Here is a 72089-nt window from a genome sequence, read left to right as displayed (position 1 = left end):
CTTCCAGCTCCATTCTTCTATCTCCAGATTGCTTTGACTCTTCAGGGTCTTTTGTGTTTTCATACAAATTGTGAAATATTTTGTTCCAGTTCTGTAAAAAACTATCATTGATAGTTTGATAGAGATTGCATTGAATTTGTAGATTCCTTTTCACAATATAGTCATTTGACAATATTGATTTTTCCAATCCAAGAACATCATATATCTTTCCATCTGTCTTTATCATCTTTGATTTCTTTCATCAGTGTCTTATAGGTTCTGCATACGTGTCTTTTGTCTCTTTAGGTAGCTTTATTTCTTTGTATGTTTTTCTTTTTGCTCCAATATTGAAGGGGATTGTTTCTTTAATTTATCTTTCTGATTTTTCATTGTTAGTGTATAATAATACAAGAGATTCTTATGTATTAATTGTGTATCCTAAAACCTTACTGTGTACATTGATTATCCCTAGTAATTTCTGGTGACATCTAAAACATCTACATCTGCTTCACTGACTACACTAAAACCTACACTAAAACCTTTGGCTGTGTGGATCACAACAAATGATGGAAAGTTCTTAAAGGGATGGGAATACCAGACCACCTTTCCTGCCTCCTGAGAATCCTGTATGCAAGTCAAGAAGCAACAATAGAACTGGACATAGAACTGGTTCAAAATTAGGAAAGGAGTATATCAAGGCTGTATATTGTCACCTTGCTTATTTAACTGATATGCAGAGTATATCATGTGAAATGTTGGGCTGGATGACTCAAAAGCAGGAATCAACATTACTGGGAGATAATCTCAGATATGCAGATGACACCACCCTAAAGGCAGAAAGTGAAGAGGAACTAAAGAGCCTCTTGATGAAACTGAAAGAGAAGAGAGAAAAAAAAACTGGCTTAAAACTCAAAATTCAAGTTACTAAGATCATGGCACCCAGTACCATACCTTCATGGCAAATAGATGGGGGAAAAATGGAAACAGTGATAGACTTTATTTTCTTGGGCTCCATAATCACTGTGGACAGTGACTACAGCCATGAAATTAAAGAATGCTTGCTCCTGAGAAGAAAAAAACTATGACAAACCTAGACAAAATAATAAAAAGTAGAGACATCACTGAGGGCCAAAGAATAGAAGCTTTTGAACTGTGGTGTTGGAGAAGACTCTCAAGAGTTCCTTTGACTGCAAGGAGATCAAGCCAGCCAATCCTAAAGGAAATCAACCCTGAATATTCATTGGAAGGACTGATGCTGAAGCTGAAGCTCCAGTACTTTGGCCACCTGATGTAAAGAGCCAACTCATCGGAAAAGACCCTGATGCTGGGAAAGATTGAGGGCAGGAGGAGATGGGAGTGACAGAGGGTGAAATGGTTGGATGGCTTCATCGACTCAATGGACATGAGTTTGGGCAGTCTCTGGGGGATAAGGAAGGACAGGGAAACCTGTCATGTTGCAGTCCATGGGGTCACAAAGAGTTGGACATGATTGAGCGACTGAACAACAGCAATGTATAGCCAACAACAATGTATAGTATCATGTAATTTGCAAAGAGTGAGAGATTTACTTCTTCTTTTCCAGTATGGATTCCTTTTATTACTTTTTCTCCTCTGATTACCTTGGCTAAGACTTCCATAACTATGCTGAATAATAGTGGCAAGAGTGGCACACTTGTCTTGTTCCTGATCTTAGAGGAAATGCTTTCAGTTTTTCACTGTTATGAATGTTTTCTGTGGGTTTGTTGTATATGACCTTTATTATGTTGAGGTAGGTTCCTTCTATGCCAATTTTCTGGAGGTTTTTTTTTATCATAAATGGGTGTCGAATTTCTCTGTATCTATTGAGATGATCATATGGTCTTCATCTTTCAGTTTGTTAATGATGCTTATCCTTCTTAATATGCTTTTAAAAATTGAAGAGAAAGGAATGCTTCCAAATTCATTCTATGGGCCAGTATTCCCTTGATAATACAACCAGGAAAAGACACCACCAAAAAAATTACATGGCAATATCTCTGATGAAAATAGATGTAATTATACCCAAGAAAATATGTTTTGTGCAAGAATAGTAGTTCCATTTTTAGATTTTTAAGAAACCTCCATACTGTTCTCCATAATGGCTGTACCAATTTACAATCCACTAATAGTGCAGGAGGGGTCCATTTTTTCCACACCCTCTCCAGCATTTATTGTTTGTAAACTTTTTCGTAATGGCCCTTCTGATTGACATGAGGTAATGTATTATTTCAGTTTGATTTACATTTGTCTGATAATTAGTGATTTTGAGCATATTTTCATGTGCCTCTTTGTGACCTGTATTTCTTCTTTAGAGAAATGTCCATTTAGGTCTTCTGTAATTTGTGCAATGGAATATTACTCAACCATGAAAAGAATGAAATTCTGCCATTTGCAGCCACTAGGATGAACCTAGAGAATATTATGCTTTTCTAAATAATTCTTAAGTTTTTAATTGAAGGATAATTCTCCTGGCAGTCTTGATTCCAGCTTGTGCTTCATCCAGCCTGGCATTTCTCATGATGTACTCTGCATATAAGTTAAATAAGCAGGGTGACAATATATAGCCTTGATGTACTCCTTTCCCAATTTGGAACCAGTCTGTTGTTCCATGTCTGGTTCTAACTGTTGCTTCTTGACCTGTATACAGGTTTCTCAGGAGGCAGTTAAGATGGGCTGGTATTCTCATCTCTTGAAGAATTTTCCACAGTTTGTTGTGATCCACAGAGTCAAAGGCTTTAGCATAGTCAATGAAGCAGATATATTTTCTGGAATTCTCTTGCTATTTCTATGATCCAATGAATATTGGCAATTTGATTTCTGGTTTCTCTGCGTTTTCTAAATCCAACTTGTACATCTGGAAGTTCTTGGTTCATGTACTGTTGAGGCCTAACTTGGAGAATTTTGAGTATGACCTTGCTAGTATATGAAATGAGTGCAATTGTGTGGTCATTTGAACATTAGTCCTTAGGGAAATGCAAATTAAACAACAGTGAAATACTACTTCACACCCACTACCATGGCTGTAATGAAAAAAACTGGTTGAACACTGCTTGAATAAGTCTTTCTCCATAGGCTTAAGATGTAAAAGTGTTGAAATACTAACTTCTTGTTATAATTGTAATAAGTGTTTTGATTGTAAGTTTGTGTTTTTATTATTCTGTTCAAGAGAATAATCATTTGCATGCAAGTATAATTTTATAAGTATTTTTTTAAAACTAAACATCTGAAGGTAGGAGGGAATGGTTAAACTGAAAATATCCTTATGCTAATTTTATTGAAGCTGCTACAAAACATTTCAGACAATATCTAGTAAACTCATTAAATACTCATTTTACATGGAAAAGGACACGCCATGAAAAAGCATATGCAAAAGTATCCCAGGTTTGTAAGAGTTTATTTGATAAAGACAATGGAAAGTGTTAATATTTTGCTATAAGCCCTGGTGCATAAGAGGTGGATTTATAGTTGATTATTTTCTTCCCATCAATTTGCTAGGTTGTATACCATGCCCATGCTTTCCATATAATTTCTCTGTAATTGGTGAAAAAGAAAGAAATATCATCCTCAATAAATCCAGTAATGACCAGTCAGTAAAAATTACCGGGATACTGAGTCAAGATGGCAGACTGAGCACTTGTGCATTTCTCTCCTCCAACCTCAAACTCCCTTAAATGACAGGAAGGGCAGATTTCCTTATACAAAGAGTAACTCCGGAATGGCAGGGGGAAAGGAAAGGGCAAACTCCTGGAGGATGGAAAGCAGATGGGGCAGGAGTACAGAGATGGAGTTATGGGTGGGGGTTGGGAATCTGGGAGCCCAGAACTGAAGAAGCGGTGCTAGGCGGTTGGAGAGGGGATTTGTTGGGCAGGCCGGTCCAGATTTTGGAAAGGGGCGGGGCAAGGAACCAAAGAACTGCTCCCACGCCCAAGGCAGTGGTGGATGGAGAGTTGGGGGTAGGGGAAAGCGCGGTGCTGGACAGGAAAGGGAGGCCTCTCTCCTGGCAGGAAGCTGAGCTCTACGGAAAAGAGGGAGGAGACTGGCGACTACAGTGACTGGTGGGAATCCGATGTGGCAGAGGGGCCGCCGCTGCCACCGAGAGGGAGCGGAGCCCGCCCCCCGCCCCCGCCCAAGCAGAGTTACGGAGACATTGCCGCCATCCTGTCCGCCTATCCAGCAGCCCACTTGACACGCTCCTTGCCTAAAGATCCTCCCTCCCAGCTCTTGCAAGCACCTAACTCGTCGTCTGCTGATCCTCCTCCTTCGACACAGCCTCCTGGCGGAGGCAGCAGCGAAGTGTCGGATTTGGGCACGCGAGGCCCGCTATCCCCAGCTTGGGGGAGTCTAGTCTCTGCCCTCTGGCCTGGACAGTGTTGGACTCAGGGCGGGAGGAATAAGGGGGTGCCCTCTATTTCTCTGACCACAACCAGAACTCCATAGCGCTAGCGTAGCCGGAACTAGCTAGGGAGGAAGGTTACTGCTTGCACGCAGAGTGCAGGGGATTTCCAGGTTTTCTGCCTAGCTTTAGAGGAAAACGGGCGTCTGGGCGTGTGTGTATGGAGTGCACTCTTTAGGAGATAAAGTTCACTGTGTCATCCATTGAATTTATTTCGTCTTGATTTCCTTTATTGGGCCGCTTGGTTACTGTGCTCCGCGCAGGCATGAAGACCCCGCTCGCAAAAACGGCTTCTGGGCAGCGGTCCAGGACAGGCTCAGGGCATGGCAGTGTGTCTGTTACCATGATGAAGAGAAAAGCTGCATACAAGAAGCATAGGAGCAGACCCATCTCCCAGCCTCCAAGGAATATCGTGGGCTGCAGAATTCGGCATGGATGGAAAGACGGAGATGAACCACTAACAGAGTGGAAGGGAACCGTTCTGGATCAGGTACCTGTAAATCCCTCTCTGTATCTTATCAAATATGATGGATTCGACTGTGTTTATGGATTGGAACTTCACAGAGATGAAAGAGTGTTATCACTTGAAGTCCTTCCTAATAGAGTTGCATCATCTAGAATCAGTGATACACACTTAACAGAAATTATGATTGGCAAAGCAGTGGAACATATTTTTGAGACAGAGGAAGGTTCCAAAAATGAATGGAGGGGGATGGTCTTGGCTCAGGCACCTGTCATGAATACGTGGTTTTACATTACCTATGAGAAAGATCCTGTATTATATATGTACCAGCTCTTGGATGATTATAAAGATGGTGACCTACACATCCTTCCAGATTCCAATGATTCTCCTCTCACAGAGAGGGAGCCAGGAGAAATCATAGACAGCCTAGTAGGCAAACAAGTGGAAAATGCCAAGGAGGATGGCTCCAAGAGAACTGGCATGGTCATTCATCAGGTGGAAGCAAAACCCTCTGTGTACTTCATCAAATTTGATGATGATTTCCATATCTATGTCTATGATTTGGTAAAAACATCTTAGAGGTCATTTTGAAATTTGCCAAATATGTGAAACTGCTTGTAAAATCTAAACACACAAAAAACTCTTGATTGCTTTACAATTTGTAAGAACCATCTTCTCTTTTTCACACTTTTGCCTGGTAAAAAATTAAAACTTCCACCCTCTCAGACATGTTTTGAAGAATCCTTCTGCCTTTATCTCTAACCTTTTTATGTGTTCCTCCCCACAGTAGAATGATTGAGTTATCTAATTAGTGAGAAGGGCAAAGTCTGACATTCATTGGCCCATGTTTTTACCTTGGGTGGTGTTAATAGACTAAAGGTAACTGAACACTTTTTGCCTCATTCTTTTGGGCATTTAGACAATCTTCACTGAAGTGTGAAGCTTCTTGAGATATTCAATATGGCTGGCTAAGTATCTTGGTAACTTCAACCCTCCCCTTAGGTGACTTCAAATGTCTAATTTGGGAAAGGAGTGAGAGGCTCATGTTGGTCTTCCATCCAAGTTGCATTTTAAATTCCAACTGTACTGAAAGTCTTATTCTTGCACTTCTTGTTCAACTTGGTTCAAAATCAAGAGGGAAGTTATTTTGTATTTTAGTGCATAGGCTGAGAAATCTTACAAAATTGTTAAGGGGTAAGCATTTAGGAACCAAATGCAAGTAGAGAAATCATGGTTAGTCATTAATAGCATTAGGATTTCTGTTGTCTACAATAGCTCTGGCTTGTACCTACAGATATGAAGTGGGTTTTTACAGACATAGTCTGTGCAGACAGAATTTAACACAATTGGGCTTTGCCAGACCAAGGGAGCATTAGGCCAGGCTCTAGCTAGAGTCCACAATCACAGGGTAAAGGTTAAGTTTAGCATGGTTGGCAGATCTGTTCAGGACCTCAAAATAAAGGAGCAAAAATCTGGAATCAGGCTGAGATACAGGTTTCTTTCCTATGCTAGAAGTGATGCTTTGAAAATGTTTAGATTACATTTTCATTAGATTATTAGAAGACTTCTGAGTCCCAGCATATAAGGTGGGAAAGGCACTTGCTAGAACTAAAAAGACTGAAAATAAACTTTGCTTCCTTGTAGGAATTGGTGAGCTCATTCATTATGGTGTCCTAGTAGGACTATGAAACGCATGCTAGATGATCAAAAGACAGTGATGTTCTAAGTGCTTTAATGTTTCAAATGCTGGCATTAGTAGATAGAAATCTAATAGATATTTGTTAAGTTTTTTCAGCTTTATCCTGTTTTTTGGCTGGGCCTAAGAAACTCATATGCAGCTAAGGGTGAACCCTATTTCAGCAGAAAAATAAGTAATATCTTCCATTATTAAAGGCATTAGGGAAAGTCAACTTTGGGAAAGGTTGAAAAATAAGCCAAGTTTTGGAGAGAAGCATCCAGTCAAAACCAATGTGTTCTCACTGGGTTTCTAAGAGAAGCTCCATTAGCACTAAAAACCAGGCCATGGACTTCTGCAGATGTGGCGTTGGGACTCATGATGGTACAATCAACCACTTGGGTAGTATCTTCCAAATTAAAGTTCACAGGTCATAGAGTCAAGACTACCAGCACAGAGAGACCACATCCTGCTGAGGATGAAACCAGGAAGATACTCTCTTCTCCCATGTATTCTCTGTCTACTTTCCTTCCTTTTGCTGTCACTAAGTCTCTCCTTAGATATTTTTGATGACAACTGCAGTGTGAGTCTGTATTACTCTATGTACTAAGTCCCAGAGACATAAATGTGTTTGAGTGTCTGTTTTAGAGGCTTAGGGTTAGTGTGCCTCCTGATTTTGGAGATGTGAAGCTGATACTGTAATAATCTTATGCCCTGTTGACCCTGAGGACTCTTGATATGATATATATATATATTATGCAATTGTGGGGTTAGATTAATTTAACTCCTGAAGTTCTAAAGGAACTACACCAAATCAAGAGGAAGATAGTTCAGGCTACAGCTGCTGAATGAACCCTATTATCTGTCAAGACATCTTTGTGAGATCTGTATGGTTGACATCAGAAAAATAAGAAATTTGGGAAGGCAGAATTTTGGACTTTAATTCTTTTGGATTTTAAAAAAAGAAATTTCATTTGGGGCATTCATTTTTCCCTTATATAGTTCAAATTAAGGCATTTTCATTATGTTGGTGACATTGTGTTATTTGGAGTATTTTAATGCTATCTTTGGGGCTTATTGTATAATCTTTATAAGCTGTGTCAGATAATGTGGTTGGACACAATTATAAATTGAGAATAAAGTAGTGAATTTTCAGCCAGGGGTGTATGTAGCTTTAGAATTAGTTTAATTACTGTTCTATTCTGACTTATTTCAGTGCCTTTTGCAGCAAAAGTAGAATTGCTCACCAGTCTTACACAAGTGGGAGCAGGACATTTCTAAGATCCTACTGGTCTCCCCCCAAAGGGACAGTCAAGCCCTATTTGTCTTGGGTGTTGGTAATATGGACAGAAATGTCCAAAGGTATGATAGGACTTATCCTCTGCCTCTCTCTATGTTCCTGAACAAGAAAAAAGAATTGTGCCTCTCAAAAACATTTGGAAGAAAATTTCTACCTATCTCTACTAGTGACTCATTCAGTGTCCCAAGTGGGAGGAGAAATAACTTGGTGAAACATGAGAAAAGTGTTATTATGGATATGTAACTTAGGGCCGTGTTGGCTCTTGAGCTCATTTCTCACAGAAAGATATGGGAAAGCAGATAGTCTGTCACTACATGACTGGGTAAACCTCTAATCTGCAGACCTCTCTCACCCTCTGGGGTGGGGGATCAATTGTCTTTACACTTGAGGTAGAAGTTAATTTCAGGCTTAGGTCCAAAACATGTCCTCCAGTCCAGCTCTATCAACAATAAAGCCTATATCTATTTTTGTTCTTAAAAAAAATTTAATGTATAAATCATTTTGCACAAAAATACATGCCTCTGGTAAAAATCAAACAGTTCAAAAGGATATACAGTATAAAGTAAGTCTCTTTTTTTTTACATCCTTAACCTCAGTCCTACTTTCCAAAGATAAACACTCTTATCAGTTACTATGTATTTTTCCAGAGATAATCCACGTACTTACAAGTATATTATATATATGTATATCAATTTTTATACAAATTGTGGCATACTATACATGCTGTTATGAATTTTGCTTTTTTAATATATTAAAGCTGTTATTTTAACCCCTCTTTGATTCCTGTGTATATTTTTTAGTTGGTTCAGAATCTGGAAGGGAAGGAGGTATGATTGATTCAGACTAATTTAATGAAAACTTAAATGTCCCTGCAAATCCACCAATTCTGCCAGGTAAATTTTTCTGACTAGTAGAATATGAAATGTATGTAAACATGATTGATTTTTATGGAAGGAACTCCTTGAGGCTAGTATATTTTTATTGAAGGAAGTTAAAAGGGGAATCAACTATAAATTGAAACTGTGGAAAAAGTTAATTGTAATCAGTTATTCAAAAATGAAATGAACAAGCATTTTTTTTTATTCCAGCTTACACTGACACCTACTGCCAGATGCAAATTTATTTGCTTTTTATAACAGAATGCTTTTCTGTGTGTAACAAGAAACTCCTTTTAAATATGTTTAAACAGTTGCCAAGTATTGTTGATTCATATAACTAAACTAATCCGGAAGTTAGATAGGCTTCAGGCTTGGTTTGATGGGGGCTCAGGCTCAGTGTCTGTGATTCATTAAGATTTTCCCTCTTCCGTATGTCAGTTCCAGTCTCAGAATGTCTTTTTTCATGGTGGCAAAATTAGACCAGCAGTTCCAGTCTAGAGAAAGATAAATAACCTGTGTCCTATGGTGAATTCTGAACTGGCTTAGGATACATACCTAGACCAATCACTGAAGTCCCATGGATGAAATGCACTGATTGGCTTAGCCAGGGCATGTGTTCCATTCCTGAACCCTAAAGTATATCTCCCTAGAACTAAATGGATTTCTAGTGAAATTGGCATGAGGAGTGAATGCCATGAACCAATCACAAATGTCTGGTATAGCTTCTTCCTTTGGGTAGTGAGTGTCCGTGGACATCTTTATTCCCACGTGTGTGTGTGTGTGTGTGTGTGTTTGTTAGTTGCTCAGTGGTGCCTGATTCTTTGTGACCCCATGGACTGTGGCCCACCAGGTTCCTCTGTCCATGGAATTCTCCAGGCAAGAATACTGGAGTGGGTAGCCATTCCCTTCTCCAGGGGATCTTCCTGACCCAGGGATTGGACCTGGGTTTCCTGCATTGCAGGCAGATTCTATACCATCTGAGCCACCAGGGAAGCCCTTATTCCCACATATCCAATTTCAAAAAATGTTCACACCTGCATGTAGTGAATTTATGTTTTCAAAGGGGAAAAACCTAAAGTCTTATCCAGTTATTACATTTAATGTTAAGTTTAGGATCTCTAGTTGATATGCAGACATCTCCAGATCTATCATCTTAGCAGTCTTGTCACCTGTAGCTAAACTGTAAACTAACCTTTAGTCCAGTCCAATATATAGTTGTGAAGAAAGAGCCACAGAAGTATAGTAAAAAACTACCATTTGAAAAAAGGGAGGAAATAGGAAGCAATACACAGTAGTTTCTGGTTCAGTGTTAGTCCCTCAGTTGTGTCCCACTGTTTGAGACCTCCTGAACTGTAGCCAACCGGGTTCCTTTGTCCATGGAATTCTCTAGGCAAGATTCCTGGAGTGAATTTTAATTCCCTTCTCCAGGGGATCTTCCTGACCCAGGGATTGAAATCTCCTGCATTGCAGACAGATTATTTACTCTCTGAGCTGCCTGGGAAGTCCTTCTGGTTCAAAGCATACATCCTAATCTTTTAAATAAGGACTCTGCCCTCACAGCAAAATGAGTCAGTCAACCTCTTTTTGTTTGCTAAGAGGGTCTCCCTTGGAGACATATCTTGGGTGGGTGCAGTTTCTTATGGATGGACAGTTTTAACTGTCTCAGTTCAGTTGCTTAGTCATGTCCGACTCTTTGCAACCCCATGGACTGTAGCACACCAGACACCCCTGCCCATCATCAACTCCTGGAGCTTGCTCAAACTCATGTCCATTGAGTCGGTCATGCCATCCAACCCTCTCATCCTCTGTCATCCCCTTCTCCTGCCTTCAGTCTTTCCCAGCATCAGGGTCTTTTCCAATGAGTCAGTTCTTCGCATCAGGTGGCCAAAGTATTGGAGTTTCAGCTTCAGCATCAGTCCTTCCAATGAATATTCAGGACTGATTTCCTTTAGGATTGACTGGTTTGATCTCCTTGCAGTCCAAGGGACTCTCAAAGAGTCTTTCCAACACCTTAGGAAGCATCACTATGAACAAAGCTAGTGGAGGTGATGGAATTCCAGTTGAGCTATTTCAAATCCTAAAAGATGATGCTGTTAAAGTGATGCACTCAATATGCCAGCATTTAACTGTCTACTTCATCTTATACTATTTATTGTGTCCGGAAGTTGATCTGAGTTTAAATTATAAGTTTTTTCCATTGTTGGCCAGAATTGGAATCTCTTGAATATAGTAGTTCTCAAACCTTAGTACATATTAGAACCACCTAAATAGTTTGTTAAACTACAGATTGCTGGGGCCCACCAACAGAAATGCTGATTCAGTTAGTGTGGGGTCCAGGGATTTACATATTCTAACACTTTCACACAGGAGACTGAGACTACTGGTCCTGGGATTCCACATGGAGAATTATTGACTTGTAGGTGCCAGTTGAGTGAAACCAGAATTGTAGAAACCAAAATCAATGGTACAGAATCCACCTGCTAATGCAAGAGACATGGGTTCAATCCCTGGGTCAGGAAGATACCTAGAGAAGAAAATGACAACGCACTCCAGCATTCTTGCCTGGAAAATTTCATGGACAGAGGAGCCTGGTGGGCTACAGTCCAGAGGGTTGCAAAAGAGTTGGACATGGCTTAGTGACTAAACAACAATAACAATTGCAGCTAGTAATCCCTACCTTACTCGGTTCTATTGAGAACTAAATGAAAAACTATATCTTTAGCATATAATAGTACAGTGAAGATACTTCATAAATTCCATTTAGTTTCCAAGAGGGGACAGTTCACATTCTTTTAGTAAACATTTATATTTAGCAATGCCCAGTGACATTTAGTTAGTGAATATAGTCCAGAAATTCTGTTACTGAAATGTGAATTTAAATAATTCTTTAGATGTGTAGGGCTTCCCTCATAGCTCAGTTGGTAAAGAATCCACCTTCAATGTAGGAGACCTTAGTTTGATTCCTGGGTTGGAAAGATCTGCTGGAGAAGGGATAGGCTACCCACTCCAGTATGCTTGGGCTTCCCTTGTGGTTCAGCTGGTAAGGAATCTGCCTGCAATGCGGGAGACCTGGATTCGATCCCTGGGTTGGGAAGATCCCCTGGAGAAGGGAAAGGCTACCCACCCCAGTATTCTGGACTGGAGAATTCCATGGACTATACATTCCATGGGGTCACAAAGAGTCAGACACGACTGAGTGACTTTCACCTTCACTTTCACTTAAATGTGTATAGTCCCTTACTTTCCTACTAAGAACTTTCCCAGAGTGCTGATAAATCTTCATAGCATACCTGGGTGGTTGGTAGGGCAGGATGTTATTCTATTTTGCAGATTCAGTCATTTATTTATTCAGCAGCTTTTGTTGGACATGGCTAATAGTGACAAAGGAAATAGATAAGGTCTGTACTTACAGGGAGTTTAGAGTCTCATAGGGGGAGAAAAACAACAAAGATGTAGATAATCTCTATAATTTCTGGGAGTGATAAATTGTATGACAATAACAAAAGTGAGCAATAGTATAGAAAGTAACTGAAATAAGGGAGCTACTTCAGCTATGGCTTGTCAGAACAAAGGCCTGAATACATATTTGAGCAGATAACTGAGAGAAGCCAGCCCATGCAGTAATTTGAAGGAGGAGTGATCTAGAGAGGAAAAACAAGTTGAAAGGCTAGGATAGCTGAAACCATTTATTCATATTATTAATTCAGTTATGTGTTTAATACTGAGACATACAGTTCAAGATTTTTCTCTCTTGTATAGCTATGTCACTGCTGTTTTCTGATATTTTTCTCTGTTTGTGGAGGTCAAAGAATATTACAGGCAGCATGTTTGTACATTATTTCAATTGTTACCCTAATCCTGAAGATGAAGTGAAGGGACTGAAAAGTCAATGAATAAATATAAATGGAACAAATTTCTTCCAAATTGAACCCAAATTCATGGTAGAGGTCTGCAGCACATAGTTAAAGTTGAAGCCCATACATAATGTAGTGAATGTGTATGCTTATTTTTGTGGTCACAGTTGCAAATACATACTATAAGGCATTTGAGCCATTTAGTTTATATGATTCATCTTTGGAAGGTGGTGGAATGGCAAGAAGCATTTATTTAACACCTAGTATGTGCCAGGCACATCTCAATCTTCACAGGATACTGGGTGCTAAGTGTTATTATTTCCATTTTACAGTTTAGGAAACTAGACTTAGAAAAAAGATAAAAGGGTCACACTGCTAGTAAGTGTGGACATGAACCTAAGTCTCCTGATGGCAAGTGCAATTTTGATTATTATTTTTGCTAAAGAAATAGGAAATGCAAGAGCATCAATGGAGATATCAAAGTGATTTACAGCTGTGGTCTTCTAATTTTTTTGTCTCTATCACTTTCTCTCAACACACACTTTGTTCCAATTGTTTATAAATCTACTTTATTCATTTATGCATCCAAAAAATTTATTTAGTGCCTATTTTTGTTTCAGGCACTGTTACTAGAAATTTAGAATATTTCAATAAATAAAACAGTCAGTGATCTCTGTTCTTATGGAAGAAGTGAAGTCGCTCAGTCGTGTCCGACTCTTTGCGACCCCATGAACTGTAGCCTACCGGGCTCCTCCGTCCATGAGATTTTCCAGGCAAGAGTACTGGATTGGGTTGTCATTTCCTTCTCCAGAGGATTTTTCCGACCCAGGGACCGAACCCAGGTCTCCCGCATTGTACGCAGATGCTTTACCATCTGAGCTACAAGGGAAGCCCAAGAGGAAGCTAGCAATAAACAATAAAAATAACAAGTACGTAAATTATATGGGATGTCAGAAAGTGGCATTGTGAATAATTTGTTCTGTTTGAACAAAAAGAAAATTAGAAAAGGGTAAGAGCTAAAAGGAGTGGTGGGTTGTAATATTAAATAGGGAGATTAGGATAGTTTTCATGGGAAAGGTGATATTGAGCAAAGAAATGAAGTAAAGGAATTAGCCAACCATATAGCTGGAGAAAGAGCATTCATGGTAAAATAAAATAAAATAAAATAAAAACGGGAGCTGTTAGAGGAAAGGCTATTGGCATGTTAAAAGACCAAGGAGGCTACTTTGTCTACAGCTATGTAAGTGAGGGTGAGAGACATAGGAGAAGTCAGGGAGGTTTATTACATAAGGCTAAATCACATAAGGTCCTGAAATGCAGGAACTCTCTATGAAATGAGGAGAGCCTGTCACAGGTTAAGTTCCCCAGGAAGCAAATATAAAACAAAGTTAATCCTTCAGAAAATTTATTAAGCAATGCCTTGGGGGTTAATAACTATGGAAGAAATGAGGAAGAAGTAGAAGCAACAAGGGAGAAGTCAAGCTCTGATACTCAATGAGAGTGTCAGCCACAAACACATACACTGATCAGTCATTGGATATAGGCCACCCTGGAAAAGGATGTGACCTTGGACAAGATTTCTCTCTGCAGCTGAGGCAATCCTTAAACAGAAATGACAACGGAAGCTGGGGTAATAATTCTCTCTATGAAAAGGAACCTGGGTGTTGCATCTCCATGTCCACAGAGCCATTGAAGATTTTGAGCAGATAGTTGACCTGAATTACTTTCTTAAAGGATCTGTCTGATGCTTTGAGCACAAGCTATAAAGGAAAAAGCACAGAATCAGTAAAACTAGTTAGGGTATTGCAGGAACCCAGGCATGAACTGATGATATCTGAAAGGTAACAAGGGAGATAGTGAGAAGAATTTGAATTTTGGATATATTTTGAAGGAAACGCCCCGGGATGTTCTGACCAGTTGGAAGTGAAATGTGAAAGAAATAGAGGAGTCATGGATGGTTCCAAGATTTTTGGACTAAACAGTTGGAAGAATGGGGTACCCATTAACTGAGATGAAGAAGGCTATGGTTTGGATGGACATAGAGGGAAGGTTAGAAATTAAGTTTTCTAAAAGTTGAATTTGAGGTGTTTTTAGAACATCCAAGTAGAAATGTTGAGCAGTTACTGGATATCTGAATCTGCAGTAAAGAGGAGAGGTCTTATTGAGCTGCATAAATAAATTTGGGAGGTTTTGCATATGAATGGTATTTAAAGACATGGGAGTATACTAGATCACCTTAGGGAATGAGTATGCATAGAGAAGAGCATATGATCATGGGAAGAGCCCTGGGCCACAAAGAGATTTGGGAAATGAGGGGACACAAGCAAAAGTAACTAAGAGATAAGAGTAAAATGAAAAGTGTGGTAACTTGGGAGTCCTTCTTTGTTAGCCTCCCACCTAGACCTTAAATCTCTTTCTGACAAATTATTCACATTTCAACTCAAATGTCATCTCCAGATGATTTTGTTGTTGTTTTCAGCTCCTTTGAATAACACTGCCTACAACCAAGAACCCATACATAACATCCTTTTCATTGTATCAAAGTAATGTGTCCACCAGTTTGAGCACTCTCAACTCACTCCTTCCTAAAATACCTCTAAAGCTAGAAAGATTTTGAGGGACATTGTGGTTTCCTGGCACCCACAGAAATATTAGAAATGAGACCAACAGATGTAAAACAAATGCCTAGAAGATGAAAGGTTTATTTAGTTAGTTATTTTACTTGGAGGATAATTGCTTTATACTGTCATATTAGTTTCTGTTGTAGAACAGTGTGATTCAGGTATGTTGTTTTTGTTCTTCAGTTACTAAGTCGTGTCTGACTATTTCGGCTGCATGGACTGTAGCATGCCAGTCTCCTTCTCTGTCCTCCTCTGTCTCCTAAAGTTTACTCAAATTCATGCCCATGGAGTCAGTGGTGCTATCTAACCATCTCATTCTCTACAGCCCTTTTCTCCTTTTGCCTTCAGTCTTTCCCAGCATTAGGGTCTTTTCCAAAGAGTTGGCTCTTTGCATCAGGTGTTCAAAGGATTGGAGCTTCAGCAGCAGTCCTTCCAATGAATAGTCAGGGTTGATATCCTTTAGGATTGACTGGTTTGATCTCCTCACAGTCCAAGGGACTCTCAAGAGTCTTCTCCAGCACCACAATTCGAAAGCATCAAATCAGCTATAAGAATACATATATCCCGTCTCTCTTGAACCCCCCTCCAATATCCCTCATCTCACACATATAGGTTATCATAGAGCACTGAGCTGAGCCCCCTGTGCTATACAGCGGCTTTCTGCTAGCTATGTATTTTACACATGATAGTGTATATGGGATTCCCTGGTGGCTCAGAGAATAGAGTCTTCCTGCAATGCGGGAGTTTAATCCCAGGTCAGGAAGATCCCCTGCGGAAGAAAATGGCAACCCACTGCAGTACTCTTGCCTGGAAAATCTCATGGACAGAGAAGGAGCTTGGTGGGCTATAGTCCATAGGGTCCCAAAGAGTCAGACATGACACAGCAACCTCACTTTCACTTTCACTGTATATATATCATTGCTACTCTCAATTCATCTTATTTCCTCCTTCCCCACTGTGTCCACAAGTCTGTTCTCTGCATCTGCATCTCTGTTCCTGCTCTACAAATAGGTTCATCAGTATTTTATATATATATATATATATATATATATATATATATATATATATATATATACATACACATGTACTAATATAGGAGGTTTGTTTTTCTCTTTCTGACTTGCTTCATTCTGTATGACCACCTCTAGGTTCATCCACACCACTACAAATGAACAAATTTGACCAGTTTTAATCTTTTTTATGGCTAGTAATATTCCGTTATACATATATGTATATATATGCCACAACTTTATCCATTCATGTCAGTAGATATCCAAGTTGCTTCCATGTCCTGGGTATAGTAAATAGTGCTGCAGTGAACACTGAGGTACATGTCTTTTTGAATTAATGGTTTTTATCACAATATATACCCAATAATGGGATTACTGGGTCATATAGTGACATACTTCTTAGTTTCTTAAGGAATCTCCATATTGTTTTCCCTAGTGGCAGTATAAATTTACATTCTCACCAACAGTGTAAGAGGGATCCCTTTTCTCCACATCTGCTTTAGTGTTTATTTTGTGTAGATTTTTTTTGATGATGGCCATTCTGACTGGTGTGAGGTGAGGTGATAACTCATTGTAATTTTTATTTGTATTTCTTCAATAATAAGTGAAGTCAAGCATCTTTTCATGTGTTTGTTGGCCATCTGTATATCTTCTTTGGAGAAATGTATATTTAGGTCTTCTGCCCAATTATTTATTGGATTGTTTGTTTTTCTGGTATTGAGCTGTATGAGCTGCTTGTTTATTTTGGAAATTAATACTTTGTCAGTTGTTTCCTTTGCTATTATTTTCTCCCATTCTGAGGGTTGTCTTTTCATTTTGTTTATAGTTTCCTTTGCTATGCAAAGTTTTGAAGTTTAATTAGGTCCCATTTCTTTATTTTTGTTTTTGTTTTCATTATTCTAGGAGGTGGGTCAAAGAGGATCTTGCTGTGGTTTCGGTCAAAGAATGTTCTGCCTATGTTTTCCTCTAAGAGTTTTGCAGTGTATTGCTTTACATTTTTTATCCATCTTGAGTTTATGTTTGTGTATGGTGTTAGGAAGTGTTCTACATTTATTATTTTACATATAGCTGTCCAGTTTTCTCAGCACCATTTCTTGAAGAGGCTGTCTTTTCTCCATTGTGTTTTCTTACCTCCTTTGTCAAAACTAAAGTGCCCATTGGTGTGTGGGTTTATCTCTAGGCTTTCTATCTTGTTCCATTGGTCTATATCTCTGCTTTGTGCCAGTACCATTCTGTCTTGATTACTGCAGCTTTCTAGTGAAGTCTGAAGTCAAGAAGGTTGATTTTTCCAGCTCTGTTTTGCTTTCTAAAGAATATTTTGGCTATTCAGGGTCTTTTGTGTATAATGAAAATTGTAAATTTTTTATTCTTCTAATTCTGTGAAAATGCCATTTGTAATTTGATGGGTCTTGAATTTAATCTGCATACAGGTCTGTCTCCTTAGGTAAGTTTATCCATAGATATTTTATTCTTTTAGTTGCCATGGTGAATGGGATCGTTTCCTTAATTTCTCTTTCTGATGTTTCATAGTTAGTATACAGGATTGAAAAAGATTTCTCTGCATTAATTTTGTATCCTGAAACTTTACTAAATTCATTGATTAGCTCTAGTAAATTTCTGATGGCATCTTTAGAGTTTTCTATGTATAGTATCATGTCATCTGCAAACAGTAAGATTTTTACCTCTTTTCCCATCTGGGTTCATTTATTTCTTTTTCTTCTCTACTGCTGTGGCTTGGACTTCCTAAACTATGTTGTATAATAGTAACAAGAGTGGGCATGCTTGTCTGATTACTAATCATAGAGGAAATACTTTCGTTTTTTCACCACTTAGAATAATGTTTGCTGTGAGTTTGTTGTGTATGGCCTTTGTTATGTTGAAGTAGGCTTCCTCTATGCCCACTTTATAGAGAATTTTTATCATAAATGGATGTTAAAATCTTTTTGTACATCTATTGAGGTTATGGCATGATTTTTTTTATCTCTTTAATTTGTTTATATGATGTATCTTATTGACTGATTTGTGTATAATGAAAATCCTTGCATCTCTAGGATAAATCCCATATGATCATAGTGTGTGATCTTTATAATGTGTTGTTGGATTCTCTTTGCGAGTATTTTTTTGAGAATTTTTTCACCTATGTTCATCAATGATATTTGCCTGTAATTTTATTTTCTGATATCTTTCTCTGGATTTGGTTTCAGGGTGATGGTAGCCTTGTAGAATGAATTTGGGAGTGTTCATCTCTCTACAATTTTGGGGTAGAGATTGAGGAGGATAGGTGTTAGTGCTTCTCCAAACATTCGATAGGATTCACCTGTGAAGCCCTCTGGCCCTGGGTTTTTGTTTGTTGGAAGATTTTTAATCGCAGTTTCAATTTCAGTGCTTGTTATTGATCTGTTCATTATTTTCTATTTTCTTCCTGCTTCAGGCTTGGAAGGTTGTTCTTTTCTAAGAGTTTGTCCATTTCTTCTAGGTTGTCCATTTTATTGGTGTATAGTTACTCACAGTAGTCTCTTGTGATCTTGGTATTTCTGCTACGTTCCTTATTTCATTTCTAATTTTATTTATTTGACTCTTCTCCATTTCTTTCTTAATGAGTATGACTAATTGGTTATCAATATTGCTCATCTTCTCAAAGAATAAGTTTTTAGTTTTATTGACCTTTGCTATTGTGTTATTCATTTATTTTTCACTTATTTATGTTCTGATCTTTTTGATTCATTTCCTCCTACTAGCTTTTGGGGTTTTTGCTCTTCCTTTTCTAATTGCTTTAGGTGTAAGGTTAGGTTGTTTATTTGATGTGTATCTCATTTCTTGAGGTATGTATTGCTATAAAATTCCCTCTTAGAACTGCTTTTGCTGAATCCCTTAGGTCATTGTGTTTTCCTTGTAATACGTTTCTAGGTATTTGTTGCTTTCCTTCTTGCTTTTCTCAGTGAATACTTGGCTATTTAAGAACATATTGTTTAGCTTTCATGTGTTTGTGTTTTTACAGTTGTTTTTTTTTTTTTTCTGTTACTGATATCTAATCTCATAACATTGTTTTCAAAAAAGGTGCTGGATATGATTTCAGTTTTCTCAAATTTACCGAGGCTTGATTTGTGACCCAAGATATGATCAATCCTGGAGACCATTCTATTCCCACTTTAGAAAAAAAGTGTATTCTGCTGCTTTTGGATGGAAAGTTCTATAAATGTCAATTAAGTTCATCTGCTCTAATGTGTCATTTAAGGCTTGCTTTTCCTTATTAATTTTCTATCTTTTATGACCTGCCCATTGGTTTAAGCAGGATCTTAAAATCCCCCACTATTATTGTGTTATGTTCAATTTCCCCTTTTGATAATGCCTGTTATCATTTCCATATGCACTTAGGTGCTCCAATGTTTGGTGCATAAATATTTACAATCGTTATGCCTTCTTCTTGGATTGATACTTTGGTCATTATGTAGGGTCCTTCCTTATCTTGTCTCTTGCTACTGACTTTAAAGTCTACATTTTCTGATATGAGAATTGCTACTCCAGCATTCTTTGATTTCCATTTGCATGAAATATCTCTTTCCATCCCTTCACTTTCAGTCTGTATGTGTCACTAGGTCTTAATTGGGTCTCTTATAGACAGTGTATATAGGAGTCTTAATTTTGTATCCTTTCAGAGAGTCTATGTCTTTTGATGGAAACATTTAGTCCATTTACATTCAAAGTATTATATATATATATTGTTATTTGCACTTTCTTAATTGTTTTGGAGTGTTTTCTAGTTCTTTTCCTTCTCTTGTGTTTCTTGCCTAGAGTACTTCCTTTCTCATTTTTAAGGCTGGTTTTGTGGTACTGAATTCTCCTGCCACTCCCTTCTGGTGTGCAGAATTTCTGCTGAAAGATCAGCTGTTAACCTTCTGGGGATTCCTTGTATTTACTTAGTACTTTTCTTTTGCTGCTTTTAATATTTTTTTCTCTGTGTTTAGTCTTTGCTAGTTTGCTTAATATGTGTCTCAGTGTGTTTCTCTTTGGGATTATCTTGTATGAGACTCTCTATGCTTCCTGGACTTGATCAACTACTCCTTTTCCCATATTAGGGAAGTTTTCAACTATAATCTCTTCAACTATTTTCTCAGAGCCTTTTTCTTTCTCTTCTTCTTCTTGGATCCCTATAATTCAAATGTCAGTTCATTTAATGGTTTTCCAAAGGTCTCCAATACTGTCCTTATTTATTTTAATTGTTTTTTTTCTTTATTTTGCTATTTGACTTTCATTTCCAACATTCTATCTTTCTGCTCACGTATCTGTTCTTCTGTCTAAGGTTTTCTGCTATTGATTCCTTCCAGATTATTTTTAGTTTCAGTAATTGTGTAGTTCATCATTCTTTGTTTTTTTCTTTATTTCTTCTAGGTCCTTGTTAAATATTTCTTGCATTTTCTACATTGTGTTTCATCTTTACTATCATTGTTCTGAATTGTTTGTCAGGTAGTTTGCCTATTCCCCTTTTGTTTATTTGATCTTGTGGGGTTTTACCTTGCTCCTTTATCTGCATGCTATTTCTCTGTCTTTTCGTGTTTTCTGCATTCCGTGTTTGAGGTTTCCTTTCCCAAGGCTGCAGGAGTGTAGTTCTTCTTGCTTTTGAACTCTGCCCTGGGTGGGTGAGGTTGTTCCAGTGGCTTATCTAAGCTTCCTGTTGGGAGGGATTTGTGCCTGCATTCTGGTGCATGGAGATGAGTTCCCCCCTCCCCCGACCCCCGATAAGCAAGGTCTTGTTAAGTGGTGTGTTCATAGTGTGTGGGCTTAATATGACGTTAGGCAGCCTATGTGCTGATGATTGGGTTTGTGTTCCTGTCTTGCTTGTTGTTTGGGTGAGGCATCCAGTGCTAGGTTCTGCAAGCAGTTGGGTGGAACCATGTCTTGGATTCAGATAGAGGATTTTGTGGGGATTCTAACCAATTAATACTCCTTGGAGCCAGGGATTCTCTGGTGGTCTAGTGCCCTGGACACAGTGCTCTCACCACAGAGGCTCAGGCCAAGCTTTTACTCAGAGAATCAAGAACCCACAAGCCATGTGTCATGACAACAAAGGGTATTTAAAAACAAAACAAAGAAAAAAAAATAAAATCCCAGCCAAATGGTAAAAACAAAATCATGTCAACAGAAATAACAAAGCAAAATACACACACACACAAACCAAAAGAAAACAAAGTAGAAAGAGCAACGAGACACACAGAAGAAACCAAAAATAAACTCAACCAATTGAAAACAAAACTAGCTAAAATACAAGAAACAAAACCAAAGCAGAGTGATAACTGAGGAATAAAGCAAAGAAAACAAAACAAACCAACAAATGTGGTAAACAAAACAGAAAAGCAAAGTTAAAATTGAAGTATATAAAAGGATCTAATATATTAAAAAAGAAAACCGAAAAGACCCTATAAAACCTCAAAGAAAACACAGAAAAATAGAAAACCAAAGTACAATTAGAAATATATTTTTAAATAAATAAATTAAAGTATGATTAAAAAATCCCCAAAACCTAAATAGAAATAATAATAATAGTAAAAGCAATATTCATAACAACAAAGAAAAAAAATAGAAAAAAAATATGAACAGCAGAATGAATTGAAACATAAAAAATATAATAAGTGTTCCTTATGGTCTTAGCTGTCAGTATCCTTGCCTCCCACCATGAACCATAGCCCACCTCCACCTCCCTAAATAAGGCCCTCTAATTCTGGGGAGGATTGATCTCTGGACCTGCTCTAGGCCCTGTAAGGAAAGCTAAAACTCTAATCTGACCCTACTCCCACATGTGTTTGCTCAAATTGCCACAGGGGCCAGAAATAGTGTTTTATTATGGTGAAACACTCATTGTTCTTACATATATTGTGTAACACAAAGTCTACATAATTGATTGTGTGAATCTAATCTAATAATATGAGATGCCCTATACATGGACATCACCAGATGGTCAATATACTGAAATCAGATATATTATATATTTTGCAGCTGAATATGGAGAGTCTTTATACAGTCAGCAAAAACAGGACCTGGAGATGACTGACTCAGATCATGAAATGCTTATTGCAAAATTCAGACTTAAATTAAAGAAAGTAGGGAAAACCACTAGGTCATTCAGGTATGATCTAAAGCAAATCCCTTATGATTATACAGTGGAAGTGACATATAGATTCAAGGGATTAGATCTGATAGACAAAGTACCTGATAGACAAAGAACTTTGGATGGAGGTTTGTAACATTTGTACAGGAGGCAGTGATCAAAATCAACCCAAAGAAAAAGAAATGAAAAAACAAAAAAACAAAATGGTTGTCTGAAGGGGCCTTACACATAGCTGAGAAAGGAAGAGAAGCAAAAGGCAAAGAAGAAATGGAAGATATACTTACCTGAATATTCAGAATTTATTTCCTTTAGGATTGACTGGTTTGATCTCCTTGAAGTCCAAAGGTCGCTCAATAGTCTTCTCCAACACCACAGCTCAAAAGTATCAATTATTTGGTGCTCAGCTTTCTTTATGTTCCAACTCTCACACTCATACATGACTACTGCAAAAACCATAGCTTTAAGTAGATGAACCTTTGTTGGCAAAGTAATGTCCTTGCTTTTTAGCATGCTGTCTAGGTTGGTCATAGATTTTCTTCCAAGGAGCAAGCGTCTTTTAATTTCATGGCTGCAGTCACCATCTGCAGTGATCATGGAGCTCCCCAAAATAAAGTCTTTCACTGCTTCCAGTATTTCCCTATCTATTTGCCATGAAGTTGAAAGGTTATTGCTAAACCACAAAAAGACACCGGGATTCTTGGCCTCAGGAGGAGAAGAATTCAATCCGGGGCCAGAGAAGAGGCTTGATCACCAAGAGCTTTTGTATAATAAAGTTTTATTAAAGTATAAAAGAGATAGAGAAAGCTTCTGACATAGGCATCAGAATGGGGCAGAAAGAGTACCCCCTTGCCAGTGTTAGCAATGGAGTTATATACTCTCCAATTAGTTATTACAGTGAATCAAAAGAATGTCTGGAGGTTGTAAAGACCTCACTAGACCTACTCCCATAATTTACACTTTAAAATAACAGGATTAGCCAGAAAGTTTTTTTTCAGAGACTGTCCTCAAGCAGGATACATTATTGTTATATAATCCTAAGGAATGTAGAGGGAAAAAAAGTCTGTGCTTTCTTCCTCCTTGAGAATTCCAGACCCCTCTCTCCTTGGGGACCCCTGGACTTCTTATCAACCTGCCTAGGTTGATAATGATTCTCTCATTTCCCCCTTTTCTTTTAGGAGAATTATGTTGCCAAGGGAAAGGGACATTGTTTTCATTCTGTAACTACTTCCTGCTGTTTAGGGATATGGTCCCTAAATTGTTGAAGCAACATATTCTCCTAATCCTCATATTGAGGGTCTCTGATCCAGGGGTCCCAAGTAATAGTTGGAGGAGACTGTGGCACTCGTAGGAGCTCGGACAACCATTTGTAACTTAAAAGCCTTCATGCGACTAGAAACAAATCCAATTACACAGTTACAGATGCAGGGAGCAAACAGCAAAAATAGAAAAACCCGAATTATTGTAATTAAGATAGTTTTCCACCATGGGGAACGAGTTAACATCTCCCAAAGTGAGGCAATTGAGGCTTCAAGAGTATCCATAGCCCCAATCATCTTAGTCGTGTGTTTAGTAAAATGAGTAACATTAGTGCTCATATCAGGTATATATGTACAGCATTGGGCATGAATAATGGCTCAAGTTCCTCCTTGTGCAGCTCTCAGAATATCTAAGGCCAATCTGTTTTGTAAGACCACCTTTCTAATTTGTGCTTGTTTGGCATTAAGAGCTGAAATAGATTTTGAGAGTCTTGTAATACCTGTTGAGTAAAATTAGTCAAAGCATCCACTCATAGCATAACATCTGTAGTTCCCAGAGAGGGAAAAAATACTGCAGCCAAATAATCATACCAGTGAAATACAGACCTTGCCCACCGAGTTTTAAGGTGGGGTAAATGATAAAGCCATGAGTAAAGGCTAGATCTAGGGTGCATTTCCCTATCCAACCAGGGGGAAGCCATGCCCATAGCTAAGAGTCACACATCCAATAGGTCCCATTTGGAGCAAGACAGCGAGACTGAGACATGCAGTCCCAATCAGTGTCTGGCCAAAGGGAAGACCTGAATTGGGGTTAGAAAACGTGGGAATGATTACATTGCATATTTCCTGAGACAAAAAGCCCAAGTGTTTCCAATCATTATAATTAAGTGGTTGACTAACTTCTGGGGATGGCTCTATTTGTTCCCAGCATATAGGGGCAGTAGATATTAGACGTCCTTTTTCAGGAGTTAACCACATAACCTCATCCCATATTTGATAAACATCAGGTAAAAAACCATTAGATCTAGACCTATTCGCCTTATGTGTAGCAAAATAGTCATTAAACCGACACAATGTATAATCAAAATTAAAAGCCACGTTATGTCCATAGTTAAAATACAACGTGTTGCACCAGTCCATTTTAGGGTTGTTAGATGTCATCAGTTTAAGAAGAGGCATCACATGTGATTGTTGTTGAAGGTATCTGCAGACATGGAGAAAGTCTGTTCCTTGAAGTGGAGATGTCCACCACGGGAAGACTTCCACTGATGAAGAGGGGAGTGCTCCACAGACCCAGCACTTAGACTGATTGTGGAATGCAGTGTAGGAGTGAGCCCAGGACAGGAAGGCATTGTCTTAAGGATCAAACGGCAGACTCAGGAATTTTGGAGTCAGCAGAAGTAGGCTCACAGGTCTTCTGAAAAGTACAAAGTCAGAGGATAGAAAGTAAAGACATAAAATTATGTCACTTAGTTCTGGTCAAGGTGCTACCTCTTAACTCGAGTGTGATGTACCCACGAAGCAATTTCTGGCACTTTGACAGCTGTGGGAGAAGAAAGAATAGCCTGGTAAGGGCCTTCCCAGAGGGGCTCAAGGGATGGGCCCCCAGACCCCAGTGTTTTTATGAGGACTTCATTTCCTGGCTCAAATAGAGGCTTGCTTGACTCAGAGGCTGGGTCAGGAGTCGTCTCCCGGTTTCTGTTAATGCCTGTTGAAAAGCTGAGAGCCGAGTTACATAATTAGTTAATTCCAAGGCTTCAGGGTCTATAACAATGTCTTTGTGTAAGAAAGGCCTTCAATAAATACATTCAAAGGGGGACAGACCCTCCTTTTGGGGGACAGTTTGAGCCCTCATTAAAGCTATGGGTAGGACTTTAATCCAATTGTCCTGCATCTCTTGAGTTAATTTGTGCAAATGTCTTTTGATAATGTCGTTAGCTTCTTCAACCTTTCTTGAGGATTGGGGTCTCCATGAACAGTGTAAGTGATATTCTATTCCTAGAACCTTAGACACCTCCTGAGTTATAGCAGCTTTAAAGGCGGAGCCATTGTCACTCTGAAGGCTCCATGGCAGCCTAAATCTGGGGATAATTTCATGGATTAAAATCTTTATAACTTCCTTAGCCTGCTCCCCACGACAGGGAAAAGCCTCAATCCATCCAGTAAAAGTATCCACCCAAACTTGTAAGCAAGAATACCCATTAGCTTTTGGCATGTGAGTAAAATCAAGTTCCCAGTCCTCTCCAAGATACTTTCCACTTCGTTGTAATCCAGATTTTGCTAGCTTTCCAGTCTTTGGGTTATTTTTCTGACAAACCTCACAGCTTTTGATAATATTCTTTAAAGTTTTCATTACACTTTTACCTTCAAACAAATGAGAAGCCATATGTTAAGTACTCTCTGCACCCAAATGAAAACTCTGGTGTAACCCTTAAGAATTTTTCATTGATCATTTTCAGGAATTATTAATCGTCCATCCTCAGACTGTAACCATCCTTTATCAGTAATCTTTGCTCCTCTTTTCTCATATCTTTCTAATTCTTCCTCAGTATATTGTGTTTTCTCCTGTTCCACAGGACCTGTCCAGATCAAAGTTGTCTGTAGTGAAGGGGTTTTGTAAAGTGCCACTTTTCTGGCTTGACAGTCAGATAGCTGATTACCTTCAGCTACTTTATTCCCAGCTCTGTAGTGTCCTTTGAAATGCATAACAGCTACTTTTTTAGGACAATATATAGCAGTTAAAAGTTTCTCAATCTCTCTGAAATGCTTAATAGGTTCTCCTGTTGCTGTTTTAAACTGTCTTTCTTTCCATATTGCAGCATGAGCATGTAAAGTCAAATAAACATACTTAGAATCAGTGTAGATATTTACCTTCTGTCCTTTGCTTAACTCTAGAGCTTGGGTCAGAGCCGCAAGCTCCACTAACTGAGCACTGGTTCCCTAGGGGAGAGATTTTGCTTCTAAAATCTGTTCAGCAGTCAACACGGTGTAACCTGCTTTACACTTTCCAACCCGAACAAAAGAACTGCCATCTGTAAATATTTCCATGTCAGGATTGTCTAATGGGATATCCATTAGATCTTCCTGAGCTGCATAGTTTAAGGTTAGGAATTGGGAACAATCATGATCAGGTGTTTCATTTTCCTTCTCAGGAAGGAAAGTGGCAGGATTTAAATTTCCATAGACTTTAAGCTTAGTTACTGGTCTTTCTAACAACAATGACTGATGTTTAAGAAGCCTACTGTCTGTCATCCAAATATCAACCTTAGAATTTAAGATTCCACTCACATCATGAGAAGTCAGTACAGTAAGGTCTCGTCCATTAATTATTTTTAAAGCTTCAGGTGCTAATAAATCTGCTGCTCCAATTACTCTTAGACAATGGGGCTACCCACATGAAATTACATCTAATTCTCTGCTTAGATAAGCAATAGGTTGCTGGTGAGACCCTTGGGGTTGTGTCAAAACTCCCAAGGCCATACTTTTTTTTTTTTTCAGGGACAAACAAATTAAATTCTGACCCTGTGGGCAAGCTCAGAGCTGGAGCTTGCAAGACAGCAGTCTGAAGAACCTTAAAAGCCTTTTGAGTATCTGGAGACCAAACCAGTTTGTCGGTTTGGGCCTGCTGAGTCTCAGCTATAAGTTTTTATAAAGGCCAGGCAAGTTCCCCATAACCCAGAATCCAAATGCAACAGTAGCCTGTGATTCCCAAAACACCTCTCATTTGTCTTAAAGTCATAGGTAGGGGATGATTTTGTATAGGTTTACTTCTCTCGGGGCCTATGGCCCTAGTCCCTTCAGATATGATTAGGCCCAGATGTCTAACAGATTGTTGACAAAGCTGAACCTTTTCTCCTGAAGCTTTGTAACCGCAGCCTGCCAGAAAATTTAAGAAGTCTTCTGAGGCTCGTGAACAAGCTTCCTCTGTCTCAGCACTGAGCAAAATATCATCTCATATGATACAAAATATCATATTGTAACACCACTGCTTTGGAGCTATTAAAGTTTTGTAGATCCCGTGACAAACTTTGTTCAAATAAGTGAGGACTGTCACGAAATCCCTGGGGCAAAACTGTCCGGGTTAACTGAGAAGCTGGCTCTGTAGGGTCCTCAAGGGCAAATAGAAATTGACTTTCCTCCACCAAAGGCACTGAATAGAAGACATCTTTTAAATCAATTACTGAGAAATATTTAGCTCGTTCAGGAATTTCAGACAATGGAGTATAAGGATTAGGCACCACAGGGTGTAAAGGAACTACGGCGTCATTTATTATTTGTAATAAACTAGTCTGTTAAACTAGTCTCCATTTACCATTTGATTTCTTTGTACCCAAAATAGGAGTATTGCATGGACTGTTACAGGGAATTAATAGCCCCTGCTCCTTTATATTCTCTATGATGGGTTTTAACCCTTCCTTACCCTGAGGTTTCAGTGGATACTGCTTCTTATGTGGAAATAAGTGTGGGTCTTTGAGCTTGACAGCTACAGGAATAGCATTTTGTGCTCGACCCAAAGATTTTCCATCAGCCCATACTCTAGGATTTACATTTTGTTCAATTAAAGGGAGAGAAAGGAAGGGCTCCATATTCATGAAAACAGAGGCATGGACCTTGCTCAGTATATCCTTCCCCAAAAGGGGTGAGGGAGACTCTGGCACGATCAGAAACTCGTGTGAAAATAGCACAGAGTAAGTCACAACTTTCAGAAGAACTGAAGTAATACTTTTTGGCTGGTCCAGACAGTCCCATTACAGAAGTGGATCGGGAAGAAAGTGGGCCAGGGGCTTCAGTAAGCACGGAGTAAATTGCCCCAGTATCTAAAAGGAAGTCGATGGATTGGCCCCCTACAGTTTTTAATACCTGGGGTTCCTCAGGTGTAATTAGGAAGGTAACTTGTGTGGGGACCCCCGGGCAACTTCAGTCCTGATTGTCTTGAGAGTCAGACCCCTGAAACCTACGCCTCTGGGGGCAGTCTCTTTTCCAGTGTGGTCCTTTGCAGACCAGACATGGAGCCAGGGGCGGCTTGGATGCCTGAAGGCAATCCTGCTTGAGGTGCCCCTCCTTTCCACAGTAATAGCAAGCCCATCCCTTTTCACCTGGGTCCCTCTGGGCATTTTTCTCAGGCTGTTTAAGAACGGTTCTCATAGCCATTGCGAGGGCTTCCGCCTGTTCCTTTCTCTTTTTCTGCCTTTCTTTTCCTCATATTCCCTACCATAATAGACTGTCTGAGCCAGTTGTAACAGATTATCTAAAGTCTGATTTGGTCCATATGCCCATTTTAATAGCTTACAGTGGGTATCTGGAGCCGACTGAGTGAGAAATCTATCCTTTAAGATCATTTTTCCCTCTTCACTTTCAGGATCAATCTCAGTGAATCTGCAAAGGGCTTCTCTCAATCTATTTAGGAATTCACCAGAAGCTTCCTTCTCCTGTTCTATGTTTACCAATTTGCCAGTTTAAAGGCTTAGCCTGCCTGAGTCCTTCAAGAATACATCTGACAAAATTACTCTGATCCCATCTTTCTTTAGCTGTGTTGTAGTCCCAGTCTGGTTCTATAGTTGGGGCCACCTGATTCCCAGTGGGGAGGGCAGCTATCTTGTCCTACCCCTTCTCTACTGATTCATTACCAAGTCATTCATCTCCATAAGCAACCGCTTTTCCCAAAACTCGAGTTTTTGAGTCGGGAGCCAGCGTTTGTCCCAAGATATACATCACATCCTTCCAAGTAAGGTCATAAAGCAGAGTAACACCCTTAAATGTTCTAATATATTTTTCCAGGTCCTCTAAATAGTCTCCCAGATCCTCCTTGATTCTCTGTATTTCTTGATAAGAAAAAGGCTTATTAACTCTCATAGACTGATTATTTCTCCCGGTGGGTGCTTCATGAAGAGGCAACAGCTTGTGTGGCTGTTCCTCAGTCTCTTTGGCTGCTCTGTGCATATGATCCCAGGGATAGATTGGAGAAACCTGCTTTTCTCTATCTCTTTGTCTCCTGTCCTCCATCTCATTTAGCAAAGTAGGAGGACAGGAGGGAGCTGAAGGTTTCACACCCAAATCTATACCCTTAGGACACAAGTCTGGCATATTTTGCAGAGAGAAAAGGGGCAACACATATGCTACTTCTACCCATTTCCCTTGTTTTCTACAGAACCGGTCTATTGTAAAACAGTATTATACTTAAGAGACCCTCCAACTGGCCCCTATTCACCATCCTCCAGTGGGCACTGAGGCCATGCAGTATCACATAGGAATATGTGTCTTCTTTAAGCCCTGGGGATCAAATCTATCCCAGTTTTTCAGGACACAGTTCAAAGGAGTGAGGCTGGAATTTTTAGCTTCCATCTGTAACAGAGAAAAAAGTGACCAGTGCCATCTTTCTACTTGAGGCATCCCTCCCTGCTCTAGATGGGGGTGCAGACAGACTTTACACCAAAGCTTTTCTTTCCTGGTTTGACTTAGTCTGTCCCTTACTGACACAGGCGACATACTCGTCCCTCCCGGTTCTACCACCAAGATGGAGTGGGGATGCACCAGGGGTAGACCAGATGGCATCCCTGATTGACATCCAGCTCCTCATCATTAAAACCTTGCTTGCCTCTGATGACACCCAGAGTGCAACCAGAGTAACCTTTCAGAATGCCTCCTAGGCTAAGACCACTGGGGGAAACATTCATCACCTGAGTGCCTGTGCACAACCCTGAGTATATTCCTGACTACAATAAGACCAGTACGAACTTAAAATTGAAATGTTCCTTCCAAGCGTCACCACACCAGTGTAAGAGAATCTTCTGGTCCACTAAGAGCCAGTGTTACCAAAGGAAAAAACCCAATTGCAATTCCAATCTGAGTAACCTAGTTCCAATCTGAGTAACCTTTAACCCCAGAGAAGCTCTTGGAGCTAGAGCTCCATCTAGCTTCCAAATTTTCCATTCCTAGCAAGGCTAGGTGCTTCCTGACTACCAATCCAAGTTTGGGACCTAAGTCACAGGAAACAGTAACAGCATAGATCACAAGTCCCTTGAAAGTCTACGATCCAGTAGATTAGGTTTGTACTTCTAATTCCCAAGGAGTTATGGAATGGTCAAAGAGACCGAAAAGTTTGACCGAGAAAAAAAGTTTGGTCCACACGCTTTGCCCATTTCTGGTCGGTCCCCGAAGGAGACTTTGGGTATCTCTTGGCATTGGCAGGTCGATATAAACGCCCGACAGGTTTCTGCCATAAGCCGTATAAGGTCGCTGTGGAACCCCAGGGCAGGGCTCCTCTCTTGCTTCATGCAGGGCATTTCATTCAATCACACAAGCACACTGTAGAGTTAGTAAAGTACAGCAGAAAACGTGTTCGCTAGGAGAACAAAGAACTAAAGCTCCAAACATCCTTACCTTGTCCTGAAGAATCCTGGACAAGCCCCCAAGATGAAAGGTTGTTGCTGAACCATGAAAAGACGCTGGGATTCTTGGCCTCCAGAGGAGAAGAATTCAACCTGGGCCCAGAGATGAGGCTTGATCTCTCAGAGCTTTTGTGTAATATCATTTTATTAAGGTATAAAGGAGATAGAGAAAGCTTCTGACATAGGCAACAGCAGGGGGCAGAAAGAGTACCCCCTTGCTAAGGTTAGCAATGGAGTTATATACTCTCCAATTAGTTATTAAGTTCAGTTCAGTTCACTCGCTCAGTCGTGTCACTCATTGCAACTCCATGAATCATAGCATGCCAGGCCTCCCTATCAATCACCAACTCCCGGAGTTTACACAAACTCATGTCCATCTAGTAGGTGATGCCATCCAGCCATCTCATCCTCTGTCATCCCCAACTCCTCCTGCCCCCAATCCCTACCAGCATCAGGGTCTTTTCCAATGAGTCAACTCTTTGCATGAGGTGGCCAAAGTATTGGAGTTTCAGCTTCAGCACCAGTCCTTCCAATGAACACCCAGGTCTGATCTCCTTTAGGATGGACTGGTTGGATCTCCTTGCAGTCCAAAGGACTCTCAAGAGTCTTCTCCAACACCACAGTTCAAAAGCATCAATTCTTCAGTGCTCAGCTTTCTTCACAGTCCAACTCTCACATCCATACACAACCACTGGAAAAACCATAGCCTTGACTAGATGGGCCTTTGTTGGCAAAGTAATGTCTCTGCTTTTTAATATGCTATTTAGGTTGGTCATAACTTTTCCTCCAAGGAGTAAACATCTTTTAATTTCATGGCTGCAATCATCATCTGCAGTGGTTTTGGAGCCCAGAAAAATAGTCAGCCACTGTTTCCACTGTTTCCCCATCTATTTCCCACGAAGTGATAGGACCAGATGCTATGATCTCAGTTTTCTAAATGTTGAATTTTAAGCCAACTTTTTCACTCTCCTCTTTGACTTTCATCAAGAGGCTTTTAAGTTCCTCTTCACTTTCTGCCTTAAGGGTGGTGTCATCTGCATTATCTGAGGTTATTGATATTTCTCCCAGCAATCTGGATTCCAGCTTGTGCTTCTTCCAGCCCAGTGTTTCTCATTATGTACTCTGCATATAAGTTAAATAAGCAGGGTGACAATATATAGCCTTGACATAATCCTTTTCCTATTTGGAACCAGTCTGTTGTTCCATGTCCAGTCCTAACTGTTGCTTCCTGACCTGCATATGGGTTTCTCAAGAGGTAGGTCAGGTGGTCTGGTATGGCCATCTCTTTTAGAATTTCCCAGTTTATTGTGATCCACACAGTCAAAGGCTTTGGCGTAGTCAATAAGGCAGAAATATGTTTTTTTCTGGAACTCTCTTGCTTTTTCGATGATCCATTGGATGTTGGCAATTAGATCTCTGTTCCTCTGCCTTTTCTAAAACCAGCTGGAACATCTGGAAGTTCACGGTTCACGTGTTACTGAAGCCTGGCTTGGAGAATTTGGAGCATTACTTTACTAGCGTGTGAGATGAGTGCATTTGTGCGGTAGTTTGAGCATTCTTTGGGACTGCCTTTCTTAGGGATTGGAATGAAAACTCACCTTTTCCAGTCCTGTGGCCACTGCTGAGTTTTCCAAATTTGATGGCATATTGAGTGCAGCACTTTCACAGCATCGTCTTTCAGAATTTGAAATAGCTCAACTGGAATTCCATCACCTTCACTAGCTTTGTTCATAGTGATGCCTTCTAAGGCCCACTTGACTTCACGTTCCAGGATGTCTTGTTCTAGGTGACTGATCACACCATCGTGATTATCTGTGTCATGAAGATCTTGTTTGTACAGTTCTTCTGTGTATTCTTGCCACCTCTTCTTAATATCTTCTGCTTCTCTTAGGTCCATACCATTTCTGTCCTTTATCGAACCCATCTTCACATGAAATGTTCCCTTGGTATCTCTAATTTTCTTGAAGAGATCTCTAGTCTTTCCTAATCTATTGTTTTCCCTTTATTTCTTTGCATCGATTGCTGAGGAAGGCTTTCTTATCTCTCCTGGCTATTCTTTGGAACTCTGCATTTAAATGGGAATAGCTTTCCTTTTCTCCTTTGCTTTTCACTTCTCTTCTTTTCACAACTATTTGTAAGGCCTCCTCAGACAACCATTTTGCCTTTTTGCATTTCTTTTCCATGGGGATGGTCTTGATCCCTGTCTCCTATACAATGCCATGAACCTCTGTCCATAGTTCATCAGGCACTGTGTCTATCAGATCTAGTCCCTTATAATTTATTTCTCACTTTCACTGTATAGTCACAAGGGATTTGATTTAAGTCATACCTGAATGGTCTAGTGGTTTTCCCTACTTTCTAAAATTTAAGTCTGAATTTGGCAATAAGGAGTTCCTGATCTGAGCCACAGTCAACTCCTGGTCTTGTTTTTGCTGACTGTATAGAGCTTCTCCATCTTTGGCTGCAAAGAATATAATCAGTCTGATTTCGGTGTTGCCCATCTGGTGTCGTCCATGTGTAGAGTCTTCCCTTGTGTTGTTGGAAGAGGGTGTTTGCTGTGACCAGTGCATTCTCTTGGCAAAACTCTATTAGCCTTTGCCCTGCTTCATTCCGTACTCCAAGACCAAATTTGTCTGTTACTCCAGGTGTTTCTTGACGTCCTAATTTTGCATTTCAGTCCCCTATAATGGAAAGGACATCTTTTTTGGGTGTTAGTTCTAAAAGGTCTTGTAGGTCTTCATAGAACTGTTCAACTTCAGCTTCTTCAGCATTACTAGTTGGGGCCTAGGCTTGGATTACTGTGATATTGAATGGTTTACCTTGGAAATGAACAGAGATCATTCTGTCATTTTTGAGATTGCATCCAAGTACTGCATTTCAGACTCTTTTGTTGACCATGATGGCTACTCCATTCGTTCTAAGGGATTCCTGCCCACAGTAGTAGATATAATGGTCATCTAAGTTAAATTCACCCATTCCAGTCCATTTTAGTTCGCTGATTCCTAGAATGTCGACGTTCACTCTTGCCATCTCCTGTTTGACCACTTCCAATTTGCCTTGATTCATGGACCTAACATTCCAGGTTCCTATGCAATATTGTTCTTTACAGCATCGGACCTTGCTTCTTTCACCAGTTCCATCCACAACTGGGTATTGTTTTACTTTGGCTCCATCCCTTCATTCTTTCTGGAGTTATTTCTCCACTGATCTCCAGTAGCATATTGGGCACCTACCGACCTGGGGAGTTCCTCTTTCAGTATCCTATCATTTTGCCTTTTCATACTGTTCATGGGGTTCTCAAGGCAAGAATACTGAAGTGGTTTGCCATTCCCTTCTCCATAGGACCACAGTCTGTCAGACCTCTCCACCGTGACCCGTCCGTCTTGGGTGGCCCCACACAGCATGGCTTAGTTTCATTGAGTTAGACAAGGCTGTGGTCCGTGTGATCAGATTGGCTAGTTTTCTGGGATTATGGTTTCAGTGTGTCTGCCCTCTGATGCCCTCTCACAACACCTACCATCTTACTTGGGTTTCTCTTACTTCGGATGTGGGATATCTCTTTATGGCTGCTCCACCAAAGTGCAGCCGTGTAATTAGTTATTACAGTGAATCAAAAGAATATCTGGAGGTTGTAAAGACCTCACTAAAGCTACTCCCATAATTCACATTTTAAGATAATAGGATCAGCCAGAAAGTTTTTTTTTTTTTCGCAGACACTGCCCTCAAGCAGAACACATTATTGTTATATAATCCTAAGGAATGTAGAGGGGAAAAAAGTTTGTCCTTTCTTCCTCCTTTAGAATTCCAGACTCCTCCCTTGGGGACCCCTGGACTTCTTATCAACCTACCTAGGTTGATAATGACTCTCTCAAAGTGATGGGACCAGATGCCATGATCTTCGTTTTTCGACTGATACTGAAGCTCCAATATTTTGGCCACCTGTTGTGAAGAGCTGATTCATTAGAAAAGGCCCTGATGTTGGGAAATATTGAAAGCATGAGGAGAAGGGGAGGACAGAAGATGAGATGGTTGGATGGCATCGCCGACTCAATGGACATGATTTTGTGCAAGTTCCGGGAGGTGGTGAAGGACAGGGAAGCCTGGCATACTGCAGTCCATGGGGATGCAAAGAGTTGGACATGACTGAGCAACTGAGTAAAAACAACCCATCTAAATGCAGGGTTCTAAAGAATAGCAAGGGGAGATAAGACAGCCTTCCTAAGTGAACAATGCAAAGATATAGAGGAAAACAACAGAATGGGAAAGACTAGAGATCTGTTCAACAAAATTGGAAATACCAACTTAACATTTCATGCAAAGATGGACACAATAAAGGACAGAAACATCAAGGACCTAAGAGACACAGAAGATACTAAGAAGATGTGGCAAGAATACACAGAAGAACTGTACAAAAAAAAAAAAGTATTAATGACCCGAATAACCACTGTGGTGTGACCAGTCACCTAGAACCAGACATCCTGGAGTGTGAACTCAAGCAAGCTTTAGGAAACATTACTAGGAGCAAGGCTAGTGGAAGTGATGGGATTCCAGGTGAGCTATTTAAGATGCTAGAAAATGATGTTATTAAAGTGCTGCATTCAATATGGCACCAAATTTGGAAAACTCAGCAGTGGCCACAGGACTGGAAAAGGCCAGTTTTAATTCCAGTCCCAAAGAGGGGCAATGCCAAAGAATGTTCAAACTTCTGCACAATTACACTCATTTCACCTGCTAGCAATGTAAGCTCAAAATCCTTCATGCTAGGTTGCAATAATATGTGCACTGAGAACTTACAGATGGGCAAGCTGGATTTAGAAAAGCAGAGCAACCAGAGGTCAAATTGTCAACATCTGTTGAATCATAGAAAAACAGGAGAATTCCAGAAATAAATACCTACTCTGCTCCATTGACTACACCAAGGCTTTTGACTCTGTGGATCATGACAAACTGTGGAAAATTCTTTTTTTTTTTTTCAACTAGACAGTTTAACATTTTATTTTTCAATAGATAGCACCTTCAGGTAGTTTGGAAATGTAAAGAATAGGATCTGGTCACAGTGGGAAGCCCCTCTCCCATCCTCTCCCCTACCCCAAACTGTGGAAAATTCTTAAAGAGATGGGAAAAGCAGACCTCCTCACCTGCCTCCTGAGGAACCTGTATGCAGGTCAAGAAGCAACAGTTAGAACTGGACATGGAACAATGGACTGGTTCAAAATTGGTAAAGGAGTGTGCCAAGGCTGTATATTCTCAGCTTGCTTACTCAACTTATGTGCAGAGTACACCATGCAAAATGCCAGGCTGGATGAAGCTTAAGCTGGAATCAAGATTGCCAGGAGAAATACCAATAACTTCAGATATACAGATGGCACCACCCTTATGGCAGAAATTGAAGAGGAACTAAAGAGCCTTTTGATGAAAGTAAAAGAGGAGAGTGAAAAAGCTGGCTTAAAACTCAATATTCAAAAATCTAAGATCATAGCATCTGGTCCCATCACCCCATGGCAAATAGATGGGGAAACAATGGAAACAATGAGAGATTTTGTTTTCTTGGGCTCCAATATCACTGTAGACATTGACTGGAACCATGAAATTAAAAGATGCTTGCTCCTTGGAAGAAAAGCTATGACCAACCTAGACAGTGTATTGAAAAGTAGAGACAAGACTTTGCCAACAAAAGTCTGTATAGTCAAAACTATGTTTTTTTCCAGTAATCATGTATAGATGTGAGAGAGTTGGACCATAAAGAAGGCTGACTTCTCAATAATTAATGCTTTTGAACTGTGGTGCTGGAGAAGACTCTTGAGAGTCCCTTGTACAGCAGGAAGATAAAACCAGTCAATCCTAAAGGAAATCAACCCTGAATATTCAATGGAAGACTGATGCTGAAGCTAAAGCCCTATTTGCATATGACTCAGCAGTAGTGCCCTACATCCGTGGCAGTCCAGTTTTCTTCCAAAGGCATTCCCTTTTGAGGATTTCCTCCTTCTTGTTCCCTCAGATCATCTCCTCATAGTCAACATTAGTCCTCACCCTGGGATTTCTCTGCAATCCCCACTTTCCACCTCCCAGACCCTATAGGGCCACAACATGGATTCTCTGTGGTTCTCATCCTATCCAGACTATCACAGATCAGCTGCTTCACCCTCCTCTGACAACCTCAAATGGTTCCCTTCTGTCTAAATCAATTTCCCCAGATTACAGAATTTCTTCCCTGCTTCAACTCTGCCTGCCTGGGCTTTAGGACAGTTCTGCTTGGTTCCCTCCTCCTTTTCCCTTCTTTCTTTTCTCCTACACAGTTATGCGTGGATTTGTATGGTCTTTTCTGGTGATCAAGAACTCCTGTTAGTCAATGTTCTGTGAGAACTGTTTCATCTGTAGATGTATTCCTGATGCATCCTTGGAAAGAGATGCACTCCGTGTCCACCTTCCCCTCAACCATCTTGGAACCCTCAATGTTTTTTTTTTAAACATCTCTTTTTAGGGATTTACCTGGTGGTCCAGTGGCTAAGACTCTGCTCCAAATACAGCAGGCCTGGGCTCTATCTCTAGTAAAGGACCTAGTGGAGTGGGTGGCCTATACCTTCTCCAGCTGATCTTCCTGACCCAGGAATCAAACCGGGGTCTTCTGCATTGAGTGTGGATTCTTTACTAACTGAGCTATCAAGGAAGCCCATCTAGATCCCACATTCCACAGGAAAAAAGATATCACATGCTGCAACAAAAAGGTCCCATGTGCAGCGACTAAGACCTGGTGTAGCCAAATAAATATATAAATAAAATAAATATAAAATGTACTCCTCTCCTTAAAAAAAAAAAACAAATAAAATTTCTTTTTATCTGACAACACAGCAAAAAGCAAATGAAGTATATGGAGTAACTGTCACAGAAGAGAGTGTTTTAGTCAAAGGTAGATAGGGGAAGTAGGCAGTCAAAGCCTAGTTCAAAGCTCAGTTAACTAACCACAAATAAGGAAGTCAGGTCCAGTGAAAGAGAGCCGTTGTTCATCTGAGACTCTGTTATTCCCTTGTGTTATATACACACAGTCAAACCCTACCCACATTCTATAATTCAATGATTTGCCTGTTTATATCAGTGTTTAGTATGGAACACAAAATATTTTTGATGAAGATGGTCTCTTCAGATTTCTCAGTTGTTACCCCTCACACTGGCATAGTCCTCACCTTGCCCATTCCACTCACCCAGGTCTACTCAAGCTGTTGATTTCCATAGATATTGGTTGATTCTCATGGACATATACTTTGGCTATAGGATCTCCCTTGCTTAAACACTGGAGAAGTTCAATGTGCACTGAAAGTCATGCACACACTATCAGACCCAGCCTGTCTAAAACCTCATAAAGGTGAAATGCATCAGTTCGTCTAAGTGAGATTGTTATTACTGATGAAATTTCATTCCACGTATGAAGAGAGGGAGGAATTAAGGAATAGCAGGATAGTTGAGGGAAGAATAGAGAGCCTCACAGTCTTCCAATTATCTTATCTCTTCTCTCTTGCCCTCCTTCTTCCCTTTGTTCACTAAAATATGAATGACCTGCACACACAAGTACCACCAACTGTGGAGTGGGAAAAGAACAGATGTCCCAGTGTTGACTGTTTTGAAAATTATTACCTGAACAAGGAAAGACAGGTATTATAATGAATTTTACTGGATCAGTATTCCATTTGAAGTTGATAATGCATCAGAGAAAATGTTTTCATTTCAAAGAATGAAAGAAGAACAACTTATAATTTTGCATGACAAATGGGGCCACTGAATTGCATGACAGTGCTACATAATTCACCTGGAATGAAGACTTTCAGCTTGTCATCCAAGTCCTTTCATGACCTGACTCCTCTATCCCTTTCCAACTTGACTGCTACTTCTGCACTTTTGAATATTACCTCCTGCTCAGAACATTTCTCTCAACATTTCAAGTTGTTTCAAGTCTCTTGAACTGACTTTCTGTTCCTCCTGCCTGGAATGCACCTCCACTGCCGGATGAAAATATGCTCAATTATTCAAGACTGACTTAAACACCTGAAGTCTTTCCTTTAATATCCCAGCATAGTACATTGCTCTCTCCTTTGTACTCATATAGCCTCCATCCTTCTGTTACAGTACTTATCACAACCTGTTCTTCACCTAGACCAATATATTCTCTGTGAACATTTCAAGAGCAACAGCTCTCTGGTCTGATTCCTCTTCTTTTTCAAAAAAAAAAACAAAACAAAACAAACAAACAAACAAAAAAAAACGTTTATTGGACTATAGTTGCTTTACAATATTGTGTTAGTTAATGCTGCATGGCAAAGTGAATCACATATACTTCTATCTATATCCCCTCTTTTTTGGATTTCCTTCCCATTTAGATCACCATGGAGAATTGAGTCAATTTTACTAATTGCTCAATAGTAGGTTTTCATTAGTTATCTGTTTTATATATAGTAGTGTATATATGTCACTTCCAATCTTACAGTTCATCCTACCTCCCCTTCCCCCTTGGTGTGCATATGTTTGTTCTCTACACCTCTGTTTCTATTTCTACATTGCACATAGGTTCATCTTTAACATTTTCTAGATTTCACATATATACATTAATATATGATATCTGTTTTCCTGACTTACTTCACCCTGTATGATAGTCTCTAGGTCCATTCATGTATCTGAAAATGGCACGATTTCACTCCTTTTTATACCTGCATAGTATTCCATTATATATGTGCAGCATCTTTTTTATTCATTCCTTTATTGATAGACATTTAGGTTGCTTCCTTGTCGTGGCTATTGAAAATATTGCAATGAGAATGTGGTGCATATATCTCTTGGAATTTTGGTTTTCTCTGTGTGTATGCCCAGTAGTGGGATTGCTGCATCATAGTGTAGTGTTATTTTTAGCTCTTTAAGGAACCTCCTTACTATTCTCCAGAGCAGGTGCATCAATTTACATTCCCACTGTCAGTATTAGAGGGTTCCCTTTTGTCCACACTCTGAAACATTTGTTGTTGGTAGATTTTTTTGATGATGGTCATTCTGAACAGTATGAAATAATACATTATTGTAGGTTTTACTTGCATTTCTCTTATACATAGTGATGTTGAGCATCTTTTTATCTTTTTCTTGGCCATCTGTACATCTTCTTTGGAGAGATGTCTATTTAGGGCTTCTGCATATTTTTTAATTGTGTTGTTTATTTGACTTTGAACTGCATGAGATATTTATATGTTTTGAGATTAATTTTTGACAGTTGCTTCATTTGAAATATTTTCTCCCATTCTGGAGGTGATCTTTTCCTCTTGTTTATGGTTTCACTTGCTCTTAAAAAGTTTCATTTAATTAGTTACCATTTGTCTGCTCTTATTTTCATTACTCTAGGAGGTGGGTCAGAAAAAGATCTTGTAGTGATTTGTGTCAAAGAATGTTCTGCTTATGTTTTGTTCTGAGAGTTTTACAGTTTCTGGCCTTACATTTAGGTCTTTGATGCATTTTGAGTTTATTTTAGTGTATGGTGTTAGGGAGTGTTCTAACTACATTCTTTTACATGGAACTGTCCAGATCTCCTAGCAGCACTTGTGGAAGGGACATTCTTTCCTCCACTTAAAATTTTTGACACCTTTATCATAGATTAGGTTACCATAAATGTGTGGGCTTGCCTCTGGGCTTTCTATCCTTTCCCATTGATCTATACTTCTGTTTTTTTTTTTTTTTTTTTCCTATAGTTGATATCTAATCTTACAGCATTGTGATCAGAAAAAGATGCTTAAGAAAAAGGTGGAATACATTTTGGGGTGAAATGCCTAGTGGATAGTAATTAGGTTTAACTGGTGCAATGTATCACTTAAAGATTGTGTTTCCTTTTTAATTTCCTGCCTGAATGATCTGCCCATTGACATGAGTGGGGTATTAAAGTCCCATACTATTATTAGGTTACTGTTCATTTCCTCATTAATAGTTGTTAGCATTTGCTTTATGTATTGAGGTGCTCCTATGTTGGGTGCATATATTTTATAATTATTATATCTTCTTCTTGACTTGATCATTATGTAGTGTCCTTCTTTGTATCCTATAAAAGTTTTTATTTTAAAGTCTATTTTATTTTATATGAGTATTGCTACTCCCACTTGTTTTGGTCTCTATTTGCCTGAAATATCTTTTTCCAGGCCCTCACTTTCATTCTGTATGTGTCCTAGGTTTGAGGTGGGTCTCTTGTAGACGACATATATAACGGTCTTTTTTGGTATCCATTTGGCCAGTCATTCTTTTGGTTGGAGCATTTAATCCATTTACTTTTAAGGTAATTATTGATAAACATGATCCTGTTATAATTTACTTTATTGTTTTGGGTTCGTTTTTATAAACCTTTTCTATGTTTCCTGTCTAGAGAAGATTCTTTATCATCTGCTGAAGAGCTGATTTGTTGGTTATGAATTCTGTTAGCTTTTGTTTGTCTGTACATCTTTTGATTTCTCCTTTGAATCTGAATGAAATCCTTGCTGGGTAGAGTAATCTTGCTTGTAAGATTTTCCCTTTCATCACTTCAAGTATATCCTGCCATTCCTTTCTTGCCTGCAGGGTTTCTGTTGAAAGATCAGCTGTTATCCTTAAGGGGATCCCCTTGTATGTTATTTGTTACTTTTCCCTTGCTGCTTTTAATATTTGCTGTTTGTGTTTAATTTTTTAAATTTCATAAATATGTGTCTCCATGTGTTTCACCTTGGGTTTATCCTGTTTGGGACTCTCTGGGCTTCTTGGACTTGGGTGGCTATTTCCTTCCCCATTTTAGGAAGTTTTTGACTATTATCTCCTCAAATATGTTCTCATGCCCTTTCCTTTTGTCTTCTTCTGGGACACCTGTAATTCGAATGTTGGGGTGTTTGGCATTGTTCCAGAAGTTTCTGAGGCTGTCCTCATTTATTTTTATTATTTTTTTTCTTTTTTCCATTGTTTCATTTATTTCCACCATTCTATCTTCCAGCTTACTTATCCTTTCTTCTGCCTCAGTTACTATACTGTTGGTTCCCTCCAGAGTGTTTTTAATCTCAGTTATTGCATTGTTTATTACTTATTGACTATTCTTTACTTCTAGGTTTTTATTAAACATTTCTTGAATTTTCTTAATCTGCATCTCTTGTCTTTTTATCTGTAACTCGATTCTGATTTCAAGACTTTGGATCACCTTTACTATCATTATTATGAATTATTTTTCAGGCAGACTCCCTATCTCCTCTTTTGTTGGGTTTTTATCATGTTCCTTCACCTGCTGGATATTTTTCTGCCTTTTCATTTTGTCTGGTTTGCTGTGTTTGGGGTCTCCTTTCTGCAGGCTGGAGGGTCATAGTTCCTCTTAATTGTGGAGTCTGCTCCTTGTAGGTGGGGTTGGACCAGTGTCTTGTGAAGGTTTCCTGGCTGAGGGAACTTGTGTCTGTGCTCTGTTAGATGAAGCTGCATCTCATCTTTCTGGAGGGTAGTCAGTGTCCAGTGGTGAGTTTTGGGGGTATATGTGGGTTTGGTATGGCTTTAGGCAACCCATATTTTAATGTTCAAGATTGTATTCCTGTTTTGCTGGAGGATTGCATGGGATGTCTTATACTGGAGCTTGCTGCCTCTTGGGTGGAGCTTAGTCTCAGTGTTGGTTTGGAGGGTTTTGGGCGGACTCTCGTCTATTAATGTTCCCTGGTGTCAAGAGTTCTGTGATGCTCTAAAGTTCTGGAGTTGAGTCCCTTGTCTCTGAATTTTCATCCCAACCTCTTACAGTAGCATCAAGACTTCTCTGTCAACACAGCATAGAAGACAAAATGCCTAGGTTAATGGTGAAACAGCTCTCCAGAGCCAGGAATACCCAAAGAGATTCACAGAGTTATATAAAGAAGAGGAAGCAGGGTGATAGAGGTGACCAGGAAGAGAAAAGGGAGAATCAAAAGGTAATAGAGCAATCAAGCCAGTAATCAAATCCTTATGTTAAAATGGATAAGAAATGTCAGACTGTTAAAGGTACAAAATTAGTAACAAATATAAAAAATGAAATATTAAAAACCTAGAATAGATATTAGATTCTCAAAAGTACAATATAAAGAGAATAAAACAAAATGGAACACAAAAATAAAAAATAAAATATTGTGGGATCCATTTAGTGTCAGATAATACCTTGTTCCGACTTGTACTTGTTCTTAAAGTCTACAGTTGCCCCTCAAATGCACAGTCTCACCTTAGTTGCAGGATTTTAATCTGTTGTACCTGCCACTTCTGGGCTGTTCCCCCTTCTTTGCTTCAGTTAGCCTCCTCTGCTTGCAAGTTTCTTCAGTATCTAATCTCCACCCTGGCGCAAGGGGGCAAAAGTGGCCACTTATTCAGGCTCACTTGTTCAGTTGTGCTGTGGAGAGGCAGGGACACTGCAAACACTGCTGGCATGTTTGGGTAGCACTCACTGTGGGTGGACCACACAGAGAATGCCATAGCCCAAAGCAGCATGCACTTCCCAGGTCCAAGATGCTCAGGCTTCCAGGTGCTCCACAAGGGCACAGTCTTGGGTGGGCTGTGTGTCTCTTGCACTTCCAAGATTCAAGCCACTCAAGCTCTCAGGTGCACCATGAGTGCACAGTCCCAGGTGGGCCATGCATCTCCTCAGGGGAGCTGGTCTCAGGCTGTGACACTTCTGGCAGATATAAACCATCCAGAATGCCAGGAAGATATGGTTAGTGACTGGCAGCCTGCTCACAGCTTGGTGGGAGATGTGGTCTCTGAGGCCGAGATTGAAGTGACCCCTTGCATTCTGCCTCTGGCTGTCATGCACTTTCCTCTCTTACTCTGGGGAGGGCTGTGAAGGGCAGCCAGCTTGCTCTCCTTTGCTATTCGCTAGGGCATGATACTTTGTTCTGTGAGCATCAGGGATCACAGTGCTGCGTTTGAGCCTTCCTATGGGAAAGGCTCTTTGTTTTTCTTTGTCTCTCTGGCATTCCTATGATTTGGGTTTCTATGTCATTTTAGTTCCCTCAGAATGTCTTCAGGGCATTCAACACCAGTCCTTACCCTAAAGACTGATGATGCAGCCGCGCCTCCCCACCCAGTCCCCACTAGCTAAGGGTGGATGTAAGCATGTGAGCTGCTTCTCCACTGGTAATTGCCATTCAGCATGAACTCTGTGGTGATTTTTTTTTTTTTTTCGGTTATGCTGCCCTCTGAGATTCCAAAGTTCCCCACTGACCCTGCCTGTGAGGTTTCCTATTTTGTGGAAACTTCTTCATAGCACCCTCTCCAGGATGGGTCTCCATCCCTAAATCCTTTGTCTTTCTTTTCATCTTTCTTTTTACCTACCTCTTTTCAAAGAGATTGGTTTGCCATCATTGGTATCTGGGGTTCTCCACAAGAATTCAGAGGTTGTTTTGTAGAAGTTATTCCCTGTGAAGATGATCTTTTGATATGTTTGTGGGAGAAAAAGTGGTCTCCCCATCCTATTCCTCTGCTATCTTGGGACTGCCCCCAGCAGCTTACATTTAAATTCATTTACTCAATTAAATTTATTTTAAACTCAGTCAAAACTGACCTTGCATGAAACTAATTTTCTCAGAGTCCACTTTCTACAAACATTTTTTTAAAATCACTTTCTGTATCAGTATTTTTGTTTCCCACTGACTTGTAGCACAAAAAGTGCACACAATGCCACAAATAAAACAGCTATTGAATTGGGTAGACTTACCCTGCAAACAAAATTCAGCCCATTGACTCATAGAAGTTTTGTTGGTTCCTTGTCTCAACTGCCAAGCACTGGGGCAGCTGGTGTCATTTCTGGAAATCTTGAAGGAAAGATCCTCAGAAAAAATAGTCCTGGCAGTTGTTTAAGATCTTACTGAAATATTCCCTGACCAGAACCGGCTAGCCACAAGCAGCAAGGATCATAGCTGGCTAAGCCAAATTTGTTCCTGAGTCCAAACCCACTCTACTCACTGCACAAGAGGACAGTGAATCCAAGAGTTGAGGTGTTGAGGCATTGAATATGGTTTTATTCAGAAGGCCAACTGACCAAGAAGATGGCAGACTAATGTCTCAAAATAACCATCTTTTCAGGGTATGGATGCAGGTTTTTTTAATGGATGGAGATGGGGAGGTGAAGAATCAAATTCAAGAAGTTCATTAATATTGAACCTAAGTTCAATATCTCCTAGGTTGGCAAGCCTCAGGCAGGGGATGTGTTAGTTTCTTCCTTCCTGCAATCTTCAGGTGGATAGGGTTATGAACAAAGGTACTTAAGCTTGTCAGGCAGAAGGACAGGATTCTCTGATGCAGGCCATTATTTTTTTATTATAATAACAAAAGCAATGGAAAGCAAGTCAAAAAGAAACAGTTCCAACATGGAGTCAGAATTGACTTCTGTCTACAACAGAGGGAGAGGCAGAGTCAGTGCTAGTGGCCTTCTTAGTTCTGATATAGTTTCAATCAATATCTTCTTGGTTCCCTGCAAAGAAGTCACTCTATTGTTTCTTGTTTTAGAAACTTCTAGACATCAATCAAAGTAAGCATTCCATTCAGTCTGTTTGATCTTACTGCTGGCCTTTTTTAACTATGCATGCAAAAATATCAATTTGGGAATGTCAAAAGAACCTCAATTTGGCCATTTTAGGTTGAGATCTCCTTAGTATAATTTCCACAATTAAGTAGGTATTTGCAAGTGCTATTTTGTACATACATAACCCTGGCTGGAGTGTTAGAGGGTGCTTTCTGATGCCCTCATTTCTGTGTTTGAGAGGCTTTATTTCCCATTTTAAGTTGAATTTGTCATGGATAAAATTCATTATTGAAATGGCGTTGAAACAGGAAGGAAGGGGGCAGGGCACAACCTTTGAAAGAATGAAATAGCCTGAGGACACAACATAACCTTATTAGAATCAAATGAGTCCAAGATGGTAGACAGGTGAACTTCAACTATACTTTGGTCCTCAGTATATGCTTATTGTGGGCTTCCCAGGTGGCTTAGTGGATAAAGAATCTTCCTGCAATGCAGGAGATTCGGGTCCGATTCCTGGGTCAGGAAGATCCCCTGGAGGAGGGCATGGCAACCTACTCCAGTATTCTTGCTTTGAGAATCCCCATGGACAGAGGAGCCTGGCAGGCTACAGTCCATAGGATCACAAAAAGTCGGACATAACTGAAGCGACTGAGCATGCATTCATCATAACACATCAAGCTGAATGATACACCAAGAGGCACCATGACAGTTCCAAGGCTGACCACCAAAACCCAAAAAGTGGGCTGTGGCCTAATTCCTTGAAATCTCCACCCCTTCCCCAGAATGATTGGAATAATCCTTCCACTCATTAGCCTATGAAATTACCCAGCCCATAAAAGCTAACCATGCCACATTTCAAGGCTACACTCTCCCTCTGCATTGGCCCACACTGTCTGTGGAATGTGTTTCTCTCTAAATAAATACACTTCTAACCTATCATTTTGTCTCTCACTTAATTCTTTCTGAGGAGACATCAAGAACCAGGGCTTCATTAGGTCCTGAAACCAGGTCTGTGATCTCAGTTAGTTGGAATACTGTGGGTTTTGGCTGGGTTTCTTTCCCAGCCACGTGGGTTTGAGTCCCAAACTGGGTTTTGGCTTGGTTAGATTCTGACACATGGGTTCAAGTCTCAATCTGAGGTGGACAGTTTCAGTGTGGGGGGCAAGTGCAATGCTTGTGAGCTTAACTCTTCCAGGAGTCCCCGCAGAGTCATTTCAGCCCTCTTACATGTCTCAGTAATTCTTTTTGGCAGTCTAAGACCACCACAGGTGCTCAGATCACTGAATGGACAATTCTAATCTGAGCTCCCAGATGAGTAGGTGTTTTAATTAATGAGTGAATTTCCCTATGGGACCACTGCACAATATGAGGACTCGGCCTTTACCACTCCTATAAATTTCTCAGTCATCTTGCCTCTTCTTTGGAATAAAGCTATCATATGATATCTTCACTTTTATCCTGACAAATTCTATAAGGGCAGCCAAATTGACGAAAAGCAACAGATCAGCCTCTTACCTAACTACTCAGCCCAGATCACTCAGTCTCTTACAACTGTTAAATCTCAATATCTATCATTTGAGCCCCACTCAATGTCTAAACACTGAGTGGGAATGCCCTAGTATATTTCAACTGCTCCCCCCCCCCATATCTTTCAACTGGGAAGGGGTAAGTAACCTGGTCCACCATCAAATATACCTCTGGACTCTCTGAGGACGTATAGGCCACTGCTGGTACTAAATCTGCTGTTCCTCGTACAGTTCAGGTGAAGGAGGGAAATCCACACTGGGTCACTTCATAGTCACCATAACTGTTGACTAAAAAAGGATGCACAACATGAGAGTTGCAAGTTAAATTACACTTGGGGAAAAATTAGGACTGCAGCCTGGGAGATGGCACTTCAGATAGCTCTGACAAACTGCTCCAAAGAGGTAGTGAGAGAATATCAATATATAAGATTTTGGTGAAGGGGGAGCTCAATGCAATCAAGCACTTATCTTACAAAAAGTTACCTGCTGGTCACCAGAAATTGATATCTCCATGAAAGGATTTAAGACATGATACTATTTAATGCTTTTCTAGACATGAAGAGATGCAAAGATTGAGATCATGAAATCAATTCCTGAAAATATCTGTCTAAAGACCTTTCTTCTAGTTTCCATGGAGCGAAAAATGCCCCACTCTCCAGCCTGAGCTCCCTTCAGGGTGTGTCGAAGGTCAACAGCTGCAGCAGCACGTGATTCAGTCTCTGCAGAGGCAGTTGGCAAATGCCCTTGGCAAGCATCAGTTGGTAGTTGACAGAACCAAAAAACACTCATAGATTAACATTTTGGGAGACAATTTGTGCTTCCTGTTTCACCTTTGGATTAATGTGGGCAGAAGTTCTCAAATTTGCATTTGACGAACGAGTGGCATTATCTTAATGTTCACTTAAGTTAGAACTTGTACAAGAAAAACAATGGTTAAATGAAGATGACTGTTTCAGAGACTTGATAATGTTCATGCTGTTTTCTACTAGTGTATACAGCCATTTTAGTGGGTACAGATCAGAGTTTTTACAGTTTACTTGGAGTATTCAAAACTGGAAGCAGTAGAGAAATAAGACAAGCTTTCAAGAAGCTGGTATTTAAACTACATCTTGATAAAACTTGAGTAACCCAAATGCACATAATGATTTTTTTAATAATTATTTTTTTAAGGTTTTTAAAATAACATTTATTTCTTAAAAGTTAACATGTGCATAATAGGAAACCAAAAAGCACAAGAAGCAAAAAACAAAGTCATTCATAATCACAAGCAGTTTACTGTTTGACATGTCCTTCTAGGTCTCATTTGTGTATTTTTCACAACTAAGCATCCATTTTTATGTCATTAAGATCATACAGTTATGTATCATGCTGTTTCACACATCATGAATATTTACCATTTCAAAGTCCCAAAGCTATGAGTATTTTGATAACCAAGAATACACTACACCAACTCAATCTGGAAGGAAAAAAATGTAATCTTGCCTTTCTTGGCAACAAAAACTTCAAAGACAAAAATGGCAACAGGCCTCTAGATAAACATATTGGCAGAGCTATGATTAAAATACTACATTCCCTTAATGTTCAATTAAAATGAGACATAAAGCAACAGAGTACACAAAGTATAATAGTTCTAAGAGGATTCATCATCTGATCTAAACTATTATGGTATTAGCAAGGAGGTATGTTTCTGCTGAACTATTTAACAATGCATTCCTATAGTACAGCCAGGAGATGCACACACATCAATGGTTAGCATCAAAATATAAACGTGAACACATCCACATTCAGCCCTCCCTCTATACTTCCTTCCGCCCCTCAGCTGCCAACCTAAATGAACAAGTCCTGATGTACATTTCTCAGAGAAGGTATAATTATTCCAGGTCCAAGATGCTGCCTTTTTAAAAAAATCAATTATAAAAAAGATATTTACAAATTGGTTAACTCACTAGCTCTACTTTATATCATACATTGTCACCTCAGGACATCTAAAAAGCCTAGATGTTTCAAAGTAATGAACCTTGTCCACAATAAACATAGGTACTTCACAAAAATGCACATTACAGACCTATAACCTAAAACTGTCTTCCAGATAATGGGAGCTATTAGCCAAGAGCCCTTCCCCTCACCCTTCCTCTTACTCCTCCAGCATTTCAGCGACTAAGTACCAGACGACATCTAGTTCCAAGAGGTGGATTAACGTAGATACTCCCAGAAGACACAGCCCTTCCTAAAAACCAACAAAAGGGCATTCATTAAGGGGTTATTTTACTACCTCTACTTTTAATATACTTTGGTCATCAGGACTTGCTTGTTCTTTAATACACAGCAATATTAACTAAAATGCACAAACAGAACAATGGGTAGACAATCTGAACTTGTCTATAAAGACTGATGGGCAGAGCCCTGCTCTCTGCACTTCCTTCCCTGTCCCCTCCCCCCACCCCCACCACCCAGTAAACGTCAGCTTACTCTCCAAGACAACCCCACTCCCCAAATAAAACCATTCCTATTAACAGAAAAAAAATACTTAAAAGGTGTTTAACTCTCTACTTTCAAAAGAGGTTGTATACTTTTACTCATCTAAAAGGCTAGATGTTTCAAATAAAGATTTAAGTTTGTCCACTATACATACACATAGTAGCACTGAATATTTTTTAAAAAATAAATACAGGACATGAACTACTCAAAGATGAAGATCTGTGGAAAAAGTATGACAAATATAGAGAAAGGGGACTTCACTGACAATAAAGGAGACCACTATGAAAGCTAGAATTGTTATCCTTCTGGTTTTAGAATTTGTGATGATTATCCTGAAATCATAGCACTGGATAGAAGAGAATTTGACACTGCTGTTAATTATGGAGATCTGTGGCTTGTGAACTTTTACTCCCCAGGGTATTCACACTCCCATAATTTGCCTCTCACATGGAGAGATTTTGCTAAAGAAGTAGATGGATTGCTTCTAATTGGAGCTGTTAACTGTGGTGATGACAGAATGCTTTGCTGAATGAACGGAGTCAACAGTTATCCCAGCCTCTTCATTTTATAGAATGGCTGTAGTGAAATATCATAGTCATAGATCAAAAAGAAAGTTTAGTGAATTTTGCCATGCAGCATGTTAGAAGCACAGTGACAGAATTATGGACGAGAAATTTTGTTAACATCATACAAACTGTTTTCTACTGGTATTGGCTGGCTGATCACTTTTAATTCCAAAGGAGATTATATGACTTCACAAACAGGTCTCAGGTTAAGTGGTGTGTTGGATGGTCTTGTTAATGTAGAATTGATGGACTGTGCCACCAGGACAATCTTTGTAAAAGTTTGGATATACAAGTACTACTGCTTATTTTCCTTCTAGAGCCACTTTAAATAACAAAGAGAAAAGCAGCATTTTGTTTCTTAATTCATTGGATGCTAAAGAAATATATATGGAAATAATGCATAATCTTCCACATTTTGAACTACTTTGGCAAACACAGTAGAGGATCATTTGGCTCATCATTCATCGGTGGCTCTTATTTTTTCATTTTGGAAAAAATGAAAATTTAATTGATCTTGAGTTGAAGAAACTAAAACCTCTATTTAAAAATGAACATATTCAACCATGTCTAGCAATATTTAAAGGACAAGTAACCAAATAATTTGGAATTCATCATGGAAAGAAGATTCTATATGATATGCTTGCCTTTGCCAAGGAAAGTATTAATTCTCATCTTACCACACTTGAATCTCAACATTTTCCTGCCAGTGATAAAGAACCATGGCTAGCTGATTTTTTTTGCCCCTTGGTGTCCACCATGTAGAGCTTTATTGCCAGAGTTACAAAAAGCACCAAAGCATCTTTATGGTCAGCTTAAGTTTGATACATTAGATTGTACAGTTCAGGAAGAACACTGTAACATGTATAACATTCAGGCTTATCTAACAGCAGTGGTATTCAACAAATCCAACATTCATGAATATGAAGGACATCACTCAGCTGAACAGATCTTGGAGATCATAGAGGATCTTATAAATTCTTCAGTCATCTCCTTGACACTCACCGCTTTCAATGAACTAGTTAAACATAAAAAATGTAAAGTCTGGATGATTAATTTCTAGTCTCCATGATGTTACCCATGTGAAATCTTAATGCTAGAATGGCCTAGACATTAACTGAACTGATCAATGTGGGCAATATAGAGTGCCAACAGTATCATTTCTTTTGTGCTCAAGAAAATGTTCAAAGACAAGCTGAAATAAATTTTTCCCAAAAATCAAATAAAGTTAATCAATATCATAGTTACAATAGTTGGAATAGAGTTGTGTATTCCCTAGGACTCTGGGGTGTAGGATTTTTACCTAAATATCCACAGATCTAACACCTCAGACTTTCAGTGAAAAAGTTTTACAAAGGGAAAACTTTTTTAGTTTTACAAAGGGAAAAGGTGGTTGATTTCTATGCTCCTCGGTGTGGATCTTGCCAAAACTTTGCTCCAGGGTTAGAGTTCTTGGCTAGGATGATTAAAAAAAAAAAAAGTGAAAGCTGGAAAAGTAGACAGGCTTATGCTCAAACCTGCCAGAAAGCTAATATCAGAGCTTATCCAACTGTTAAATTGTATCCCTATGAAAGGGCAAAGAGAAATACTTAGGGAGAGCAAATAGATTCCAGAAATGCAAAAGAGATTAATACCTTAATATATGAAAATCTGCAAAGCCTCCAAAATCATGGAAACAGAAATATTGATGAACTTTAATGATGTTGAAAATGAAGAAAAATTGAAAAGAAATTGACAGGTGACATCAGAAGACACGTTTTCAGAATGTTACTATATATGTGATGGGAATAAATAAACATTATCTTGGACTTCAAACTGCACTGCCTGAATTCTGTACAACATTGATATAAATGAAGGGTCTGCAGCTGTTTTCTGTAAAGGACCTGATTATGAATATTTTAGGCTTTGTAGGCCATATATGGTTATTTGTCACATATTCTGTTTTTGTTTTGTTTGCAAACCTTTAAAAATGTAAAAATCATTCTCAGATCCAGGTTGTACACAAATAGATCACGAGCCACATTCAGCTCATGAGCCACAGATCGCTGACTCCCAGAAAGATACTTAGGTTGACTGTGTCAAACATGATACTGCTCTATGGTAAGTTATACAAAGTGCACTTTATTATTTAAAATTTTGTGGCTGACTTGAAAAGAGAATTTGGTTTTCAGTCACCTGCTCTCCTAAAAATTCTCTGAAATTGATTCTTTGACCATATATTTCATTTAAAAACAGACTCAAATGTGGGAAAATAAACAGGTCCCATATATTCACTCTAAAAAATGTGAATCAGCTATATGTTAACAATAATCCTTTCCCTCTTGAGCTTCCCTCCAACTACCCCATCCCACCCCCTCTAGGTCATCACTGAGCACTGAGCTGAGCTACCTGTTCTATACAGCAACGTCCCACTAGGTATCTGTTTTACATATGGTAGTGTATATATGTCACTGCCACTCTCACTTCATCCCACCCTCCTCTTCCCTCCCTGTGTCCAGGACCCCATTCTCTATATCTGTATCATAGCAAATAAGTTCATCAATACCATTTTTCTATGCATTAATACATGATATTTGCCTCTTTCTGACTTAACTTTTATCACAGACTCTGTGTTCATCTGCATCACTACAAATGACACAATTTTGTTCTTTTTTATGACTGAGTAATATTCCTTATACATATGCACCACAACTTCATTACCCATTCATCTGTAGATGGACATTGAAGTTGCTTCCATGTCCTGGCTATTGTAAATCGTGCTGCAATGAACACTGAAGTTGTACTCCTTTTGAATTATGGTTTTCTCAGAGTATGTGCCCAGGAGTGGGATTTCTGGGTGGAAGGGTAGTTTTAATTATAGTTTTTTTTTTTTTTTTTTTTTGGAACTCCATACTGCTCTCCATAGTGGGTATGTCAATATATTCCCACCAAAGTGCCAGGTGTTCCCTCACCTCCACACCCTCTCCAGTATTTACAGTTTGTAGAATTTTGTTGGTGGTAATTCCAACTTGTGTGAGGTGATACCTCACTGTAGTTTTGACTTGCATTATCCTAATAATTAGAGATGTTGAGCATTTTTTCATGCGTTTCTTTGGAGAAATGTCTTATTTATTTATTTATTGGTTGCGTTGGGTATCCATTGTGGTGTATGGGCTTCTCATTGCAGTGGCTTCTCTTTATGCAGAGCATGGGCTCTAAGAAAACGAGCTTCAGTAGTTGCACCTCATAGGTTCAGTTGTTGTGGCTTGTGGGCCCTAGAGTGCAGGCTCAGTAGTTGTGGTACACTGGCTTTACTTGCTTCTCAGCTTGTGGAATCTTCCTGGACCAGCAATTGAGCCCATGTCCCCTGCATTAGCAGGCCAATTCCTATTCACTGTGCCATGAGGGAGGTCTGAGAAATGTCTATTTAGATATTCCACCTATGTTTCATTTGCAATTATTTTATCCCATTCTGATGTTTGTCTTTCTGTCAGGTTTAGGGTTGCCTTTGCTGTGCAAAAGCTTTTAGATTTAATTAGGCCTCTCCCCTTTTTTTTTCATTTTCCTTACTCCAAGAGGTGGGTTAAAGAGGACCTTGCTGCAATCTATGTCCAACAGTGTTCTGCCTATGTTTTCCTCTAATAGTTTTATAGTGTCTGTCCTTACATATAGGTCTTTAATCCATTTTGGGTTTATTTTTGTGAATGATATTAGGAAGTGTTCTAATTTCATTATTTTACATGTAGCTGTACAGTTTCCCCAGCGCCATTACTGAAGAGGCTGTCTTTTCTCCATTGTATGTTCTTGCCTTCTTTGTGATGATAATGATAGCTTATGGAGAACAGTGCCAATGTTCATGGTCTCTGAAGGAGAAAATTTCACTCTGGGACCCAAAAGACACCATCTCAGTCACTCAGGACTTTGTGTAGCAAAGTTTTACTAGTGTGAAAAGGATAGAGAAAGCCTTCAGCAAAAGGCACTGGGAGGGGGTAAGAGAGTACCTGCCTCACTAGTTTAAGCAGGGTATTATATCCTTTTCAACTGACTGTTGAGAATAGATAAGAACAGTTCAAGGCTGTACAAGTTTCATTAGACCCTTTCCCAAGGCATATGTCCTGAGATAACTTCAGTAAAAGACTAGCCAGCCAGAAGGAACATGTTCCAGGCAATGTGTTTCTGGGCCAGGTGTATTATTACTGAGAAACAGGCTCTCAGGCAAGATTTGTTACAATTATAATTGTTCACATAGAATTTAAGAAAAGCATTTCCATAGTAAGACACTGTGTGCTGTGTGATCATTAGCTACTAAAGAAAAGACCAGTTCTTGGGTAAGATGCATTGTTGCACAAGACTTGAGGAACGCATGAGGGAGAATGTTCACCTCCTCCTTAATGGGCCCTGGACTGCCTAAGCTTTAACCCGCTCAGTTAAAGGTAAGCTGACCATAGATGTGTGAGTTTATTTCTGGACTTTCTATCCTGTTCAACTGAGCTGTGTTTCTCTTTTTGTGCCAGTGTCATACTATCTTGATTACTGTAGTTTTATATTATAAGCTGAAGTCAGGGGGCCTAATTACTCCAGCTCTATTTTTCTTTCTCAAGATTGCTTTGGCTATTTGGGGTGTTTAGTGTTTCATTACAAACTGTAAACTTTTTTGTTCCAGTTCTGTGAAAAATGTCATTGGTAATTTGATACAGCTTGCCTTGAATCTATAGATTGCTTTGAGTAGTATAGTCATTTTCACAATGATGATATATCTCTCCATCTGTTGTTAGTGTTGTCTTTGATTTCTTTCATCAGTCTTACAGTTTTCTGCTTACTTCTTTTCCCTCTTTTCATAGGTTTCTTCCTAGGTATACGATTCTTTTTGTTGTAAAGATAAAGGGAATTGTTTCGTTAACTTCTGATCTTTCATTGTTAGTGTATAGGAAAGTAAGAGATTGCTGTATATTAATTTTGTATCCTACAACTTTACTGAATTCATTCATGAATTCTAGTAGTTTTCTGGTAGCATCTTTAGGATTTTCTATGTATAGTATCATCATCTGCAAACAGTGACAGTTTTACTTATTCTTCTCCAAAATAGATCCATTTTATTTCTTTTTCTGCTCTGATTGCTGTGGCAAGAACAACCAAAATTATGTTGAATAATAGTGGTGAGAGTGGGCATCCTTGTCTTGTTCCTGATATTAGAGGAAATGCTTTCGGTTTTTCACCCATTGAGAATAATGTTTGTTTTGGGTTTCTCATATATGACCTTTATTAGACTGTGGTATGTTCCCCTCTCTGCCCACTTTCTGGAGTGGTTTTTTTTTTTTTTTAAGTCAGAAATGAGTGTTGATTTTTTTAAAAGCATTCCCTGCATCTATTGAGATGATCATATAGCTTTTATCCTTCAATTTGTTAATATGGTATATTGCAGTGATTAATTTGCATGTAGTAAAGAATCCTGCATCCCTGTGATGAACCCCACTTGATAATGGTGTATGTTATCTTAATATCTTATTGGATCCTACTTGCTAGTATTTTTTAAGAATTTTTGCATCTATGTTCATCAGTGATATTGGCCTGTTTTTTTTTTTTTTTTTCCTGAGTTCTTTTTCTGGTTTTGGTATTAGCATGATCAGAACCTTGTAGAATGAGCTTGGGAGTGTTCCTTTCATTTTTTTTTTTTTTTTGGATGAGTCTGAGAAGGACAGGTGACAGCTCTTCACTAAATGTTTAATAGAATTCACCTGTGAAGTCATCTGGTTCTCAGCTTTCTTTTTCTGGAAAATTTTAAATTCTAGTATCAACTTCATTACATCTGATTTGTCTGTTCATAATTTCTTTTCCTTCCTGGTTTAGTCCTGAAATGTACTTTTCTAAGAGTTTGTCCATTTATTCGAGGACTGGCATATAGGTGTTCATAATACCCTCTTATGATCCTTTGCATTTCTGTGTTGTCTGTTGTAACTTCTCCTTTTTCATTTCTAATTTTATTGATTTGAGTCTTCTCCCTGTTTTTGATGAGTCTGGCTAATTGTTTATCAGTTTTGTTTCTCTTCTCAAAGAACCAGCATTTAGTTTTATTGATCTTTGCTACTGTTTCTTATTTCTTTTTCATTTATTTATGCTCTGATCTTTATGATTTCTTTCCTTCTACTGGCTTTAGGTTTTGCTTGTTCTTGTTTTTCTAATTGCTTTAGGTTGTAAGGTTAGGTTGATTATTTGAGATTGGGGGATTTTTTTGAGGTAAAACTGTATTGCTATAAACTTCCCTCTTAAAACTGCTTTTGTTGCATTGCATGGGATTTGCATGGCTGAGTTTTCATTGTCATTTGTTTTTATGTAATTTTTATTTCCTCTTTGATTTCTTCAGTAATTTCTTGGTTATTTAGTATTGTATTGGTTATCCTCCATGTGTTTCTGTTTTTTACATTATTTAACCTGTAATTGATATCTAATTTCATAGCATTGTAGTTGGAAAAGAATGCTTGATATGATTTAAATTTTCATAAACTTATTGAGCTTTGATTTGTGACCCAAGGCGTGCTCTATCCTGGAGAATGTTCAGTGTGCACATAAGAAAAGTATTTGCTGCTTTTGGATGGAATATTCTATAAATATCAGTTAAGTCCATCTGGTATAATGTGCTTTAAGGCTTGAGTTTCTTTATTAATTTTCTTTCTGGATGATCAGTCCATTGGTGTAAGTGGGGTTTTAATGTCCCCCACTATTACTGTGTTACTATCAATTTCCCCTTTTATGACAGTTAACCTTTGCCTATGTATTGATGTGCACTTATGTTGGGTGCATTTATAATTGTTTTCTTGAATTGATCCCTTGATTATTAGGTAATGTTCTTTCTTGTCTCTTGTAATAGACTTTATTTTAAAGTCTATTTTGTCTGATATGAGAATATCTACACTGTCTTTTTTTAATTTCCATTTACATGGAATATCTCATTCCATCCCCTCATTTTCAGTCTGTTTGTGTCCCTAGATCTGAAGTGGGTCTCTTATGGACAGCATATATATAGGTCTTACTTTTGTATCCAAAAATAAGATACAAATTTGTATCATCTTATTTGTATCTTCTCCTTGTGTTTATTCTTATTCTGTTTATTCTGAATGAGACTCTGTACTTCCTGGACTGGATCTACTATTTGCTTTCCTATGTTAGGGAAGTCTTTGGCTATAATCTTTTCAAGTATTTTCTCAGACACTTCATCTTCTTCTTGTTCAGTTCAGTTCAGTTCAGTCACTCAGTTGTGTCCGACTCTTTGCGACCCCATGAATCGCAGCACACCAGGCCTCCCTGTCCATCACAAACTCCCGGAGTTTACACAAACTCATGTCCATCTAGTAGGTGATACCATCCAGCCATCTCATCCTCTGTCGTCCCCTTCTCCTGCCCCCAATCCCTCCCAGCATCAGGGTCTTTTCCTATGAGTCAACTCTTCGCATGATGTGGCCAAAGTACTGGAGTTTCAGCTTCAGCATCAGTCCTTCCAATAAACACCCAGGACTGATCTCCTTTAGGATGGACTGGTTGGATCTCCTTGCAGTCCAAGGGACTCTCAAGAGTCTTCTCCAACGCCACAGTTCAAAAGCATCAATTTTTCGGTGCTCAGCTTTCCTCAGAGTCCAACTCTCACGTCCATACATGACCACTGGAAAAACCATAGCCTTGACCAGATGGACCTTTGTTGGCAAACTAATGTCTCTGCTTTTTAATATGCTATCTAGGTTGGTCATAACCTTCCTTCCAAGGAGTAAGCGTCTTTTAATTTCATGTCTGCAATCACCATCTGTAGTGATTTTGGAGCCCCCCAAAAATAAAGTCTGACACTGTTTCCACTGTCTCCCCATGTATTTCCCATGAGGTGATGGGACCAGATGCCATGGTCTTAGTTTTCTGAATGTTGAGCTTTAAGCCAACTTTTTCACTCTCCTCTTTCACTTTCATCAAGAGGCTTTTTAGTTGCTCTTCACTCTCTGCCATAAGGGTGGTGTCATCTGCATTATCTGAGGTTATTGATATTTCTACTGGCAATCTTGATTCCAGTTTGTGCTTCTTCCAGCCCAGCGTTTCTCATGATGTACTCTGCATATAAATTAAATAAGCAGGGTGACAATATACAGCCTTGGCGTTCTCCTTTTCCTATTTAGAACCAGTCTGTTGTTCCATGTCCAGTCCTAACTGTTGCTTCCTGACCTGCATACAGGTTTCGCAAGAGGCAGGTCAGGTGGTCTGGTATTCCCATCTCTTTCAGAATTTTCCACAGTTTATTGTGTTAGACCCCTATAATTCAAGTGTTGGTGAATTTAATTTTGTCCCAGAGGTCTCTAAGTCTGTCCTCAATTTTTCTCACCTTTCTTTTTTTATTCTCCTCCTCAACAGTTATTTCCACCATTCCAACTTTCACTTTGCTTACCCATTCTTCTGCCTCAAGTATTTTGTTATTGATTCCTACTAGTATCTTTTTTATTTCAATTATTGTGTTGTTCAGCACTATATGTTCTTTAGTTTTTCTAGGTCCTTTTAAACAATTTCTTTATTTTTTCATTCTGTTTTTGAGATTTTGGATCATCTTTACTATCATTACCATGAATTCTTTTTCACATAGATTGCGTATTTACTCTTTGTTTATTTGGTCTTGTAGGGTTTTACCTTGCTCCTTTGTCTGTGAGATATTTCTCTGTCTTCTCACTTTGTCTAGCTTACTGTGTTTGAGGTTTCCTTTTCCCAGGCTGCAGGGTCATAATTCCTCTTGCTTGTTGTCCCTGCCCCCAGTGGGTGAGGTTGGTCAAGTGACTTGTGGAGGCTTCGTGGTGGTAGGCACTGGTGCCTGTGTTGTGGTGGGTGGAGCTGAGTCTTTTCCTTCTGATGGGCAGGGCCATGTCAGGAGGTGCATTTTGGGGTGTCTGTGATCTTTGTGCTATAGGCAGCCTATTTGCTTATGGGTGGGGTGTGTTCCTGTCTTTCTTATTGTTTGGCATGAGGTGTGCAGCACTGGGGCTACAGACAGTTGGGTAGAGCCAAGTCATGGATTCAGATGGAGGCCTCTGTGAAAACTTTTGCTGATTAAATTCTCTGAGGCTGGGAATTTCCTAGCAGCCCAGCATCCTCAACTTAATTCTCCCACCCCAGAGACTCGGGCCTGACTTCCACTTTGGTACCCAGACACCACAGGTCTCTCATCACAGCAATAAAGGGGATTAAAGAGGAAAAAGAAGAAAAGGCAAAAAAAAAAAAAAAAAAAACCCAAACGGTAAAATCAAAATCAAACAAGCAAAAACAAAACCACAGAAACACACACACACACACAAGAAACAAAAACAGAACCAAAGGAGAGAAACAAGAGAACAATCAACCAGACAAAAAAGCTGCAAATGAAATCATACCATTGAAAACAAAACTAGCAAAAGCAGAAAACAAAGTCAAAGCAAAGTAAAAATTGAAGAATAAAGTAAAGAAAACAAACCAGACAAAGATGATTTTTAAAAGGGAGAATAACAGAAAGCAAATAAAAATGGAAATGTAAAGAAATTAAAAACAAAGAAATACTTCACAGAATAACAGAAAGGTAAAGTAAAAGTAGAAATATTAAAAAAAAAAAATTTAAACCCCAAAAGACTGAATAAAAATAATAAACAAAAAGAAAGAAACAAAACAGAACCAAACAACAGAATGAATTAAAGCTTAATAAAAGCAACAGTAATAATAATGTTTTCCTAGTGTCTCAGTTATCAGTTTCTTTGCCCCCACCTTAAGCCACAGCCCATCACCTTTGCCTCCACAGGAGGCCCTCCAGTGCCTCTAGGCTGGTCTCTGGACTTGCTGTGGGACCTGTAGGGACAGCTCAGACTCTGGCCTGGTCCAACTCCTATGTGTGCTTGCCCCCAAGGTCCACAGTTGCCATAACTAGACTATTTCATTTTGGGGATCACTCATTGTCCATTCAGATATTCCATAGATGCAGGGTCTACTGATTGACTACAGAGATTTAATATGCAGCTTGTGCAGCTGATGGAAAGACTTTCTATCCTCTTCCTCAGTCACCTCACCACTAGGGCTAAGGTGTGATTTTATCCTCACCTTTGTATTTGTGTCATCCATGAGACTCTTCTCCTGAGGCTGCCCTGGAGCAATTGGGTCTGCCCTGGTGAGGACAGGGTACAGAGGTGGCATGGCTGCTTAAATTGCAAGAGCCTCTGTGTGCTAGGTGTGCAGGAAAGCCAGTGGCCACAGGTGCAAGAGATATGGCCCTACCGGGAGCATTTTCTAGCACCATATGGCAGGTGCATGAGGGCCAGCCCTGGCCAGCCTTTTTCTGTTGCTCAGCAGCAGGTGCTGGTATAAGGAAAGAAGGCTACAAATGCAGGTGGCTCACCCCCTGCATGTTACTCAGCAGTAGCACCCTGCTTCCCTGGCAGTCTGGTTTTCCTCCATAGGTATTCCCCAGTGTGAATTTCCTCCCTCATGTCCCTTCAGGTTGCCACAACCAAAAGCAGTCTTTACCCTGGCTTTGGTCTCTAATCCCCACAATCCAGCTCCCAACCACTGTGTGCTCTGGTAGACACACACCCCAGTCCATGGCACATAGGGCCACAACATGGTCTATCTGTATAGTTCTCACTCTGTTTCCTCTGCCACAGATCAGCCACTTCACCATCCTCCAACAACTTCAAAAGTTTCCTTTCTGTCCTGATCAACTGATTTCCACATTGGTGAGGGGGCTTCCCCTGATGTGGGAATCTCCCCTCTCCTTCAGCATGCCCCCCTACGGGGTTCAGGTTTTGTTATACTTCTTCTCCTCTTCTTTCTTTCTTCCTACCCAGTTATACAAGAACCATTATAGTTCCTACTGGTGACCAAAGTCTTCTGCTAGTGTTCAGCTGGTGTTCTGAGAGAGCTGTTACACCCATAGATGTATTCCTGATGCATCCGTGGAGAGAGATGCACTCCATGTCCTTCTACTTCTCTGCCACCTTGATTTTCCACAAGAATGTAGTTTTATTCTTAACTAGCATGATTTCTTCTTCCAGAATAAGAAAAAGGAAACTATAGAGGAAAATCATGACGGATTTTTTAAAATTATACAAAGCTTATGGAAAAAGGAAACTTGGTTGTGGAATTTTATGTGTGGTGCTGTTTTAATATTTGAATGCATTGATTTATATGCTTTTAAATGAGCCTTAATATCAAAAGTGTACTGATACAAAAGTAGAATGACTCTTTTATTGGATTATTTGTCTTTTCTTAATAGATTGTAAAAGATTTTTCTTTACCTTTCAAACAAACTGCTTAGGAAATAGTCTTAGTTTGAACAGAATAATTTCCTCCACCTTATGCTAACATTTATCATGTTCTAGATTTCTTAACAGAATGGAGCTTTTGTTTCATAGTGATATGTGAACCAATTTAATCAGATGTTCAAATCGTTTGACTTTTTTGATAACCTCTCCAAAGGAAAAGCTAAAAGAAATTTTCTTCTTCTCAAATTGACTTTAAGATTTCCCAGAAGTCCCCTGAAAAATCTTGGAGGGCTTGTTCTTTCATCTTGTAAGGAGAAAAAAGTAAATTAAGACGTAATTGGGTTTATTTGATATATTTAATTGCATGAAAAGCATTTTCAAATAAGTAGAGAACTTAAACTACCCTAGATTATGCTCATATAGTAAACGTTATTACTAAATATATTTCAGAAATTGTATGAAGTCCATAGAAATATGTCATACACCTTTTAATACATGATTATCCTTTATATATTTTTTTCAGTAATGATACCAGTTTTTATCTTAATATGTCAAATAGAACTAAATATTCTTGTCTAATGAATTCTCATTAGATATTTAACCATAGCATGAGTGCATGGTAATACACTTCAGTCATGTCGGACTGTGTGCGACTCTATTGACTGTAGCCGGCCAGGCTTCTCTGTTTAACCATAGACATGTATTAAAATGCTTTGTTGTCATCCAAATATAACTTTTATTTTACTCTGACGATTTTCTGAAAATGCTTGCAAATAAAATGATACATTTATCTTTTCTCCTTACCTGATCTTTCCAGAATTCAGAAACTCATTGAGTGTACTTATTTTCATGGCAATATATTTATTTGTATAAGTTCAAGAAAAAACAGTTCTCCTTGTAACAGTACATAATTGGAAACATTGTTTATATTACAAAACTTTCACTAAAATGTGATATTTGAGAATGGTGAATAGAATTAGATATGACTAGACAGTTTTAAGGAATCAAGATTGATATTATGGAACCAATGACTCTTGAATTAGCATTCACAGTCTTATAGGTGAGTAAGGAATGTCGCTTCTGGAAAGATATAGGAAACACAAGGTATGTGGGAAACTTCAAGAAGAGAAGAACTCACTCAAATCTATAGGTACTGAAGATGAGAGAATTCACTCAAATCTACAGGTAATGAAGATGAAATCTGGTGTTATATTCTTGGCTTGGCTTCCTACCATCAAGAGGCTTTTTAAAAGGCTAATTTGAGATTCTTTATAAATGCTCCAGTAAAGCAAACTCAAAAGGGCTTATGTTATCAATTACCATTCTTGCTGCACTTATGCAAATTCAGTTCAGTTCGGTCGCTCAGTCATGTCCAACTCTGCAACACCATGGACTGCAGCATGCCAGGCCTCCCTGTCCATCACCAACTCCCAGAACCTGACCAAACTCATGTCCATTGAATCGGTGATGCCATCCAATCATCTCATCCTCTGTCGTCCCCTTCCCCTCCTGCCTTCAATCTTTCCCAGCATCAGGGTCTTTTCCAATGAGTCAGTTATATGCATCAGGTGGCCAAAGTATTGGAGTTTCAGCCTCAGCATCAGTTCTTCCAGTGAACATTCAGGACTGATTTCCTTTAGGATGGACTGGTCAGATCTTGTTGCTGTCCAAGGAACTCTCAAGAGTCTTCTCCAACACCACAGTTCAAAAGCATCAATTCTTTGGCACTCAGCTTTCTTTATAGTCCACCTCTCACATCCATACATTACAACTGAAAAAAAAAACGATAGCTTTGACCAGATGGACCCCTGTTGACAAAGTAACATCTCTGCTTTGTAATATGCTGTCTAGGTTGGTCATAGCTTTTCTTCCAAGGAGTAAGCGTCTTTTAATTTCATGGCTTCGGTCACCATCTGCAGTGATTTTGGAGCCCAAAAATATAAAGTCTCTTGCTGTTTCCATTGCTTCCAAATATATTTGCCATAAAGTGGTGGGACTGGATGCCATGATCTTAGTTTTCTGAATGTTGAGTTTTAAGCCAACTTTTTCACTCTCCTCTTTCAATTTCAAGAAGAGGCTCTTTAGTTCTTCTTTGCTTTCTGCCTTATGCAAATAATCAGGCTAAATTTAATGAGACAACTTATTCTATAAACAAAGTCAAAAGTGAGGTCACTGTATAGAGAAATTTTGTTTCAGTTGTAAAACTATATCACGCCCTTATGGGTTCTCAATTCTTCTGGTTTATTCCTACATTGGCCTACAACTCACTAAACTAACATTTCCATATTTTCTCCATCTTTTTGACTTAGCACCACTGATAACTGAAACGTGCCCATTTAGACACTTATGAGAACCACCTAAAGAAGCTCATTTGAACTGAAGTTAGAGAGTTCCAAGCTCTGCTTCTACAAAAAATTATGACAACAACACTGATATCTCTGCCATTACCAAAGAAATTCAAACTGCAAATCAAGAAATTTACCAGAATGTCACTGCCATTCTTAACTCTATCATCAAAACATGCTTTCATCTCAAGTCTAGAAATATTCTGTATAGTCTACCTTCTGGACTGAGCAACTAGGTTTTCAACTCTTAAACTTTGGTTTTGTTTTCATAGACTATCCCTTCACTAAATACCTAACTGAACCATCCAGCAAACACCTCTACTACCAAGTTGCAGTAAATTATTCAGTTCAGTTCAGTCGCTCAGTCATGTCTGACTCTTCGCATCCCCATGAACCGCAGCACGCCAGGCCTCCCTGTCCATCACCAACTCCCGGAGTCCACCCAAACCCATGTCCGCTGAGTTGGTGATGCCATCCAACCATCTCATCCTCTGTCGTCCCCTTCTCCTCCTGCCCTCAATCTTTCCCAGCATCAGGGTCTTTTCAAATGAGTCAGTTCTCTGCATCAGGTGGCTTCAGCTTCAACATCAGTCCTTCCAATAAACACCCAGGACTGATCTCCTTTAGGATGGACTGGTTGGATCTCCTTGCAGTCCAAGGGATTCTCAAGAGTCTTCTCCAACACCACAGTTCAAAAGCATCGATTCTTTGGCACTCAGCTTTCTTTATAGTCCAACTCTCACATCCATACATGACCACTGGAAAAACCATAGCCTTGACTAGACGGACCTTTGTTGACAAAGTAATGTCTCTGCTTTTTAATATGCTGTCTAGGTTGGTCATAACTTTCCTTCCAAGGAATATGTGTCTTTTAATTTCATGGCTGCAATCACCATCTGCAGTGATTTTGGAGCCCAGAAAAATAATTCAGCCACTGTTTCCACTGTTTCCCCATCTATTTGCCATGAAGTGATGGGACCGGATGTCATGATCTTAGTATTCTAATGCTGAGCTTTAAGCCAACTTTTTCACTCTCCTCTTTCACTTTCATCAAGAGGCTCTTTAGTTCTTCTTCACTTTCTGCCATGAGGGTGGTGTCATCTGCATATCTGAGGTCAGGTAACCCTTAATGAAGAAAAGACAACTTATAAGAAATGGAGTTATATTGTTCAGAGCAAAGAAGGATGTATTTTCTTTCTTTGAACAAGAACAGGGACTGACAAAAATCCTTCACCAAACTCTACGCCGATTCTCCAGACTTTCTTCCCTATTAGGCCCTGACTTTTGGACTTCTGTGTTTGTCTCTGCATTGTCAATGTTAGAAAGATTGCAGTAAGCAAGATTAGCAAGATTAATTAGAATTCCCCCATTCTTGATATCTGATCCCCATTCATATCTAATTGGGTCCCTCATCCTCCACTGTCCCTCAGGTGATAGCATCCTCACCTGTCTTCACTAAGAATTCTGTTAGGTCAGTTTAACCAGACTATCCCCTTACACCTGATGTTTTCTCTTAGTAATTTTCCATCCGTAGACTCCCTAACTCACTTCTCAGTTATACCTTCTCAATTTTCCTTGCTTTATTTTCTCCCCCACCGCAAGAACCCATTGGCAGTGGCCCTGATACTTATCTCGACGGCTCTGCCTTACTGTCCTTAATAAGTGCCTTGAATGATTTTTTTTTTCTCCCTGTAACACAGGTCATCCACTTTCAGCACCCAGTCACATTGCCAAGTAAATCTAAATGGAAGCTCTAGGTAGGTAGGCCTAGACCTCTTCTGTATTTCTTTCTTACTATGAAATTGTTTTTCCAAAGTGTAATTTCATATTGTACATTTTAAAAACTTCACATTATCTTGATTCCTCAGCATTGGGCTGTGAACACTTCTAGATGTTCGGGTGCACCAAAACTGTTTCTAGCTACAAGTTCCCCTTTTTGCCCTCCCCTGTCTATGATCTCAGGACATATAAATACACCAGTGAAATTTTCTCATGCCTTTTGCTTTCATACTCCACCTCGACCCTTAAAGGCACTTGCCCAGCAGTATTTACTCTCTCTCTCAGCTCCCTATCTGCTAAGTCGAGTTCTTTACTTTGGCACTCCTCTCAAATCCTGTGTGATGTGCCATACATCTCTTTTGTAGAACCTGTATGTAATAAATCATTTATTTTTATACTCTTATGAGTATAGTTTTCACTACCATGTTGGAATAATCCTTAAAGATCCTACAAGGGTGACTTACCCATTTACAATCTAAATTCATCTCCAGTGGAAGACCTGATTTTATCTCTAGATTTACGATAATCTAACCTTTATGCTCTAGACATTTCATATTTGTTTAATTCTTAAAACAAATCTTAGGTAGGCATTAGCATAGTTCTTAAAGTTTAGTTCTTCAGTTTTTCTTACATTGTGATGTGCTATTAAAATTTTTAAAAGAAAACAGGCAGCCCAATAAAATTATGCAATATAAAATCATTTACAAAGGATATTCTTAGAGATACAGAAGACTTAACAATATCTCAGTGTTCTATAATAGGCCTGAAAAGCTTTTAAAATGAGCAAATAGTAAATATTTTAAGCTGTGTAGGCTATATGGCCTTAGTCACAACTGCTCAGTTGTCTTTGTAGCAAAAGTAACTATAGATACATGTAACTGATGGTATGTGGCTGTGTTCCAATAAAACTTTATTTATGAAAATAGATGGTAGACAGGATTAGATTTATTGGTTTTATTTTCCAGCTTCCTGTCTATAAATGTTTCCTAAAGAATAAGACTATATACGGTGTGTGTTTGAAAAGGCTGGAGTGGTGGTGAAAAAAATTAAGAGGAGCATAAAAGAGATAGCATTATGAAATATATTTTTTCAAAAGTCAGATTTGATATTTGCTCATGTTTTTAAAGGCTACTTTTTGAGAAAAAAGTTTAATATTTTCCTCAATTACTATAATAAAACTGAAGAAAGGAGACGGGCCCCTATCGGAATGCACAAAATTGCCCTTTAGTCATTGCAACGCGACAGCTCCTGTTAACCAACTTTGAGATTCTCGCGAGTTCCACCTCCTTAATACCAAGTGCCTGTGTCTGGCAGAACCGATGGGAGAGCAAGAGACAATCCTTCCCAGCTGCTGGTATAATCAAGGGTTTTGGCAGGACCTTTGAGCATGCACTGAGATAGTGAGGAGACAGACTATGGCACAGACTATGGTACTGAAATGGATTAATAAGGAACTTAGTGATTTGGCCCGTGACCCTGTAGCACATGCAGGTCCATTTGGAGATGATACATTTCACTTGCAAGCCATGATTATAGGACCTAATAACAGCCATTTCAAGGCGGTGTATTTTTGACAATTCATTTTCCTTCAGACTACCCTTTCAAACCACCTAAGGTTGCATTTACAACAAGAATTTATCATCCAAATATTAAAGTAATGGCAGCATTTGTCTTGATATTCTAAAATCACAATGGTCTCCTGCTTTAACTATTTCTAAAGTTCTTTTATCCATTTGTTCACTGCTATGTGATTCAAACCCAGATGACCCCCTAGTGCCAGAAATTGCACAGATCTATAAAACAGAGATAAGTACAACAGAATATCTCAGGAATGGAGTCAGCAGTATGCCATGTGATGCTACCTTAAAGTCAGAATAACCTGCATTATAGCTGTAATAAACTTATAAATTATTGTTCCTTTTTTTTTCCTATCTGACTGCTCCCCTTTTAGACCTCATCTTTTTAAATTTTATTTTTTGTCTACCTCCCTCCATTCATTCACATGTTCATCTGAGAAGACTTAAGTTCTTCCAGCTTTGGACAATAACTGCTCTTAGAAGCTAAAGTAGTTACAAGAGAACAGTTGTCCAAGATTCCGAATTGTCTTTATATTTTTGGTGTTAATTCTTTCTTTAAAAAAATATTTATTTTAGTAGGAGGCTAATTACTTTACAATATTGTAGTGGTTTTTGCCATACATTGACATGAATCAGCCATAGGTTTACATGTGTTCCTCATCCTGAACCCCCCTCCCACCTCCCTCCCCACCCCATCCCTCTGGGTCATCCCAGTGCACCAGCCCTGAGCACCCTGTCTCATACATCGAACCTGGACTGGCAGTCTGTTTCACATATGATAATATACATGTTTCAATGTTATTACCACAAATCATCACACCCTCGCCTTCTCCCACAGAGTCCAAAAGACTGTTCTATTCATCTGTGTCTCTTTTGCTGTCTCGCATGTAGCATTATTGTTACCATCTTTCTAAATTCCATATATATGTGTTAATATACTGTATTGGTGTTTTTCTTTCTGGCTTACTTCACTCTGTATAATAGGCTCCAGTTTCATCCACCTCATTAGAACTGATTCAAACGTATTCTTTTTAATGGCTGAGTAATATTCCATTGTGTATATGTATCACAGCTTTCTTATCCATTCATCTGCTGATGGACATCTAGGTTGCTTCCATGTCCTGGCTATTATAAACAGTGCTGTGATGAACACTGGGGTACACATGTCTTTTTCGATTCTGGTTTCCTCGGTGTATATGCCCAGCAGTGGGATTGCTGGGTCATATGGCAGTTCTATTTCCAGTTTTTTAAGGAATCTCCACACTGTTCTCCATCGTGGCTGTACTAGTTTGCATTCTCACCAACGGTGTAAGAGGGTTCCCTTTTCTCCACACCCTCTCCAGCATTTATTGTTTGTAGATTTTTGGATAGCAGCCATTCTGACCAGCGTGAGATGGTACCTCATTGTGGTTTCTATTTGCATTTCTCTGATAATGAGTCATGTTGAGCATCTTTTCATGTGCTTGTTAGCCATCTGCATGTCTTCTTTGGAGAAATGTCTTTTTAGTTCTTTGGCCCATTTTTTGACTGGGTCATTTATTTTTCTGGAATTGAGCTGCAGGAATTGCTTGTATATTTTTGAGATTAATTCCTTGTCAGTTGCTTCATTTGCTATTATTTTCTCCCATTCTGAAGGCTGTCTTTTCACTTTGCTTATAGTTTCCTTCGTTTTGCAAAGGCTTTTAAGTTTAATTAGGTCCCATTTGTTTATTTTTGCTTTTATTTCCATTACTCTGGGAGGTGGGTCATAGAGGATGCTGCTGTGATTTACGTCAGAGAGTATTTTGCCTATGTTTTCCTCTAGGATTTTTTTTTCTTAATGGAGCATGTGTATTATGTGGCCTGTGTCTTGCTTGTGGGACTAAAACCATTCCTAATTGTTCTAACATGCTGAAGAATCATCTGAGAGGGAGGGAGAAAGATGCTGAGTTATCACATCATAGGAAGCAGCATTATTCTAGCAGCATCCATTTAAGCCTTCCACTGTTAAAGGTTTGAGGTTACATGATATACTTTATGCTCATAACTGATGTGGCTGGAGAATTGGTATTGAATTTATAGCATCAGCAGAACAGAAAATGTGATGTATTTTATGCATGTCAATAAAAGAATGACCTGTTCTTGTTCTACAGAGAATAGAAATTGGAAGTCAAACACCCTTTCTATTCCAAAATAGCATCTCAAACATTTTGTAATTTTCACTTAAATTGTTATGAGGCTTGGAGCTCTTATTTAATCTATCTTCCAATACACTGTTTAATATAGCACTGAATAAATGATGCGAGTTGTCAATGGATGAGTGATCAACTAACAGCTCTGCTAGTAATTGATTTATTTTTCTTCAATAAAGTTGCATAAACCAAAAAAAAAAAAAAAAACTGAAGGAATATAAGTTTGGATTTTCACATGCATTGGCATACCAAATATTAATTTTATATAAGTTCAGCATATCCAGTTGGACAAATGTAAAGGAATGTATTCTATAATAACCCCTTCATTGTATCCTCATCACAAATGCAGATAGGACAATGGATCTAAGACAAAAGGAAATGCAGGTTATTACTGACTGCCCCTATAAAAGTGTTAAGACAATAAAAGAGGGAGCAAAGCAATTTCAAGTCAGTTTTAAAATACCAAACAATGTGTCTTGATAACTATTAAAGAAAATAATATTCAGTGACACTTGTTAAAGATGGTAAGACAGACTTTATTCAGGACAGTTGAGATAGGTATAACAACAACTACAATGGGTTTTTACAATGGGAGACAGAGATTGGTTTCAACTCCAAACACAGGATAGAAAAGTGGGTATTTATAGTCAAGAAGTAGTCTGTGGAAGGCAAAAATACTGTGAGGAAAAATCAGGTGTTCTGGTAAACTTTGAGTTGTCCATACAGCAGTAGGCTCAAAGGCTGCCTATTTAAAAAATGATGTGGAAATTATTTAACTTTATGACAAGTCATCAGTTTCACCTTGCAAGACTTTAAGCAAAGGACAGTTTCAGTCCTGAATGATTCTAAGTCAGGAGGGGGGAAAAAGTGGAAACTTTTATTTGGACAGTTGTAGCAGGATACAGGAGAAAAGAAGGATTTGGTAAGGACTGACAAAATGTGCAAGATGAAATCCACATGGGTACACCATAGTTTTCAGTTTTAAAAAAGTTCCGCCATGGGTGTACATGTCAATGTATGGCAAAACCAATACAATGTTGTAAAGTAAAATAAATAAATAATTTAAATAGAAAAAAGTAAACCACTGAGCCACCAAAAAAAAAGTTCCTTCTGCAATCACCTCCATTTTTATCAAAGATAATCAAAGTATTCATAAGGTAATTTGTTTACAAAATGAGTTAGTTTCATTAGACTTGGTTTTACTCTTTACGTAAGTAAGGCACAGCGATTGCCCACATGGGCCCTTTTTAAGTTTGCTTTACTGGAACTTTACATCCGGAATCTCAGGTTGGGCTTTTAAAAGCCTCTTAAGACTAGGAAAACAAGGCAAAAACTCATCACCAGACTTAGCCTGAAATACCTATAGATTTAAGTGTATTTCTCTTTCTTCAGGTCTTTGAAATATCTCGAGCTTCCTAAACCTTCCAGGAAGTGACATTCCTTACTCATTTGTAAGGCAAGAAAGCCTACAGTCCAGGTATAGACAGTTTTTCTAAGGGGTGACTTCATAAGCATGCCTGTGTGCTCAGTTGCTCAGTCACTCATGTCCAACCTTTTGTAACTCAATGGACTGTAGCCTGTTAGGCTCTTCTTTTCATGGGATTTTACAGGCAAGAGTATTGGAGCTGGTTGCTGTTTCTTACTCCAACAGATCTTCCTGACCAAGAAATCAAACCCAGTTCTCCTCTGTCTCATGCACTGGCAGGTGGATTCTTTACCACTGAGCCACCTGGGAAGCCTGTCTTTATAAGCACTGGTGCCTTAAAGTCAGTGGTCATCTGATTTATTGTACATCATTCTAAAATATAACATTCCTTTCAAAGCATTGGTAATAAACTAATGTTTGCAATTGTGTTCTGTTACAAGGAGAACAGACTCTAACTGAATTGATGCAAATAACGATATTTCCATTAAAATAAGAATATTCACTAAGAATTTCCAAATTCTTGAGGTATCAGTTAAGAGGAAATGATAAAAAGGTTGACTTTTGTTTACAAAGATATGATTTACCAAATTACTCTAAGTTATAGATAGCTTGGGCTTCCCTGGTAGCTCAGTTGGTAAAGAATCCACCTGCAATTCAGGAGACCCCAGTTCGATTCCTGGGTTGAGAAGATCCCCTAGAGAAGGTATAGGCTACTCACTTCAGTATGCTTGGGCTTCCCTGGTGGCTCAGATGGGAAAGAATCCATCTGCAATGCAGGAGACCTGGGTTGGATCCCTGGATCAGGAAGATCTCCTAGAGCAGGGCATGGCAACCATACTCCAGTATTCTTGCCTGGAGAATCCCCATGGACAGATGAGCCTGATGAGCTACAGTTCATGAGGTCACAAAGAGTCGGACACAACCGAGTGACTAAGGACACCACAGCAGATAGATAGCTTAAGAGGAAAACATGTTTCCTTAAATCTGGAAAATAAAATATTTAATGTTTTAACCAGCAATATTTCAAACAAGAAGTCACATTCTAAAACTTCCAAAAATACATGTCAGTTCATTTAGTCAAATGTAATTAATTCTTATTTTTCTTGATCTCAGGCTGGGAAATATATGAATTCATAAGTTTCTTCATTAGTTCTGGAAATTCTTACACAGTTCAGTGGTATGGTCCTCAAGTTATTGAAGGCATGCCATCATGGAGCATTCTTATTTGCAGCTAATTCTAAATACTTTCAGAGAATAATTACAATATGGCAGTAACTGAAAATGATGAAAGATAAAAAAATGACCATGGCTAAAGATCTGATGTAAGTTAATTTGTGTAGGAAATTTAGTTATTTCTGTAGTATACAACATGTTAATATACTAACTGAACAACAAGAATATCAACATGTTTCTATGAACTTCATGTTAATTTTGAAATATCTACATTAAAAATATATATCTGTACACATATAATGAAAGACAGTTCATCATTACTTCCTTTTTGACAATGCTCTCCATGTAATTTGACATATCAGATAAACCTAAAACACCTCTGTTTTACAAGGTG

The 72089-nt window shown here is 39.0% G+C and overlaps 1 protein-coding gene and 2 pseudogenes across 1 annotated transcript; all 3 read left to right on the top strand.

Moving 5' to 3' along the window:
* Positions 1–4166: 4166 nt before the first annotated feature.
* Positions 4167–7217, top strand: SPIN3 (spindlin family member 3). The gene has a single exon (XM_043458155.1). It carries the CDS (start codon positions 4656–4658, stop codon positions 5430–5432), a length of 777 nt encoding a protein of 258 aa, XP_043314090.1. The 5' UTR covers positions 4167–4655; the 3' UTR covers positions 5433–7217.
* Positions 7218–43521: 36304 nt separating this feature from the next.
* Positions 43522–51756, top strand: LOC122435567 (annotated as a pseudogene).
* Positions 51757–66775: 15019 nt separating this feature from the next.
* On the top strand, positions 66776–67331 carry LOC122434606 (annotated as a pseudogene).
* Positions 67332–72089: the final 4758 nt, after the last annotated feature.

Source organism: Cervus canadensis, chromosome X (genome assembly GCF_019320065.1).
Source record: "Cervus canadensis isolate Bull #8, Minnesota chromosome X, ASM1932006v1, whole genome shotgun sequence".
Lineage (NCBI taxonomy): Eukaryota > Metazoa > Chordata > Mammalia > Artiodactyla > Cervidae > Cervus > Cervus canadensis.
Note: the sequence above shows the minus strand (reverse complement) of the source record. Positions and strands in the feature narration are given on the sequence as shown.

Coding starts and splice junctions, on each gene's coding strand:
- SPIN3 (XM_043458155.1), top strand. CDS start 4,656: ATGAAGACCCCGCTCGCAAAAACGGCTTCTGGGCAGCGGTCCAGGACA.